Genomic DNA, 68,787 nt, shown 5'->3' with positions numbered 1-68,787 from the left:
AATTTCTTCAATGTGTTACTTTAGTCTGACAAAAACTGCCCAACCAAATTGATATTGTTTTTATGCTGCCAGGCTAATAGCAATGCAATGAGGAATTAACATAAAGGAAGTTGTGTTTGGAACAAACTGAAACAAAAGTCTATGCAGGAATTTGCTTCCTTACCAACAAAATCTTGGAATCATTCCAAGTCTGTTCCTGATGGAGGCTGACAGATCTATCAAATCAAAACGATAAAATTGAATTGTGCAAACTAAAAATAACAAGAGTCATACGGATCAGCAGGTGTTTTTTAGCATAAGAACAGACAAACTCGTGTGTCGAAAGCCAAGGAACACCTTAATTAGCTCCAACTACCTCTTTATTTTCTCTTACAAATTGATGGGGCACAAATATAAGTGAGAATCAAAATGAGCCTGAAAGATTTGTCACATGGAAGATACTTTATTGCTCAAATTCAGATCTCAGTTTATATGAAACTTATTCAAGGCAGAAATTTCATCATATGAACACTAATTATAAACAACAGTTGGTCTGCCTGCAACTCAAAATGCCCAACTAAATTTTGACTATATGTTACACATGTCATACAGTGCACTATGATTCATTCTTTATCATAGAAACTATTCCATAAGTATCTCAACTATCTGCTGGCAGAAGTACCAACATCTTAGCTGATACTTGATCAAAATTAACACACCAAGGTCATACTAAATCTTCTATAGCATCAATTAACTGTTAAATCAAAACAATAGGAAGTTAATCGGTACTAAACAAACAAAATATAGAATCAGGAGCAGAAAAAGAAGCATAGAAATAAAATGTTGAATCAGAAGCACAAAAGAAACATGGAAATTACAAATATGAAAGTCTGGCTGGAGATCATTGCCACCACAATATATAAGGGAAATATTTAGTTAATGTGCAGTTTGGTGCTGCTACATATTAGTTGGGAAACTTGATTAAACTGAATGCATGGACAAATATAATGGCAACAATTTGCATCAAGCATGCATACTAATTCACTTCTGCTGAATGCAACATAACAGAGTTATTTTTGCATCTAATTAGAATTTTCTATGTGCACAAAACAGATATACTCCTATTTAATGTTTGGGAAAGAAACCAGCATTTGTTTCTATTATCTTTTTATGACTATAATCATGAATACCATGTAGTCCAAAATATTTTATACGTTACACAGTAAAACAAATCATGATCCCAGAAGTCATTTCTGTGAGAACAAAACGATTCTAAAGAAAGAATAATTGGACAGAATGTAGAAATAGCATGGTCCACTTTACAGTAAAAGGCAACTCTGGTCCAGACGTGCATCAATACCAATAACAAGACATCCATACACATAGAAATAATAAATGAAGATTACAACGGAGAAATTGCTTCCAGATGTATGCATATAATGCTTTTACCAACTGCGCCATAGTCAGGAGCAATCAAAGCCTCTTTTACCTCCTGCTCGTTTGCTTCCTCTGGTTCTCTCTAGAAGAACAGTTCAGCCTGCAAAAGAGAAATAAGAAGCACGATTACATGGTGAAAGAAATATCTTATTCCTAGAAGTCAAACATTAGCAGGAGACAGAGATTGAAATAGTTGGATAGATTGAAATATCTTATTCCAGACTTTACTAACTCAGCATCCTAAACTGTATTCATCTGAGGTATTTCATCAACTAAATGGATGGAACATGGTTTCTCATAATATGTACCAACCATATTTTTTTACTTGGGAATACCCAACTATGAAAACCTGGATCCACCACTGCAGGAGAGCAAACTGCAACTCCAGCTAAAAACTTTTGCTATCATTCATGCCATCCCAAGTAGTGGAAAAATAAAAATAAAATCCCCCAATCATCTCATCAGAAAAGGTACTTATGAACCTATGCAAAGATATATCAGCGCTCATCTGAATGCGAATGCAACTTCTAACCCAGACACTCACTGCATAGTAAACTTTTCACAAGAACCATAGCTTTACATCAACCATCATACTAAGAGATCCTTATTGTTTGAACCAACAGATATAGATTTTGCAATGGTAAAAGCTCTTTTAGATTTCTAAATATTTCAGTGTTGTCCGACAACTTCTAGTCAAGTTCCCATGCGCACAACCATCATTTAATTTGGATATAAAGAAATCTCCATGATGCTACCAGTTTTAGACAAAGATGCAAGCATTATATCTAAGAGTATTGCTAGGCCCAATGGATGTGAGATTAATAATGGTCGCGTGAAAAAACAACAAGTCCTAGATTACTTAACACATCTACTAATCTCTTAAATCAGAGTAACATGCAGCCATGAAAATTGATATGAAGTATACATGGTGAATCATGCATTCTGTATTAAACTCAGATTATACATTTTAAGATTGTAAGATTTCTCCAAATGGTTGTTGTCCTTAAAAGACAGGTAACAACTTGAATATAAGTTTATAATAAGTGAGATTAAGAAAGCTAAATATCTGCATCAATTCAAATAGAATCTGAGTGAATAAACTTGAAAACATGCATTTGTTTGAAGCTTACAAGATTAAAATCTGAAAACTGGGAGGATTAGGATTTTATAACCTGCTCACGGGAGAGCCACGGACAGTTGATAGCTAGCCAGTCAAGAAGTGCATCTCTACTGCCAGTCAAGAAGTGCATATTCATAGCCAGTGGTTCGTGCCATCTACTGATGGGAACAATCAAGCAAGAAGAAAACACATCAGTCATCAAGGTAGGAAACTCAAGTGCTTGTTGCGAGCCTGTGATTGACATACCCATGTTGCCGTCGAGGTCACCGGATCCACCTGGGCTGTGCATGGAAGGTAAACAAGCTCGATTTGGCATCGCACATCCACCATGGCCATCACGGGCGGCCGATGCATCACGCCAAGACCAAGCAGCAGGCGGCTCGAACCTAAACCCTAGGTCGTTGTCCGTGGTGGCGCCACACAGGGGCCAGCACCCTGCGTGTGATTCCGCTCGGCGTTGAGGATGGTGCACATGGCCATCCAAACGCATGTTGCGCCACCTCCGAGGATCCATCCTCTTCTCCTCCTTGAGGCAGCGCGGCGGCTTGAGCAATGGCCCCGGCCTCCGAGGGGCGGCGCCTCGACTCGGGAGACAGCCGTGAGCGGGCCGAGTGATGGCCTTGCAGGATGAACCGAGGGAGCGCTCGGCGGGTGGAGCTCCGAGAGCCGGCGAGGGCGAGAAGCGGCGGCCGTGCGAGCGGGGAGGGGGGTGCGGGGGGCGAGCGACGCAATTTTTCTCTGTTTTTTTATCAGGGGTTGGGGGCGGATAAGGGGGAGTGTTGGTATAGTCGGGCTATATGGCCCGCGGCCCATGGCTTGGCCCACGGCATGATTTTTTGGCCCGGTCCAGGCACGACGGCCGGCATGCCCGTGCCGGCCCGATCTACACCACAAGCCAAGCCTGGGCTGCTGCCTCAGCCCGCATGCTAGCCCAACAAGACCTGGCCCATTTGCCCTGTTGGGATTATGTGGGTGGCCCAGCCTGTTAAGGCCCGCTTGGCCCACGTATAAAAACCCCCACCCCCAAACCCTACTTCCTCATTCCTGTCCTCCATCCCGCTACCACCTCCCCAGCCGGCACCCCCACGGCGCCCACGCCCTCCGCCTCCTCCTCTCGCGGCCCTCCACCGCCTCCCCGGCCGCTTCCTCCGTGCTCCACCGCCACCTCCCCGACCGCCTCCCCCACGCCCCTCCGCCGCCTCCTCCCGCACCCCTTCGCCGCCCATCCCGGGCGCCGCGAGCGGTGGTGTGAAGATGCCGTGCCCGCGAGCCGGCACGAGCACGGTGAGGCCGTTAAGGCCTGCCAGGCCAGTGTGCCATCACGGCCCGCCTAAGGAGGCCATGGGCCATGCCTGGGCCCCTCCTTCGGCACGTGGGCTGGCATGGCCCGGCACGATTAATGTGCAGGCCTAAACGTGTCGGGCCTAATTGTGACCGTACCAGGCCAGATCGGGCCGCCCGTTTGGCCATCTATAAGTGTTGGACAGGAAGCAGTGGAGGGTGCAAAGAAATTGGAGGGTGCAAAGTGGCTAGCGGTGGGATGAAAAGGCTCGCGTCACGGAGGGTGGACTGAAAGCGTGGTACTACGACGTTTTGTGGCCTTTTTACTTTTTTTTAGCTGTAGAGATATATACGAATACAATAACGAAGCCGTGTATCAACGGAGCTCAGTCCACAATATCTGAACATAAAAGACTTCCCTGATATATGCCAACATCAACAATGCCTTTTACGGTGGACAGATCAGTGAATGTGCTTGTTCTTGGATCATATGCTCTAAGTGCTCCTTTCCTGTTAGCCCAGAGGAGTATCTTGTTGCCATCTAAGATCCCTAGCGGAGAAACTAGTCCATCCGGGTGACGTATAGGCAGACATCACAGGGAGTATCGTTTGGTCCATTGGCCCTTCTCTAAGGGTGTGTTTGGTTGATCCAGCTATGACTTTTTAAAAAGCTGTTGTGAGTTGTGGGCTGTGAAAAAACTAATGTGAGTTGTGGAGAAGTTGAAAGCCGTTTGGTTGGAAAATTGTCACTTTTGAAGAAACTGCTATTAGTGGGCCCCACATGCCATCAATGTCCCACATGTCAATCTCCCGTACATCTTCCTCATCATCTTCCTCGGGCCAACGGAGGAGAGCCGCAGGCGGCTGGCTGGCTGCCGGTGGGCAGAGCTTGTGCGCGCTCGCGAGGCCCGGCGACGGAGCTCGCGCGCGCCCAATGTTGTCAGCCTCCCCTCCCCTCCTCCTGCTCCTCGGCCCCATCCTCTTGCTCACCCTGCGTGCATCCGCAGGCGCTGCTGCAGGGGTCAGGGTGAACGGCGGGGACCAGCTCGACGAGGATAGCGCGCTGCAGAGTGCCATCGACTCGGTGTGCGGCCTTTGTGCCAAGAGAAGAGGAGGGGCATAGACAGGAGGGGGGCCGCCGCGGGAGAGGTGGAGCACCGGCTGGAATAGCCTGTTGGGCTGGGGAGGTGGAGCGGCGCCGGGTGGGGGAGCGCCGGCGGGTGTGAGGGAGACAGGGCAGTCGGAAGAGAAAAAAAGAAGCGAACCGATACAACATAACCGGTGGCAGTGTGTAAATTTCACGAAAACATCAATCCACAGTCGGCCAAAGCCACTCCTTCCCTGCTATGAAAAATAAATTACCTAAAAGCAGCTTTCTTAAAAGTACTTGGGAGGAAGCTGATGCCTTTGGTTGGCTTTCAACTTTTTTTAAAGCCACAAAACTTGAAAGCTGAACAAAAGGACCCTAAGTCCACCAAGAACCAAAGATCCATAGAGCAATCATCACACTGGTAACCTCTAGTATAGTAACAGATTTTGACCAAGCTGTCATTCAAATTGGATAAATGGAAGGATATCCGATCGTCGTCTTTGGCAGTGATGAGGTGACCACCGAGCGGCCCTTGGAGCGGCCCATGGCTCCACTCCTCCGTGGCAAGGTCGACGTCCACCGAGAACCAGAGATCCATGGATCACTCTCTGTAATGGAGTCCTCGGCCGCTGTAGCGGCAGATGGTCACCAAGCATCCCTTTAACTTGGCCAAAATGAGGCATACTCTGGTTTCTTCATCGGTGACATGGAGGAGGCCCTTGGGCGGCCCCCATAGCGTACCAGACCTCCACTCCTCCGTGGCCAGGTCCAAGGAGACTATGTCACCCCACTCGACATTGGCAGGGTCGTATACCTCCAACAAGCAGTAGGCGACTCCATTGACGACTACTCCATGCAAGGATGTCGCCGCAATGGTGATCGAAGGGCGTGCCCTTACCCTCCACCTTCCATCACCGACTATCATAAGGCCCTCCACAGCGTGTTGCCAGAGTGATGCCAAAAGAGGAGAGAAGATTTGGGCATCACTCCTACCACTGCAGTAGGTGATGCTAATTTTCAGTGATGCCGAGAAAATGGAGAGCAGAGAATCTACTTGCGCAGGTGCCAACTCATTAAAGAAATATTATTCTACAGTACAAGCAGGTGACAGTTCAACAACGGTTACTCCTCTACCCTGTGCAACATTCATTTTACCGTTGCTTCCCCTAGGCCAATAGGCTATATATACAAGTGCCATTCAATGCACACAAGCAAACAAATTTCTACTTCTCCATCATTCAAAAACTTTCTTCTCCCTTTGTAGACATGGACAGCACCACCTCTTCATCTTTCACAATCATGTTGAATTCTGCGATCACAATGCAAGTTCCAATCCACAAAATCATATTAGTCAACAGCATCATTTCCCATCACCCCAATACCCCATGAACTATCCACCTCCACAATTTCCTCCTACTTTCCACCCTCAGTACCAACACATTTTCAACCCTTTTTTATCACAATCAAGCTACCCAAATTTTCCATCCACATTAGGCAGCTATTAGGGTAGTTCTTACTAGGGTAATATGGGGCAAATCCCACATAGCAGTGGTGAAGCATCTCCAGCTGGATCAATGGCCTTCTTTCAAGGTAGTCGAGGCGGCAATTCACGAGGTGATGAGAGCAGCCCAATCGGTTTAGCTTCTCCAGTGTCCCAAGAGTATCAACTACCTGCAGATCCTATTGAGATAGAAGATTGGAGTGACAAGAGTGAGAGCAGCCCTGAAGAAAGCCATAAGAAAGAAGGGCGCGTGTATTGGGGAAAGGAGGAAAACCTTCAGTTTGCAAGTGCTTGGCTGGAGTGTTCCAATGATCCAGTCCTTTCAGTTGACAAAAGAGGAGATAGGTACTAGAAGGATGTTGAAGACGAGTACAACTTGCACACACCCAACAAAGAAGAACAACCAATTAGTTGAAAAACCATTGGAACAAGACCATCCCTTTTATTACCAAGTTCAATGGATGTTATGACAAGGCAAAAAGAGAGCATGGTAGTGGTGAATCTGATGAACAAGTCATGGAAAGAACTCGTGAAGCATACAAAAAGTTGTCAAGAAAAAAGGTCCCCTTTGCACTTGAGTACTGGTGGAGAGCAGTAAAGGATCAACCCAAGTGGAGCAAAGCTTACCCAATTGAAGAAATGGTGAATAAGAGAAGTAGGTTGGATTCATCAGGAGCTTATACTTCTTCAAATCAAGAAAGTGAAGATGCAGATCCTGCTGCGAGGCGTCGACCACAAGAGCAAAATGTAGCCAAAGCTCAGCTGAAAGGCAAAGGCAAATCAGTGTATCCAAAAGACAGCATTTTAAATGAGAATGTGCAGCATTTCAATGAACTCCAATTGAGAAAGGCAATTGCTGCTGAGAAAATGGCTGAAGCTACACTTGTTAATGTTGAAGCTAAAAAAACCAAAGCTGAAGCTGACAACAAGATGGCAGAAGCTGAGAAGGAGAGGGCAAGGCTACAGAAAGTGAAACCACAATAATTGAGTGCATGAATACCTTCTATAGATGTTTGATTGAGTGTTTTGGTCCAACATACCTAAGAAAGCCAACTAGAGAAGACATCCAAAGGTTACTTCATATAGGCTCAGCTTGTGGTTTTCCAAGCATGTTGGGAAGTGTGGATTGCATTGGCAATGGAAAAATTGTCTGGCGGCATGGAAGGGGCAATATAAACGTGGAGATCAGCCTGGACCCACTGTCATGTTGGAAGTTGTTGCTTCACATGACCTTTGGATATGGCATGCATTTTTTGGTGTTGATGGGTCAAACAATGACATCAATATCCTTAATAGATCCCCTTTGTTCACTGAGGTAGTACAAGGAAGAGCTCCAGAGGTTCAATTTACATTCAATGGCAATTAGTACAACATGGGATACTACCTGGCATATGGTATTTATCCAGAATGGGCAACATTTGTGAAAACAATCCATTTGCCTCAATGTGACAACGACAAGTTGTTTTCAGAATGCCAAGAGGGAGCAAGAAAAGATGTAGAACGTGCATTTGGTGTTTTGCAAGCTCGCTTTGCCATTCTACGAAGCCCGGCACGTATGTGGCAAGTTGAATCACTTATTGAGATCATGTATGCATGTATTATATTACACAACATGATTGTGGAGGATGAAAGGGATACTTTCAGAGTTTGCTACGATGATGACTATGAGTATGAATATGATGCGGGTAACTCCACACCATTATTAAATTATAGACATGGGCCAATTCATGGGTTTTCCGTGGCGCTAGAAATAGAAGAAGATATCCAGGATAGAGATATGCATCGTCGTCTTAAAGCAGACTTGGTTGAGCATATATTTTAGCGCTGTGGAGGGCGTCAAACCTAGACTAATTTAGTTTTCTTTCAAATGTTTGTACTGCTATGTATGCATTCTATAATTGTCAGTCTGTAGCATTTAATCTGTATCAAGTTTAGTTTGTTTTTCTGATCTAATATCAAGCAAGTCATTATCTGTTATGTCAAGACTCAAAAGTTTTATTCTTTCAGTAATTTTTTGTTTACTTTACATTAAGCTTTGCTTCATCCATCTACGTATTAATTCTCCTATCTCTAGACATCCAAACAGTCTGTACAGCAAGGAAGAACTTTATTACATGTGATATTGCCTAGCAAATCGATTGGACCTATAGGACACCGTCCGTGGGCATCGTAGCTCCGGCTGCCGTTTGCCTCATCTCGCGGCGACACCATCCGGAGCCACCATCTCCTGATGCAGCCATCCTGGCAAAGCTCACCCGTAGCCATGTCCCCAAGGTGCCGCACCGCCGTTCTCCTTGTGGGCGCCTGCTCCAACGCTTCCTCCTCCCGTTGCCATTGGATCTGACGAGTAGAATCGCTGGCCAAGCAATTTTTGGGAGGGGGAAGATCGATTTGCCTCGGGAGACAGAGATGGAGATGGGGATTTGAGTTGGGGGAGCTCAGGAAGAAACATAGAAGGGAGGACGCGGAGGGGATTTCAGGGTCACCAGACTTCTCCTCGCGCGAAGGAAACTGATGGTTGGGAAGGAGAGTGTTTTTTATTCCGTGTGGGTAGATAGCGTCGGTGCTGTTTTTTCCGCACGCTGCACCATGCTGCTAATCTTACCCTCAATATTTTTTTTAAGAAAAAAGAGAGAGAAAATGAACTCCAACAATACACCTAAACCTTCCCCAATTTTTTTACGACGCTAAAAAACAGCCTGCCACCGCGTATATTTTAGCGTTGGCGTTCCTCCCCCAATCCTGATTCCCGCACGCCCGCGCGTCCCTTCCGATGGGCCCAATACGATGACGTGGCCTGTGTTTGAAATATTGGGGGCTATTTATTAGCGATCTGATGTGGACTGATATGTTTTTGGGGGAAATTTTTTTTGAAAAAACCTCAATACATAGTTTTAGGGAAGAATTTTTTAGGATACTCTTGGAGTTGCTTTTACTTATTTTTCCTTCGTGGGTCCTGACTTTTTTTGTCATCACTAGCACGCTGTGGCCGGCCTAACTTCGCAAGTTTGCCCTTGCCAGGGCTCATTGTAACGGAGAATGCGAAGCACCTTGTACTCACCGGCGGAAGGGACCTGCCCGAGTAGAGACTGGGATATGATCGGGCTCTCATGCTCGGCGGCGGCTATGTTGGCGGGCAAGACGATGAAGGCACCAGTACTTGGGTTGAGCACACAGCCTTTCTCAGTGGTCCGGATCAGCCTGCAGTGTAGGCTGGGCTTGGCGCTCACGTTGCGGCCATAGTCCCATGCTTGCCCTGTGATGCGTATCCGCTTAACGACGTTGCCGGACAGGTCCACGAACTGAACCTCACGGCGGGCGTGCCCACGGAGGCCGGCGACCTCGCGAAGGCCGACGACGAGAGGGTGGCGCGAAAGGTGAGCCCTGGCGAAGGTGGGATCCGAGGTGAGCGACCGACACGACCGCGGCAGACGAGGCGGAGGCGGCAGAGCACGTTGGCCGGGAGGCGGAGCAGGACCTCGTACAGGATGTCCACGGGAAGCAACCCTTAGTCGGCGACGGCTATTGGTGCATGGAGCTCGCGGCGGCGCTTGGCTGTCCGTACGAGAGCAGACTCCATCGCCGATACATAGATGCAGGGGGAATCCGGCTCAAAAGCTAGTTTTGACCTTTTCGTAAAAAAGAAGAAATCTAAATTTGACGGTGTTTCTGACGCCACAAATAATGAAAGATGGTGAGGAATAGGCGGGCATGATCACCGATCTCATACTCTATCTCGACCACGCATGTAACCAACCTCCACAAAAAACAGATCGAGATCGAGCAACCACCGGCCCGCACCCTGCGCCAGCCAGTTACGTAGCTATCCATCCCCTATCGGGCCAATGGCGTCGGCGCTCGTTAGGAACAAGCGAGCCAGGCCGCTCACTGCGGCTGCTCCTCCCGCCGTCGCCAACGACGGCGTGCTGCCATCGGAGCTGCTGCACGACGTCCCGCTCCGCCTCCCGGCCGACGCTCTCTGCCGCCTCCGCCTCGTCTGCCGATCATGGCGGTCTCTCACCTCCGAGCCGCACTTCGCCGAGGCCCACGCGGCCCGCCACCCCCGTCCGCTCGATCGCCGGCGTCCACTTCTCCAGCGGTGAGATCCGCTTCATGGACCTCTCCGGCGATGTGGTCAAGCGGATGCGTGTCGGGGAGGACTGCAGCTGCTTGCATCTGAGCTCGCAGCTTGACACCGTCTGCATCTCGGTATCTACTGCAGGGAAAGAATCCTTGCCACGCGTGCTCAACACGGCCACCGGCGCCGGCACCGTCTGCCCGGCGACATCCCCGTCGGCCATAACAGTGTGGATCGTGTGGGAGCGTGCATGTTTATCCTTGGCCATGTTCCCTCTACCGGAGAATTAAAGGTGCTCCGTATCCACCTACGCGTAGGCCTACGCGACAACTGTGCCTTCCAAGTCTCCCTGAACCTGACATGCGATATATACCATGACACTCGGCAACAATGGCAATGGCGGGAGGTGGAGGGTGAAGCCACAACCTCTGTTCAATGTCTGGTCAGTGAACGGGGACGATGCAGTCGTTAATGGAATCGCCTACTTCTTAATAGGTAGAGATAAGGATTTCATTGGGTACTCTACCTATATACATCATTACCTGGTAGCATAGCCTCATTCGACTTGGCGGCAGAAGAATGGCGGTCAGCAATGATCCAGGGGCCGCTAAGCATCCAACTTCATCATAGTACCTACAGGGACAATATTCGGTTAGCCGCGTTGGATGGTTGCTTGGTCAGTCTTTTACAGAAGCCAAGATTGCTCCATGAATCTCCGGTTCCTTGAGGATGTGGACAGCTGCATTTGGACCAAACGATACTCCATACGGTGTACATCTCATTTGGAGAAGGTTCATTTCAGCTCTTCATATCCAGTGATGGTTTTAGACGACGAGAGGGTTGTCGTCGTGCGGGATGAATCATCCTTAAAGGCGTAGGATACAGGAACAGGAACATGGGAGCATCCACTGGTAGAAGCTGACCTTTTATCCCTGTTGGTAGGGAGCAAATCTTCCGAAAAATCATGTAGGATAAAGCAATCGAGACAAAAGGGGGGCCTTTAGTCCCGGGTCACTCAACCGGGACTAAAAAAACCCCCTATCCCGGTTGGTAGAACCGGGACTAAAAAATTTTGCACAAAAAAATATTAGAAGATCTGAGGAGCAAAATGAAAGAAAAATAAGGAAAAAGATAGAAAGAAAAGAAAAAGGAATAAAAAATAATAAGAAGAAAAGAATAGATCCTCAGTTCTTTGAGCCTCGTTAAAGTTCCCAGTGCTCTTAATATTAAAAATTGATTCATACTCAATTTTCCAACCATATGCAATCCGATAATGAGGACTTCATTTGTGCCTCGGAATCATTCATTTACCACTTGCACGTCCACTTATCTAAATGTGTGTGTTTCATCCCTCTCCCTCTTCAACATTTATTTTCCATGGTCTTTTTGTGGCCGAACCACCCAAATTAACCTGGCTAAAGTGTTCTCAATTTCGCCTCCCATGCGACCTAACACCTTAACCAAGTCAATCTGGTAGTCTGTCGGGTTATACCCGATAAACCACTTGTCTCGGATCGAAACGAAAAGTATCTCACCCGAAGGCGAGTTCAAAGATTACAACATTCCAGTAGTTTAGAACATAGGTCCCACTTTGTTTATTACATCACAGTAGTTCAAAAGTGCATAAAGTAAAGTAGTTCAAAAGTGCCAAAAGTAAAATGTTTCAGAGTTTAAGCAGCGGAAAAAGGAGGGCAACTAAACGTCGAAGCAGAAACATCATGGCGAAGCCAACTATGACAACAGTTACCACGGTCCTCGCCAACCGAGGATGGGTCCCACTCGACTGTTCAACCCGGAGGGAGCTGGGTCGGCCAAGTCACACTTTCAGCAAAAGCACTAACATCCAAGTTACCTGAAAGTAAAGCCACAAGCAAGGCTAAGTATACTAATACTCAACAAGACTTACCCGTCAGGTGGCAACTACTCCACTGACTTCTACACATGCAAGGCCTTTTGGCGGAGAGGTTTGTTTTTGCCAAAAGTATCTAAGTAGATCCTTACTTTCAAGTTTTAGCAGCAGGTTCTAGTAGATAATTTATTCTAGGTAAGCAACCTGTTCTAAGCAAGCAAGTTGAGCAATCATTTCATTCCAAGCATCATCATCATTAAATAATCATTGTTCCACTTGTTACTCAGTGCGGAATAGTGATCAAGTAGTCACAAACTATGAGAGGCAGACGATTCGAATCGAGTTTCTTAACCTTGCAAGGTGAATCTAATCACACGACATTGTGTACCACGATGGGTCCACATATGTCAGCCGTCCCCATCAATTCCCAGGCACGTGGCTAGGGCCCACTTCCATTGGATACGAGGCCCCACAGTCCCAGAACGTCATTGTACCGTGACTGCACTTGTACCCACATGATGCATCAGGGGAACTCCATTCTAGAGAGAGCGGGGAGTATGCCCACATCCCAGTTCAATCAGGTACTAGGCTTCCCTATCCCATACTAGATATGAGATTAGTACTTTCAAACACTTGACCACGAACGCCAACACATTTCAGCCTTAGCATTTTCATCACTAGACAGACGGGACAAAACCACCAAGTCGGAACCAAACCCGGTCCCGTCCGTCATCCTTATGGTTATAGCATGAGAAAGCAATCAACTCTTGTAGACTCGCGAGTGACAGGAAATCACTCGACTTTTATCGAGTCCTATTTAGCATTGCAGCCTTGCAGCTACTCGGTCTACTATACTAGTGTTCAACCAAAGGTACCTAAGATCATGCAACTAGGTTTTCAATCAATTCCTATGAACGTAAATGCACAAGCATAGGTATAAGAGACATTGCATGAATTTAGAAAATACTGGGTTATGCTCCGGGGCTTGCCTTCCTGTTCTAAGTTAGTGGGGAGCTCGTTGGATGCTTCGCTGATCTCCTGCTCAGCCTCGACGTGATGTAGCTCGGCAGGTACTTCCTCGACAGCAAGCGTCAACTCGTAGGTTCCGTCTGCGAGGTTCGTTTCTACACGAGATGCAAATACAGTAGTTCAAGTTTCCATGCTTTCACATGCAGTATGCAAAACATGAATTATTGCTAAAGTGTAAATTGCATTTCAACCACATTCACCTAAACAAGGTTCTAAACTTTCATTATCTTCATGAAGTAAGGTGTGTTGTGACATAAAACACGGGGTTGACTTTTATGGTGATTGTGTACACATATAAGATTTTACAACTTAGACTTCATAAAAGAAAGGTGGGGATCACTCTATGGTTGCTCAAGATTCATTTGGAAAGTTATCCTGTTTTTGAATATATTTTTTTACCTCTTCCAAAATTACTATTTTACCCTTACCATTACCTAATGGTTTTTATTCATTTCCTATTTGGGTTTAACTTCCATAAATGTTTCTAGTAGCTTCTGATAAGAAATGGTTCTGAAAATTTAATAGAGGCTTCCTAATCACATCAGTGAGATACTGTAAAATCTTGGGATGCATTGGACTTCTGCAAAATTAATTAAAATTAAAACAGTACCCTGTGGTAGATTATAGGGATCTATTTTTACTCAAATTCCAGCAGCAATTTGGCTCTGATATTTTTACACGAGGTTACACTAGTGTGACAGAGGCTTCTGTGATTTTTCCAAGATTTATGGTGAAGGACATCTATTATCCATATTTTTCCTTCATTTAAACTTGTACAAAAAGCTAAGCATGTTTCATCAAGTTTCACTTAGTGATCCTTATTTTTCCTAGTGAGTATTTTGCATGCATGATGTAACAAAAGTGGTTTCACATTTTTCTCTACCATATTTTACTTATTATGCAAAAAGTAAGATTTCACCCTAGGTTTCATGGTTAAAACTAAAATAGTGTGTAAAACATCTAAACCAGGGTCACAACTATTTTATTCAGCACAAGCTCAGTGTGACAAAGCTAACAAAGGTGAATTTGTCATTTTACCATTTTTAGGCGATTTATGGTGCCTTTATTGGCCTAAACGCTAAATAAAATCTAGAGAAATATTGGTAACGTGGCCAACATCAATTTTCTGTAAAACTACACATCTCAAGGATTCTAACAAACTTGGTTTTGTATTTTTATCAATTTTCTACATTTACTTATGCCTTCTCAAGGTTTTAGCCAAAATAAATCATTTAAATCGGGAAAAGGTTAAACATTTTTGCATTCCAATCCCTGGATGTTTAAAACCATCACGAATCAGTCCTACATTTTAGTGGTAAGGTCCCTAGAAAGAACTTAAACATCGCAATGTGGTCCTAGGGATGGCCGGTGGCTCTCCGGCGAAATCGCTAGCAAGCGGCGGCACCAGAGGGGAAAAGGGCGACATAGGGAGACTCAGGAGCTCACCGCGATCCAACGCGCTGTGGAACTCGGGGGCGGAGGAGGTCTGGCAGTGGTTGACGGCGTTGGGGAAGAAGTGGCCGGGGCGGAGACGCTGTGCCGGCGAGCTCACCGGTGGGATAAGCTCGAAGGCGGCTCGGGCTCCGTCAGTGGGATGTGGGTGGCGCTAGGAAGTGCTTAGGGGGTGGCGGTGAGGTGCAGGAGGGGGCTCTCCACGGCGAGGTCGCGGCGGAGCTCGGGCGGATGGAGGCGGCGGTGTGGAGTGGCTCCGGTGGGGCGTTAAGTGCTTATATAGGCCTAAGGGTGTGAGGCTCTGGGCGAGGCGATAAGGCTGGGCGGTGAGTGGGGGAGGAGAGCAGGGCAGAGCGCCACTGGCAGGCAGAGGGTGATGCTGGTGATTGGCGGCGACGCTGCAGGCGCGCGTGGGCGGCCTCCCGGCCATTGGCCATGCCCGATAGCAAAGCTCAGGGATTCTTCTTGTCACGCGCACACACTAGCCAGCGGAGGGGCTCGCATGGTCTTGTCCAAGGCGGCAGTTGGCTGGGCGGGGAGCGTCGGCAAGCGGGCGCGACGTGGCGACGAGGGCAGCAAGGGGTGGCGCGGTTACTGGAGAGGGAAGATGTGATGCCAGGCGATAAGATTTTGCTGGCGAGCATTGGCCATCTTGGGGCTCTATGCTGTCAAGTCAACGGCGGTGATAGGGCAGCGGTGTTCGTGAACGCCGAGGGCGCACGTGTCATGGCGCGACACGCGCTGCTGGTGACCGCACATCGGGGCTAAGTATGGAACGCGTTGGCGTGTGATGCAGCTAGGTTTGGACGAGTTTTTCTCAAATTTTTCAAATGGAAATTGGAAATACATCAAACTAAAAGTTGTAGTCCTAGGTTCACACTTCAACTTATAGAAAGACCTTAGGTTCAACACTCTTTTAAATTTGAAGTTATGTTAGGCCAAACTTCTCAGAAACACACGTTTTAAGGACTTAGCATATTAACCAGTTTGTATGGATTTAGCCAAATTTTAAATTGAATTTACTCCAAATTTTCAAACTAAAGTTGGACAACTCCAAATGTAAAAGTTGTCGTCCATGCTTCAAACTGCAACTCTTAGGAAGGGTCGATAAAATAAGGTCAAAAGGCTGTATTCCAGGACAGATTTTAGATTTGAGTTTGAATTTGAATTGAACTTGGGCTCGATTTTTGAAAGGGTTCTATTTCAAACTATCAAAAGTGCAAATAATAAAAGTTATTTGTTTTGAAAAGTTTTACTACTCTTATATTGGTAAAAATTAAAATTGTTATATAAAATTTTAAATTTATGAATTGCCTCCAAATTAAGCTTTTAAAGGGCATTTTGATTCATTTAAGTGCTAGATTAACTTCTAAACACTCTACTTAAGCTTTGACAAGATTAATTTAAACTAGGGTTGTTATACTTTTTGACAAGTCTCAGTAATCCCAATAGATCTCTCTTAGTTTCATAATATTTTAGATATAAAGTTTTGTTAGGATTGTTTCTACCTGCCAAGCTCCACGTAAGCCTTCCACTTTCATATATGAGTAGAATATATGAGTAGAATAGGTTGAAAATATTCTAGTATAGGCTTGAGTGACTTGATGAGATGAGTGTTTCTATGAGTTGTTGCAAGAGAATCTTACTTGTGTTAGATTTGCATCTTTTTGAAAAACTCTTCACGATGAAACAAGGTAAAGATCTGAAGTTCACTTATGTTCAAGAGCATTGTATTGATTTTATTATGGCATGTTTTTTATTGCTAGTCTATCTTCCATGATGAAAATTAGCCAGTCACAACTTGAACTTTAATGCTTAATACTTGAGACAGCAATGTGTCTTGTTATGTATAACTGAGTGCAGGGACGACATCGAAAGGCAGTGTCTCGAGGACGAGCAAGGTTTAAGCATAGGGGTTGTTGACTTTCGTTATTGACACACTTTTAGTGCCATTTAAGTGGTGTTTTCATACATATTCTTATACTAACCTGCTACTTGGTACCTAAAATAACCCCATTTTCGCATATGCATTGTATTTTGGAGGACATTTAGTTTTTGCAGGATATTGGAGTATATTGGAGTATAATTGGACAAGTCCCTGGACGAGCAACAACCCAGAGAAAGACGAAGGCCAACGGGCCCAGAAAAAGGCCTTGGCCGACCAGCTTATAGAAGCCCAGGCCGATCGGCCTAGGGTCCTCAGGGCCCCGATCATGCTCATCTTCGGCAAGGACTCCTCAAAGAATACTTTAGGATCAAAGATGGAAGCAAGCAGAACTTTGGAAAGATATCAAGATCCACCCTTATCCCGAGGCTATCGACGTGCAATTTCCCGCATGGAAGTAAAAATAAGTTTACATATCATCAAAAAAAGACTTGGCGACGAAGGAGAACGCGAGAGGCCACAAGGAAGAGCCAGGGCGATTGGCTTGGACCCCAGGCCGATAGGTCTGAGGCTTTCCTTGCTCCTCTCGCCTTCCAATTTTTACCACGCGCTTCCCGAACTATAAGTACCCTAAAAATTCACTGAGCCCCGGCATCCATCCGTGAGAACTCGACGAAACGAAGGACATCCATCAGAGGAAGCTGAGGGATGCTGCAAGTCTTCGAAGTTGTCTAGGAGATGGCTTAGGCCGACCCTAGCTACCATGGCCTCCCTGTGTGGTTGTGTCATGGTGGAGTTCAGGAGATAGTTATGATCATCAATGGTATGTACTCGGTGGTGATGATCTAAATACATCTATTATATAAGCAATGTTCTTCATCCGATCTATTAGCGACTCGTTGTCTCCTTTTATACTTTCTTCTTATCATGAATATGTTTGTTCCTTAGTCTAATTCGAGGTTAGACTTCATAGCATGCTTTATGTAATCATGGTGATTAGATCTAGTATGTTGACCCGTCTTGATATTTAGACATGTTCACTTGTGTCTGTGCCCTTAAACTGTCTGCGCTGATAGAGGATTTTGACAAGATTTAGCTTGTGTAAGGTGGGGGTTTTCGGCAGGTTGACCGGAGGTAGTAGTTTAAAGATTGTTTTGGATGAGATGCATGTTGTGCTTGCTCGTTAGGTAGAACTACAACTAGGTATCTGTAGATGTGATCTACATGTTCTCGTGATTTACCTTTACACCAAGGTTACCTTCTTCCTATGCAATCTATGATTCATGTTAGAATTAGATCCGTTACATTAGATGGAAAAATCCTAATTAGTTCGCTGCCGATACATGGATTGATAAACTTTGGATGGAATACTCTAAGGAAAAAACTACGATGATCCATATATTTGCGGTTCACAAACTGACGTGCTAACCGCCATCAACGACCAACAAAAGAGAAACTCAAGAAAACATAGCAATGCCACGTATAGATGTGAAAGTTTGCGAACGAGAAAGCGATGAAGCCAAATCTGGCTACGTTTTACTATCATTACATTTTTACCCTACGTATCGTCGTGCCTTAACGGTAGCATTGATTTATTCCTTATACGAAGTGAAATTTCCATACTAAACATGTAATCGTGACAAACAGGTGGCGGCTTCACGGCTTCTGCCTCTCCCGGACAGGTGAGGTGGCGAGGGACAGCGTCCACGTCACGCAGCCCACGTCGGTGCTCAAGACAAAAGTGACACACGCATCGGTCCACGTGTACCCCCACAGCCCTTCCCTGGATCCAGTCCACCCGCCACACCGCTCCTCCCACCCACACCCCAGACTCCCCAGCAGCCCAACCGCACGTCTGTGCTCCATAGACCGCGCCCACGCAGCGACACCCCGCGCCCCAACTCACGCCGTCCCCGCGAATCAAATCGAAATCCCCCCACTAATCCCATTCCTAAAACACGCCCCGATCATCAGCTAGCTAATAATCATCGACGCCTCAAAAGCCTGGATGGCTATCTCCTGCAGTAATCACAATTCCTTCCATAGCAAAGCTGCCGTTTGGCAGCACCTCATTAATAATCAATCGCCCGTTTCCGCCATTGATTTAGCAGTAGGAGGCCGCCCCGCTCCCTCCTCGTTCTCCCTCCCCTCATGCTCCTCCCCGCCCGCCCTCGCCGCGCGCCGTAGCAGCCCGACCCGACGCGAGCGGCGGTCGTGGGGGGTTAGGTTTTTTTTTTTTCTCGCGGCGATGCGGAGGGCGGCGTGGGTCGGTGGCGGGTCCATCACCTTCCGCCGCCGCGTGATGGAGGGGCTGGCAGCGGTGCTGCTCCTGTACGCGCTCGTCGTGCTCGCCCTCGAGTCCCCGCTCGTGTCCGCCCCGCTCCCGGGCGGCGCCGCCGCCGTCGCGCGGAAGCTCCACCTCTCCGCCGCGGGCGCCGTGGCGCGCTCCGCCCCCGCGCGCCCCGCCAAGGAGCCCCGCCCCGCGGTCGTTGTCGCCGGCCCGTCGGCGCGCGCGCGGGGACGGGACCGGGATCGGGACCGGCTCTCCCGCTTCGCCACCGGGCTCGACCTCCGCCTACTCGACACCGCCCGCTCCGGCCCGCTCCGCGGCCAGATAGCCGACGCCGTCGCGGCTGGCGCCCGCGTGTTCGCCGAGCTCGAGGGCCTCGACGGCGCCAACGCCACCACCCTCGCGACGCCCTCCGGCGGCGGGGGCGAAGGAGGGGGAGAGCCGCCCCCCGCCAGGTGCCCGCAGTCGATCACGCTCTCCGCGGAGGAGCTCCGGGCGCGGGGCCGCGTGGTGGAGCTCCCCTGCGGGCTCGCGCTGGGGTCCCACGTCACGGTGGCCGCGACGCCCCGGGCGCCGCACGAGGAGCGGGACCCCGCGATCGCGGTGATCAGGGACGGGGAGGCGCCGGCCATCGTGTCGCAGTTCATGGTGGAGCTGCAAGGGCTCAGGGCCGTCGACGGCGAGGACCCGCCCCGCGTGCTCCACTTCAACCCGCGCCTCCGCGGGGACTGGAGCGGCAGGCCGGTGATCGAGCAGAACACGTGCTACCGCATGAACTGGGGCACCGCGCACCGCTGCGAGGGATGGAGGTCGCGCCCCGATGAGGAGACTGGTTGGGGACCCCTGTCAGTTCATCGTTTTCGATTATTTGACCTCAGGTGGATCCCGTTGTTCAGTCATGCTGAATGAATGAGTTGTTGATGACGTGATGTGCAGTGGATGGGCTGGTGAAGTGTGAGAAGTGGATTCGGGACGACGACGAGCACTCTATAAAATCAAAGACAGCATGGTGGCTGAATCGGCTGATCGGGCAGAAGAAGGAGGTCAATCTCGACTGGCCATTTCCTTTTGTGGAGGGCCAGTTATTTGTTCTGACTCTCAGCGCTGGGTTGGAGGGTTACCATGTGAGCGTCGACGGGCGACATGTGACTTCGTTTCCTTACCGCACTGTAAGTGCATATGTTCCTTCCCTTCATGTAGTCTGCAGCAAAATATCATGGCAAAGGCTAGTCGTTTGATGTGCACTCTGTATTGCCATAGCTCAAAGAATTAGGGCCCGGGGTAGTTGAGATTTTGGGTGCTTGGCCTGCCTGTGCAATTAATATATGTTTCTTGTGGCCCTTGCAGGGGTTTGTGCTTGAGGATGCCACAGGTTTGTTCCTGAATGGGGACCTCGATGTGCATTCAGTGGTTGCAGGGTCTTTGCCCACTACACACCCAAGCTTTGCACCACAGAACTATCTGGAGTTTTCTACTGTTTGGCAGGCCCTTCCTCTGCCTGATGAGCCAGTTGAGATTTTCATTGGCATCCTGTCATCTGCCAATCATTTTGCTGAGCGGATGGGCGTGAGGAAGACATGGATGTCTGCTGTCCGCAAGTCACCAAACATGGTGGCTCGGTTTTTCGTTGCATTGGTAAACCCTGTAACGTGAACCTGAAAAGCTTATCTTGCATCATTTGTTTTCTGCACTTGCACTGAAGGACTTTCTTAACTCCAGCATGGCAGAAAGGAAGTGAACGTGGAGTTGAAAAAGGAGGCAGATTTTTTTGGGGACATTGTTTTTGTGCCGTTTCTGGACAACTATGATCTTGTTGTTATGAAGACTCTTGCAATATGCGAGTATGGGGTATGGCATTGAGTTTCGTTTTTAAACTAAATCTTCTTTGGAGTACTATATAGCTGTTTTCTTGGCATTTTCTGACATTAGTGAACTTGGTTGTTCAGGTGAATGTTGTCTCTGCTAAATATGTAATGAAGTGCGATGATGATACTTTTGTGAGAGTTGATTCAGTAATCACTGAAATAAAGAAGGTACCAAGTGGCAGAAGTCTCTACATGGGGAGCATTAATATCCAACACAGGCCATTACGCCATGGGAAATGGGCCGTGACTTATGAGGTAAGGCTTATGTATATTTTGTTGGACAGTAATTAGATTGCATTCTTCATGAACCACCTGATCATTTCTTATATAGCTTGAAGCAAAATATATATTACTTTGTTGCCTTCTTGATTCCATATAAGTGTACTCGGTCATCTGTACAATGCTAATGTGTTTAACTGGGATAAATACTGGTTAAACCTATGTTCGTATAGGATATAGCTGATGTTGAATGCTTTTTCTTCAATTGAGGTTTGTGTGTTGTAACATGTTTCTCTGGAAGTTGAAGATCTTGCATCATTCCTTTGTTTGTTGATTGTCCAATTCTGCTAAATTCTATTCTGTTTAGAAGACATTTAACTTGGTTCGCATTATATGAATTGGAGTTTTATTTTCTCTCTGCTGTCTCTCAGTGTCCTGTTATCTTCAGAGATCTGCAAACTGAAATCATAGTATGTCCTTGTCGAGACAGGGACATTGGGTGACTAAAATGCAATCCATTCACTTTGGAATTACCATATTAGTCCTTTTATTTATTCGTATATTAAGCCATTTATCTACCCAAACCGAAACAAAGAATCACTTGTTGCATGTCTGCACCTGATGGCAGCCCCCTTGAAGGCATCAATTATAGAAGGTTTGACATAGTTCTTTGCTGATTGTTGGTAAGCATTGTTAGCTATCTAAGCAGCATGATTGCATTTTTATGGTCAGTCACTCCTACTTATGTCTTCATATTGTAGACTTTCTTGGTCTTAAATGTCAGCATTCAGTAATATGTTTACAGAAGGTGGGAATTTGTATCTTAGCAAAGCATGATTTATTAGCTTACTGTGAGTGGAAGCTTTAATGTTAGTTTACACTTGACACTCTTTTTTGACTCTACTAATTTGATATTTAGTCTGCACATTGTTAATGTTGCTTCCCACTTCACAGGAGTGGCCAGAAGAGGTGTATCCAGCATATGCAAATGGCCCTGGGTATATTTTATCATCCGATATTGCAGATTTTATCATGTCAGAATTCACAAAGCAAGGATTGACGGTACAGTTTATAATTCCCTGTTGTAAAAAATAAACCCTCTTCCCTTCATTCAATCATTATAATAAAAATGCTCCTCTCCTCCGTGGCATTGTATTTGTTTACAGTTTTCCAAAATACCATTTGAATATTGGACACTTGTCAAAATACCATTTAGACTCTTAGAGTAAGAATATCTCCAAAATACCAGTTTTTGCAGTAGATTAGGCAACATATATCAATCATAAGGAACAAAGAAGCAATGGAGTATTTTTTTATTGGTTCAAACTTTATGTGTCCGTATCTGTTGAGCAATAGGCTAATATATGAACCCTTTTTTGTGCTCTTATTTGAGCGCTGACAAAATATCTCTTGGTATAAATTCTCCAATGACATTTTAGAATAAAGAAGAAATATATCTAATTTACTATTTCTCTCTGTGCAGCTATTTAAAATGGAAGATGTGAGCATGGGTTTGTGGGTTGAGCAGTTCAACAGGACAAGACCTGTTGAATACATTCACAGTTCCAAATTTTGTCCATATGGATGCACTGATGACTACTATACTGCACATTACCAATCACCAAGGCTGATGTTATGCATGTGGCAAAAGTTATTGGAAGGAAGACCAGGATGTTGCAATGTGAGATAACTGTTATGACATAGTTCCAGAAAAAGATAACAATAATGAAACGAGTAGCATCTGACCCTCATCCATAGCGGTCTCATCATGTAATCAACAGAAGTAGAAGGTTAAACTAATGTTCTTTGTCACCTGCGATTAATTCATACATCTTGATGGTAATTTATCCTCCTAGAGTCTGCAATGCTCAAAAGCTGACCCTACTTAGTTACAATAGTGGATTAGGAAGCCTACTAGTAATCCTGTACTCTTTCGCCCCCAACCATATAGGTAGAAGTTTGCATGTTCTCTAGAGATTCCCAACCAAGGACGTCATTTGTAAATATGAAGAGTTGAAAGAGTTCAGTTAAGTTGTTTCTTTTTGGCAGTAGGGATTTAAGACCTGAGAGTAGTTGCAGCTAAACTTATCAGGTAATAGAGCAATCCTTAATATTTCAGCCAATTTTTAACGCAGCTTTTTTCCCAATTATGACTTTATTTTATTAGTGTATTTATTTCTTAACGCTGTTTTCTTAAGAAGCATATTTAACATATGCATTTGATGCCGAGTATCTTAACCTTTTGAAAACAACACATTTGGACTGCTATGTCTCACTCAATGGATCCCAAGTACAAGCATCACACATGTGCAAACCAAGCCACCAGGGCAGCATTATTTTTTTTTATTTGGAACCTAGTACTCGAGCCGTGCTCCTTTTGAATTTTTATATATCTTATGATGAGATCAACACGAAACTTTTATTTTGCTTGGTGGAGCATGTCATAGAAGTATAGAACTTACGAGCACCAGTAAACAAATAAATAATGTGCAGGAGTTACTATTTTAACAAATTTAAACCTCAGTTTCTGAATCTGAAAACAATGACAAACAACACACTTGGATTCACCTGTAAACAAAACATGGTTTGCATTACCATGAGGGAAAGCAATGTAGAAGAAATAGAGAACTGAGGGTAAGAGTTCTTTTTTCTAATCGCTCAGCATGCCATTTTGATGAGCCTGGTCAAGTAGTTGTCTGTCAATCTACAAGTTGCTAATTTTGAGTATGGTTGGCTGTATTCGCAGATGTTGTATAATGAGCCATCATAGTGATTTGGGCCAATTTTGTAATTTTGTCATGAAACTCATCATGTAACTGTGAAATGCCTTTTTTTGCCTTTTGCGAAATAACTTGGTCATGACTTATGAGTTGAATTTGTCAGTGTTTTTTTTTGTACCTGACCTTGTTTTCTGCTGCCTTCAAGTTTATGTTGGAATAGGAATACAGTAAGCTTATGTTTTGCAGAGTTGCTCATCCAGAAGCTAAATCCTACATGGCACAGCGCAGCAGGAACCTTTTACTCGACCAAATTATGAGGTGCTAGCACCAATATTCGTGATTGATAAATTTCCTTGGAACTGTCTTTATTTACTGTCATATCTTTGTCAAATGAAAATTTATGCACAAAGATTGCATTTATACTGTTATTCTGCTTTCTGTCTTTCCCATTGTTCGCAAGAATAAATATCCAATTGTTGCTCTTTCAATTTTGATGAACTTGCTTTCTAAGGAATACATGCAAAAAAAGATGTGTGAAGTGCAGACCTTGTGTAGCTGTACACTTGAACATGCGAGGACAGGGGACTGTATTTCTGCAAGTGCTCTCCAGTCTAAAAGGAGGGAGGGGCCATATCTAGGAAAGACTGAAACAGGGGATTTCTTCAAGGGAACGGCCGAACCGAAGAAGTGAACTGGCACGGCCAAAGCTGGCTTCTGCTTTTGTGTGAGAATATAATCATGGGTTAGCTGGCAAACATGGGGTCACATCTTTTCATGATCTGATTGCTGCTTTAGTTTTTTTTTTGGAATGGAGCTGCTTTAGTTGCCTATGCCGCTATGCGCCACCGTACGTGGCACTGGCATGGAGAAAGGAGAAGTGGTATATTCTGCTTCTGTGCCTTTTGAGCTGTTGTTTCCATGGTTCTGTGCTGAGTCGTTGTGGTCTGCTCATTTGTCATCAGCGCTGTGTAGATTATTGGTTGGTTGGGTTATAGATGCACATTTGGCTGCCTGTGCGGGTTCAGATCAAATTCTGTTTATTGCCAGTAGTTCCTTTTTTTAATAAGGCCTCTTTGGTGAATCGTTCAATGTGAGATGAGAATGATGTGGAATTGCTCAATGTTGATGGATTCAACCTCAGCATGTGCTCAGTAGAAAATCATATTGTGGGGTGAGCATTTGAATGGGGTGTTTTATCCGCCACTTGGCTGATTAATGGGTCTAACAGATGTACCCAAGCAATCTGAAGGAATGTCAGATGAACACAACTCTTTTTTAAAAAAAATCTCACGTTAAATCTAACAAAAATGAAGGACCCATTAGACTTGGACCATAACCATTAAAGACCGGTAACAGAGCTTCTGCTGCAAATCTTTTGAAGCCGAATCTAGGATACACGAAAACGTCGTATGCAAAAAAATCTCATGTTAAATTTGACAAACTTAGGAATCAGAAGCTAACTATGTTCCTATGCAGTACATAAGCGTCATTATAACTCACATGGCAACAACACGACATTTAACGCTACAAACAATATTGCATTTGACACCATTTATCATAGCTTTAAAAAAATTCCAAAGGCACAACTATAGATACATTGAGGGTGTGTTTGCCTGAACCATATAGTTCCTATTCTAGACTAAAAAATAGATGCTCTTTTAACCTACCAACTCTAATTATAACACGAAAGCTAGGAGCCAAAATCCCTTCCAAATGAGACCAAATTTTCACCCGTGCCCCTTCACATAAGCGATTACGCAATTAGCGCTGGCGCTTGCGGTTTCATCGTGATGTTTGGAGCTATATCAGCTAACTAAATAAAAACTAGTACTTAGTTTCGTTTCGATCGAACAAAAACAACTAACTACGCCCGTCAGTTAGCCTGCAAGTAGCCAGCAGGTTGGCGAGTTAACCTCCAACGTATCCCCCAATTTGGCAATTTCGAAATGGCAGCCAGCCACCAACTGGCAATTCCGTCCCGTCCCGTTCTGTACTGTACGCGGCCGCCGCCAAGTTCCAACCACCAGCTCAGCGCCGCGCTCCACTGGCCGATGGACGCGATGCGACGCCCGGCGCGGCGTCAAGCGTACAAAACTACCCCCGGATACGGTACGCGTCCAGCTCCCCATCCCCCGTCCTCGTTTCCTTCCGTTTCCCCCTTCCCCTCCTCTTCACCCCCCCTCTCCCCCTTCTCGTCGCGTACAGCTGGACGCCTCCTCCCCTTGCTGTTGGCTGTTGCTTGCTTCCACCGCCCGCCCGCCCGCCCGCCTCCGACCCCCACATCCTCCTCGGCAACGGAGCGCTCGGAGATCCCCGGCGAGCGCGGCGGGCGAGCATGGCGGCGGCGCCGTCGAGGTCCCGGGGCGACTACGACCACCTAATCAAGCTCCTGCTCATCGGCGACAGCGGTGCGTCCCCCCGAGCAAATCGCTCCTCCCCCTCCCCCTCCCACCCGATTCGATTCTCCGCTAGTGGTGGGGCTGGGCGTAGCCCGCTCGCACGCTCGCTTGATTAGCTCGATTCAGTAACTAGATGTGTGTGTAAGCTGCTGCTCGTACTTAGTTACCGATCCCTCTTTGTCGGCTGGTGTACGGAGCGGGCGGCGCGGAGTGCGGGGAGCTTGGTGATGCCGAGCCTAGGGTTGAGGGGACAGGGTTTTGCTTGTACTACCTTGGGTTGCTTGCGGGGCGCCAGATTGGATGTGTACTGCCCATGCTTTGCCGGAGCTTCGCGAGCGATGAGCGGCGATTAATGCCTTTTAATGATGCGGATTCCGCTAAGTTTGCTCGCTGCACGGTTGCTAGGCTTGTCGCGAGCGGTCGGGTGGGGAGCCATGCTACTCACTGATAGGCCTTTATGGATCAGAGCCGAGTTTGTACTCTCGCGGCTTTTGTTCGTTCCCCTTTTCCTTGGCTTTGAGGAGGCGAAGCGGATTGGTTTTGTGAGGAGATACCGAAACGGGTGCTTTTGTTGTATGCGTTTCTGTTGTTGTCATGCACGGTTATTTTAGCCATTCGTTGCGCCTCAGTTGAAATTGTTGTTTGCTGAGGAGTTCCATGGATGCAGCCAGTCCTATGGTAAACTGTTAAGTTTTAGGCTGGAGATTCAGATATCATAAAAGTGGTGAGGGGTGAAAAATTGCTTAAGTGTCGTGGGGATTCCATAATTAGGCTCTACTGCATTTACAGTCCATTGTGTTATGGTAGGGTGAATTTTTCGGTAAGGTTGTGAGGTATTGTTTGTCTGAATTGTTGGGTGTTACTGCTGTTGTCTGTAGAGGACTTGCTGCTTTGTTGTGCCCAAAGGTCATTACTCATTGGCTAGGTCCTCCATTCCTACTTGTACCAGTTCAGTCAGTGTTAATGTTTAGGTGGTGGAAGTGTCATAATGCATTTGTGGCGAGTGAAAGTTTTGTCTAAATCTAACTTCTTTAATAGTGTTGTATTATGTGATCTCTCTCCTTGACTGATACTGTTTGGTCAATTTGTGTGTTGCAACAACTTTCTCTCGGTTTAATGTGAGTCCCTTTATTTCCAGGAGTTGGGAAGAGTTGCTTGCTCCTTCGGTTCTCTGATGACACATTTACAACAAGTTTTATCACCACCATTGGGTATGGACACAGGCAACATTCCTCCCTTTTAGGCATTCACTTGTGGAAGTTAATATTCTAAACTTGATCTTTTCCTTCTGTTAAGCATTGATTTCAAGGTTAGGACAGTTGAGCTTGATGGAAAGCGTGTAAAATTACAAATCTGGGATACTGCAGGTCAAGAACGCTTCCGAACAATTACCACTGGTAACTATTTTCCCCTTTTACTATGATGATTATGTGGGCTATATGTGAAAGATGAAGTAAATGTCTCATAACTTCTAAATAAACACCTTATTTAGAACTCTAGTTTATGGTTGTTAAAGAACTCTTCTTTTTGAGTAGATGCATCACAATTTACAAGCTATAGTTTGTTGACAAGCTGGTGTGGGCTCATATGCCATTGGTGAACAAGACCAATGTACATGTGCATGCCACAACTGCTGAGATATATATATATATATATATATAGCTAGAATTTCAGCAGCACCGCATACTATGAAAATTTTCCTTTTATAATAGGAAGGCTCAATCCAGACCAAGACTTGAGCACTTAGAAAATAGTAGATTTATTTGTGTCCTGAAAACATAGTATGGTTACAGAAAAACTATGCAGTAGCCAAGCTAGGATGGCTGGCCCGTGGCTTATTAGTGGATCTTGTGTAATATTACTGGAACCCGAAAGTGCCAAAGCCCACCTTGACCATGAAGCCTATACAAACAACTGCCTAATGCCAAAGTTCAGGAAGTGCATACCACTACCGTTAGTCCACTACCAGGCCTGATCTTGATGGCTTTCACACGAAGAGTTATAAAACTAGAAAAGTTTTATGCTGGTCATATGTAAATATTTCAATAGAAAAGCTAGGATGGCTTGCACATGCAGTAAAACTTGTCATAGAAAAGTTTTACTGCCAAATGTTTCATGATAGTAAGACAACATGTTGTTGCTTGTTGGGCACTGGATCATATGTATTTGTCAAAGCTGAATATTATAGTAAGATGTTTCATGTATTGTTGATTTGTTGTTGGTGGTGGTAGTATTGTAGCTCCCCAAATGTTTAGGTAGAGATTCATTTTGTTGATTTTAAACAAGATTTCTGATCCTTTAATTTCTTTTTCTCCCCCATTTTGCAGCTTACTATAGAGGAGCTATGGGCATTCTGCTTGTGTATGATGTGACAGACGAATCGTCCTTCAATAGTATGCAACATGCATGTGCAATCCCATTTGTTGACAGAAGAAAATGTCTGTTGCTTTATTAATTTTCTTTTCTTAATTAACTTGTAGACATTAGAAATTGGATTCGCAACATAGAGCAGCATGCATCGGACAACGTCAACAAGATCTTGGTGGGCAACAAGGTTGATATGGATGCAAAACGGGTAAATGTTTCAGTAAATTACCTACTGTTAGAAACGTGTGACTGGCTTTCTTCTCAATGCCCTTATGTAATGTTCCTTGTTAACAGGTAGTGTCCACAGCTCAAGGTCAGAAGCTAGCAGATGAATATGGTATCAAATTCTTTGAGACGGTAAGTTTTTTTTTAACTATAAGCTGAGTAATATAACTCCCACGTCACAGCCGCTTCTTCATTGTTAATGTATCAGGTTTCCAAGATGATAAACTTTACGTATTTAATTCAATTGTATGTTTATACGCAGAGTGCAAAAACAAATCAAAATGTGGAGCAGGTCTTCCTTACCATCGCAAGGGACATAAAGCAGCGGTTGACTGAGACCGTTGCTGCTGCATCTGAGGTAGCTATTCACCCGTGCATATATTCTCCCCATTTTGATCAATTGTCATACAGATCAGTCGCATCTAACCTTCACCGAACTATGCAGCCCCCAACTATTCAGATCAGTAGGCCAGATCCCGACCAGCCCAACCCTGCCTCGCGGTGGTCATCCTGCTGTAACACCTGATCGACGCGGCGGCGAAACCGCACAGCGCCTCAACGTGTGACAGCTAGGTTACTACTGCCCCTGCCTGCGTGTGCTTACTCCGGTGCCAAGCCAAGATGTAAATTTCGCTCGGTTGATATCTAGTGCCAAAGACTACCGATACTCTGACCACTATGGGTGTTTCGATTCTTCAGCGAGGTGTTCGGGTGTGTTCCCGCTTTAATTTATCGCCTTTGTTATAGCCCAGTGGCTCCATGCTAATGTATGCTTGGGAACTCTTGTAATTGTAGCGCAGCCAGACCGATCTGCCGGAGCAAACGTCTCGGCAGATAAGCTTGTGGTGGATTTGCTCCTGTGTCGTGTAAAAACAAAACCTTGGAGGGACAGCAGTATCTGATTTGTATGGAATCGTTCGTGATTGTACATTAGTGGATTAATATTATCCGGTTGTTGCTCCCATGTGCCATCGTGCATCATATCACCCTGGACATCAGAGTTCAAGTAGATAATGATGTGCTATACAGAAAATAGCTGAAAATGCGAGATACGGAGTAAGTTGTGTTAGAAAATAACATGACTAAACCTAATAGCCTGATAACATGAACACCCAAGAAGAATTCAATTAGTTAGAACTTAATTATACTTGCATGTGAAATCAGTAAATCCCCTTAAGGGCGCTGACAACCATGTGTCTGCTTAAGGATGGTGTAGGGGAACACCGTCACGAGCGGACGGTGGCAGACGGAGGCCTTCAAGTGCGTGACCGTGCAGATAGCATTAGGAATGCAATTTTTCCTTAATCACGTTTGGCCTCAAGGACCTTTTTTAGAGCAAGTATATTGGTATCGTCTAATAGACGGTCTCATGCATTGACACGTAATCTTGAGACGATTTAACAGGCAACCTGTACAATGGGTTGTCCTATAAGTTATCTGGTAGTGGTATATAATTCCTTAATTTGTGCATAAGAAAAATAAAATATTATGAGTTGCATGGCAACAATAACTCGTACAATGATTGTTAAGTTGTCTCGTAGTCCTACAATTTAGCTCATGAGGTAGTTGTTTCGCGAAGCAACGACCTCTTTCTCTCTCCTCGCTCTCTCTCCTTCACATCATCAAAAATCTTATGTGGCACTGCATGAGACGACCTATGAGACCGCTGACATGTAGCAATGTACTTGCCCTTATAGCACTAGTCGTACCTGGGACCTGGCATTAGTTAGGTTGTTGCCTTTGACCAGACAACAGGGTGATAGTTATCCTCCTCAGGAGTAGATCCTTTAACTAAGCCACGTTCAATTCCAACAAGTTGCACCTACTGGTGGGGCCTTTGTTTCGGCTGCAGAAGAAAACCCGAAGAAGTTGTTTTATTGGCATGGCATGTACGATCTGCCGTTTCGTCCAACGTTTCTCGGAGAGACCATCAAAGAATATAGTTTGCAGCAGATTCTTGCGCCGGAAATGTCTCCTTTTTGTCCTGAAAAGAGGTGACCGGCTGAGTACTGGCTACCGTATACGTCTGTACCAATTTTTTTTTCCTAGTAGTTATTAGAGAACCATCATTGCACCTGATGAACAAATTGACACGAGACGACGTTAGTTTTGTTCGTATCAGGGCATCACACGGATAGCAGACAGCTCCAGCCTCCCCTCTGGCAACGTTGCGTTGCATTGCACCCCTACGAAAAGCTGACGACGGTTTGCGAGAGGAATGAGGAAGAATGATGACGCCATGGCGAGCACAGATCACGCCCAGCCACCAGCCAAAAGGCGGACGGAATAACAAGGGGGATTACATTACATCAGCTTGATTAAAAGCTACTACCCTTTGCTCGCACGCCCGCGTTCCACCCGAAAAAGGGACGCGTGGCGTTCAGCCGCGGCTCTGGCCTTTTTTCGAAAAAGACCTCCATCTTTCTAGGAATCTCAACTAAGCCCAGATCGTGCAGCAACCGCGTTCGGATTATTTTCACGTAGGACCTCGTACAAAAATTTATTTCGACGCGAAGAAGAGAAAATTCGATAGTGCTGTCATTTTTACTAGAAACTCCCGCGAGGCATTTTTCGGAAAGCCCCACTCTCAATCTCCTCTCCTCCCCGGACCCGCCGCCCCCTCTCTCCCTCTCTCCTCGACTCCTCCCCACCACCGCCCTCTCTCTCCCTGCTCTCTGCCGCCGCCTTCCCTCCCCCTCTCCCTCTTCGCCTGCCTCCGCCGCCCCTCCCTGCTCTCCGCCGCCGCCCCACCCGCTCCCGCGGGATCCAGATCCGACGCGGGGGCGTGGCACGGAGTGGGAGCCGGCGCTCGAGTGCGTCGTGGGCCTCCTCCGCGGCGACGTCGACGCCGCGGGCCCCTCGCCGCCCTCCCCGGTATCCAGGCTATTTTGCCGCGGTGCTCTCCTGTGTCTCGCTCGGTGGCAGCGGCGGGGACGCGCTCAAGCTCGCTGTGCTGCGCGTGCTCGTCGCGTTCGCGCGGTGCTCGGCCGTCTCCGTCAGCGGGGAGTGCCTGGGCCAGGTGGTCAAGGCGTGCAACAAAGGGGAGCGGCGGCGCGCGGCGAGGCCACCCGCGGCCACGACCGGGAGCGGCGGCGCGGGCCGAGCACCTCCACCTGCGCAGGAGGCACGACGGCAAGCGGCGCTGGCCGGGCGGCGGTAGCGCGGCTTGGCGAGTGAAGGCGGCGGCGCGCGGCGCGGCCTCGTGTGGCAAACGAGCCACCTCGCCGCCCTCACGTACCCGTCGCAGTGGGCGCGATGGGAGGCAGGCAGGTCGGAAGAGGCGGAGGAGATGGGCGGCGCCGACGCCACCCGCTGACACACACCAGCCCTCCCCGCGAACTAGGCGCAGGTAACCCCTCTCCTCGCCACGGCCCCGGCTGTGCCTGATCCGATTCCGATCAGGTGGTGGTGCCAGCTCGATTCGGCTCGTCCGTTGCTGTCCGATCAGGTGATGGAGCTCCTGTACGTACTTTGATATGTTTGGCTGAAGAATTTCTGTACAGCGCCATATATCTGTATCAGCAACGCCTAAATCGAGGTCATTTTCTTTCAGGTCCTCTATTACCTTGATGAAAAAAACCAGGTGGGGTTTGGAGATCTCTGATCTTAAGAAGCAACTCGAGGGGCGGGCGGGCAGGCCAGTGGGGTACGACTCCTGAGAAGAAGGCAAGTATAGTGCATGTTCTCATTATGCAATTTCAAATGCTATACTGTGTCTGGGTATAGAACTATAGATATGAAATGGAAAAATGTAAACAGTTAAGCTTCTTGTGTCATTAACCTACAATTTGCGCTTTGATGACTTTAGCCTGAACTTGCTTCTTAGTCTTTGAACTGGCAGGCTGCATGTATGGGAAGAGAGCAGAAGCCTCTGAAGATCTGCTCTTTAGGCCTCGCTGGATATGAAAAGTAAACATTCTTGAACTCAATGTCCCCTTGAATGTTGTCCAGCTTCCTACATGTTGTGTTGTCTGCATCAATCTCTGGCTCCTTGTTGATTATTCCGAACATATTATATGCTGCAGTCTGCCCACCCACAAATGCTTAAATGCTTGGTGATGCCTGGTAAATAGCTCTGGTGATTGCAGTAGCAAAGTGAAGGCTTTCTGAACTTTCTGATTATAAAGGTTGAAATTTATTTGGACTTGATAGGAAATCATGTCAGTATATGAGATGAAGTTTTCACAATAGAAAAGTTCACATAATTCAATTGGAATGAACCATTTATGAGATGTCAGTGTATGAATTTGCAAATGTGTTGTGCTCCCTCTATGATTGGTATGTGTTGTGCTGCTGAATTATAATAACTGGTGCATCGGGACATTTAATTAACAAACTGTATTAATTGAAAATCCTGATGCATTTTGGGAGTGTGCTTTATTTATCTTTCTGCAGGTTGATCTGTTTGCTGCGGCGGCGGGGCTTGACGAGGAGGCCGAGAAGGCAACTCTGCTTCTCCGGAGGCAGAGGGTGACACGGAGGAGCTGGCCAAGGAGCTTAGCGCCGGCCAGCCTGGGCTGGAGAGCAAGATGGTGGCCATCAGGTACTTCTTGAGGGCCCCAATCTGGTTCTTGACGAAACCATTTCTACCAACTCGCAACGTGAATTTGCTTCGAATGGGTAGGTTTTGTCAAGCGTAATCTGCACATTTGTGGTGTTCTGTCGCAGCCCAAGGAAGCTGGTGAGCTTGCTGCAGAATCTACAGACATGGACATGCCCTGCAAGGCACAGCAGGTCAAGCTTTTCTGCACCGTTTCTATAGAATGTGAGGGTGATGAGGATGAGACTGAATCTAAAAGAAGGTTAATGTTGTACACCACTTAACACAGACTGCATGCAGTTATATTGACCTCACTGATTCTGTTTTTCAGGAAGCTGGATGATTTAGTAACTTCTACTATTATTACTGTTGTTGCCACCAGTACCATTGACATGGGAGCTGCAGCCTCGAGAGCTTTTCGGGAGCCTAGGGTGGTTGTTCAGACCACAAGTGAGGTTGACATCCTTAACGATGGGTATCGGTGGCGCAAGTATGGTCAGAAGGTCGTTAAAGGCAATCCAAATCCAAGGTCACACTTTCACTACCATTTCTTACTGTATGCGGTATCCTCCATCCCCTGAAATTAGTAAACATCATTTCATTTCATTTGTCTGCAGGAGTTACTACAAATGTACACACCCTGGCTGTTCAGTCCGCAAGCATGATCTGAAGTCAGTCATCACAACTTATGAGGAAAAGCACAACCATGAAGTTCCGGCAGCCAGAATACACTCACCACCTTTGTTCACTTGACAAATTCTTTTGCAGTGACTGAACTGCTACATATAGACTTTTCCATCAATATAAACAATGTTGCAATCAGTACTCAGTAGGGTAAAGACTTAGACTGAATGCACAGGGCAGTTCTGAGTGGGGTTGACTGTTCAGCTGTCCTGTTAGTATCAACTTTTTCATCCATATTAACAATGTTTCAGTCAGTAGGGTAAAGAGTTAGAATGAATGTGCAAGGCAGTTCTGACTGAGGTTAACTGCTAACACCTACATTTCATTAAGACATGGGTAATGGTCTATTTCTTTACTGGTTTACAGGATGCCTCATACTGCAGATAATGGTCATTTGGTATGCTTAACTTGCTGAGTGTAGTTATGCAAAGCTTGCATTTTTCGTTGATTATATTTGCATGGGAATATATTTCAATTGTAAGTTGCATTTCTCTTATGTGACAACAGTAATCTCATTTATGCTTAACATATTATTTTTTTTGTTGTAGGTTCACGGGTGATGGAGGAAGCGATGTATAACTGATTCGGAAGAAGGAAGGCTATAGTGCATACTTTTTCTTACTATTTGCAATATTAGAAAGTTATGTGCAGAATTAGAATAATTTTCAATTCTTGGTGTAATGAACTTTATCTGTTACGTAAAGGCCTTGGAATGATATTTTTTAAAATGTATGTTTTTTCTGGACAACTACATGAACATGATTGCCATTTTATCACACGCCATGAAAATTCATGTTCATAAGGGCATGTTTGGCTCCAAGGTGTTACCCGTCGCATCGGATATTTGATACTAATTAGGAGTATTAAATATAGATTAATTACAAAACTAATTGTACAAATGGAGTGTAATTCGCGAGACGAATTTATTAAGCTTAATTAGTTCATGATTTGATAATGTGGTGCTACAGTGACCATTTGCTAATGATGAATTAATTAGGTTTAATAGATTCATCTCACGAATTAGCGTAGGGTTCTGCAATTAGTTTTATAATTGGCTCATATTTAGTTCTCATAATTAGTATCCAAACATCCGATGTGACACTATCAAGGTTTAGCACCTCGTATCCAAACACCCCCTTATGATGCCTTATAATTCTGATGGAGCGCGCATGCATCACCGTTTGAGATGGATGGAACAAGTGATTATTTCTCTTCGTACCGTTTGAGGTGGATGGAACAAGTGATTGTTTCTCTTCTGTTTTGTATTTGATCGTTGATTGGATAGGGCGCGCATCGCGCCGAATGTTCTAGTTAGTTACATTACAGGCGCCCATGATCTGGCGCTCGACAGCCTTCCAAGTGGCGCCAGCCGAGAAGATTAAGAACAGCATACACACAGCAGGGGGCGTACCTTCCGTTCCGATTCGGTACGTCCGTCCAGGTCCACGCCAACACAAAAATCAAGTTGTATAATGATCTGCTCCCTCCGTCCCAGGAACGAAAGGAGTAGTTTATATAGTTTATTAATCAGATAATCTTCCGCTGGCTACGGCCGCACAATTTGCAATCAAATCTAATCATGGTCGCCCGTGATTTGTTAATATTCTCCGAGATGCCACTATCCTAACCGCCGATGATGATGCCGGCCGGTGTGTGTTTGGGCGAAGCAAATGTGCTGGTGATGATGCAGGCGCGACCGATGCCACCCTGGGCGATTGCGGCGCGGCGGCTAAACAAATGTGTCTGGGTTGGCCGATGCCAAGCTGCCCCCTGGCGTGTTTTTTCATGCGCGCGCACACCGGTGCCGGCCAGGGTTATGCTGAACTGAAAGATGTTTTTTCTTTTCCTTTTACTACTACTGGACGGATCTGGCGATCGTTGGATACGACTGAAGCCGCGTCTTGTTCCGACGTGCCCACCCCCCCCCCCCCCCCCCCCCCGGTCGCTGCCGCGTGTCAACAGTGTGTTAGAGGGCTTCGCGTCGCGACGCCCGGATTTTTCTTTTTTCCAGCCGCCATGTTTAACTTTTCCTTCCTACTACGGCTGCCATTCGATCTCGCTTGCTAGGGTGAAACAAATCCAAAAGAAGAACCCCATCGGACACACACGTAAAGTTGGACTAGTTACCGTCAAATCTGGCCATTTCGGTTTAGCCTTCAACTCTCTTCCACGCGCACGAGGCACACGACGTTTGTCTCCACCGTCGACGAGACCCCCCCGAGTTCAGAGGTCTCCGTTGAAGAGGGGGAGAAAAAAAGGAAAATGCGCGGCGCGCACGGTTCGCAGCCGGCGGGATCGGCGTCGGCCACGGCGGCACGGGATTCGCGCGCCGCCCCCTCGAAGTTCCGGGCCGTTGGCCGAGGGACAGAGGACACACGCCATGTGCGCCCGCGCCGGCGCCGGGCCCTCCCTCCCCTGCCTGGCGTAGGGGTCCCCACCCGGTGGGGCCAGAGGCCAGACGGACGTGTCCTCCATGCAGCCGGGCGGCCGGGGCCACCTGAGGTCTCCGTCGCGTCCACGCGCGCGCACGCGCCGTTCACACCGCCGGCACGCCAGCCACGTCCCGCCTGGCGCGGTGGTGCCTCGCCTGTCCGGCTCGAGTACTCGACTCGCTCGCGCAGTGGCCGGGGGGGCTTCGGTTGGGTTGCGTTGGGTTCCCACACTCCTCCTCCAGCCCTCCGCGTTCGTGCTGGCCTGCAACGGCAAACGGGGCCGGCCGCCCGTACGGAACGGCGACCCGACCCGGCCGCCGCGCGCCGGATCGCGGCCTCCTCCCGAAACACCAAACAGCCGCGGGAACCAACCGTTGCTGTGCGACCTGTGGTCGTTGACTCGCCTCCTCAAGTTTGCCTTGTCTTCATTTATCAAAAAAAAAAAGGTTTGCCTTGTCTAAGTTTTCAAAAAAAAAAAGTTTGCCTTGTCCTGCTCCAATCTGCACTTGAACAGGCTGCTGGAGTAGTACTACAAAAGCTCGCCAGCTTAAAAAAAAACACTGTACGGGACATTTCAAAGTCCGTTTGCTTAGAATTTTAGGTAGCGTTTAGTTTTGGGACAATGTAGATTGGGTTGGAGCTGACCCATCTCATGTTTGGATAAGTGGGTTGGAGCCAACCCAGTCTTTTGTTTGGATGAGGAGGTTAAGAGGGTTGGAATGGATGTCCTTTTATCACGTTAATTGTGAGCCCCACCTGTCAGCCTCTTCTTTTTTTCTTCTCCCTTCCATCTTCTTCCTCCTCTCCTCCCCGCAAGCAATCCTCCTCCACGGCTCCTCCCCGGCCGGTCCTCGGCCGCCAGCGCCCCCCCACCGCCCTGCTCCCTGCGCCGCTGGCCCCCACCTGCGCGCGGCCCTGCCTCCCTAGCTCCCCGCCACGACGGTAGCCCTGCTCCCCGCGCGCCGGCGGCCCTCCCTCCCTAGCTCCCCACCACGTTGGGCTGGCGGAGGCGACGTCAGGCGAGTGAGAGACGTCAGGCGAGTGAGAGAAATGGACAGACGACGCCGTCCAACTAGGTTAGGATGATCCCTTCGTTTTGGGAGGACCGGATGAACCCGGATATTGGGGGTATATTCCCCATCTAGGACGAACCCAACCCACCTCTTCTCCAACGTCGAACCCATCCCAACCCATTTCGACCCCAAAACCAAACACATGCTTAGTAATTCCTTTTGCAAATATTATGGACCAGTCCCATATATAACTTTAGTGATTCCTTTTCGAATATTATTGACCAGTCCCATATATAAATTACAAGGTTTTATTTCCTTCCCTCAATTTGGTCATGGAGAACACTTTCCCGTACAAGATCATAATGAATCATTACCTCTAAATCTTGTTTTATATCTACCCTTTTTTCTTCAATGCTTACATTAGGAAGTTGCCGTATGTTACATTTCATGCAAGCTAGCACAGTAAATGTTGACAATTGGCATATAATTAAGGGTGAGAATAGGGACCAACAGCCAGCGTATAGCATCAAATTAGTTCTAACATGATTCAACTATAAAATCTCTTTAACATCTATGGTCGTAATCATAGTTGGTGCATTTAGATTCTCTATCTTCTACTATCTTCGTTACTAACTAAAAAAAACTTCCGTTCCCGGCTAAAACCACCGAGATTTTAACGACTTTCCAAAACCGTTACATATTTCCATCTCCTTCACTTAAAAAAAAATCCATCTCCTACCCGCTGTTCGCTGTTCCGCCCTCCCCACCAGGCCATCTACCTCCCCACGCCGCCGCGGCGACACCCTCTGCGTTCCCCGCAACGGTCAGAGTCCTGAGAGCTCACCGCGCCCGCCCCCCCCCCCCCCCCCCCCCCCCCCCCCCCCCCCCCCGGCCCTCAGCTAGTATTAGTACGACCACCCATCCCCGTGACCCGTCCGTCCCCCCGCAAACGGCTACTTCCTCCCTCCCTCCCCTCCCACCGCCTTCTAGAACCCTCCGCCGCGTCCACGATGCCGCCGGCGCCGGCTCCGCGGAAGAAGCGCCTGGTCCGCGCGGGCCTCCTCGCCGCCGCTGCCGGCTACTTCGCCTTCGTCCTCCTCTTCGAGCTCCCCCTCCTGCCCTTCTACTCCTCCTCCTCCTCGCCGTCCTCCTCGCTACCCATCCCGCACCCGCGCCGCCGTGAGCTGGAGGCCGCCGCGGCCTTCGCGTCCCCCTTCTCCCCCGCCCGCCCCGCCAAGCCGGCGTTCCCCGCCGCGGCACCGTCCCCGGCCACGAGCCGCGCCCACCACCTCCCGATCTTCTCCTCCCTCCTCCTCCTCCCGCGGCCCAACGCCACGGCCACCCCCTTCGACGCCACCGCCGCCGACGCCTTCGCCGCCGCCCGGCCGCACCTCGCGCACCTCCAGGCCCCGGCCCCCGCCGCCTCCGCCTCCTCCACGCCCTCCTCCGCATCGCCGCCGGCGGCTCCCACCTGCCCGGCCTCCGTCTCCGTGCACCGGGAGCAGCTCCCCCACGACGGCGTCCGCGTGGTGGAGCTCCCCTGCGGCCTCGCGGTGGGCTCCCACGTCACCGTCGTCGCCCGCCCCCGGCCCGCCCGGCCCGAGTACGACCCCAAGATCGCCGAGCGCAAGGACGGGGAGGCCGCCGTCATGGTGTCCCAGTTCATGGTCGAGCTCGTCGGCACCAAGGCTGTCGATGGGGAGGCGCCGCCGAGGATCCTCCACTTCAACCCCAGGATCCGCGGGGACTACAGCCGGAGGCCCGTCATCGAGATGAACAGCTGCTACCGGATGCAGTGGGGCCAGTCGCAGCGCTGCGAAGGATTCGCCTCCCGCCCCGCCGAGGACACCGGTGAGTTGTCCCCAACCTCAACCTCTACCCATCAACCTCCAGATTTGTCGGGTTAATTTTTGATTCGATGTTTTGGTTAGTTTAATTCTTCGATCTAATCGTCCAATGCTCTGGCTTGCATGTTGGTTTAATTTAGAATCTGAATGAATTACAAAGATGGAGGTCGGTACGAGTATGAATGGTTGGTTTGTTAGTTGCGGAAATTGAAGAGTGTCAACTTCAGGGGTCTTAATTTGCGTGGAATAGCGTAGCTTCTGGAATGGGGAACGGGGAGTACAAAGTTTGCGCCGGAAATTTCTAGAAAGAGTTAGAACTCCTTTTCCAGTTTTTGGAGAATGCGATGCAAGGGACCTCTGATGGTGATGTGTCCTATTTTTCAAATCAGTGGGATCTTAGAAAGTACACATTGACCTGAAACCGCGTTTTAGAGCTGTTGAATTTTGACTTGGCAACTGATACGTGGGAGCCTGAACTTCGTTCTCTCTTCCCTGCAAATAAGCTCTTGTGTTACATGTGCTATGTTCTCATATTGTAGAGATAATGTGCCCATTACTCCAAGTTTCCTATTAGTTCCAACTAGTTTAAGGTACGGGATGATTCATTGCTGTTAAAGCAAGCTTCTGATCAACTGATATGAACTGTGGTTGAATGAGTCAGTGTAGTTAGCAAAGTAACCACAGCAATGACCAAAATTTGGTGTTCTGAGTACCTGAGAGAGCATTAACTTGACAAGTAGTCAGCAGTTTAGTCCTTGTGATTTACCCAAAAACGCTTCAACTTGAATCTGAAGTTAAACCGGGATTTCTTTTACTTCAAGAAGCAGCCCATAACTTTGCTTTGCAACTTTGGCATATGATGATTCATGTTCTATGTCACTTTTGTGTCTCAGTTGATGGGCAACTCAAGTGTGAGAAATGGATTCGCGACGACGACAACAAGTCGGAGGAGTCAAAGATGAAGTGGTGGGTGAAACGTTTGATTGGCAGGCCAAAGGATGTCCACATCAGTTGGCCATACCCATTCGCAGAAGGCAAGCTATTTGTTATGACTCTAACAGCTGGTTTGGAAGGTTACCATGTCAATGTTGATGGGCGGCATGTTGCTTCATTTCCATACCGCACCGTAAGTTACCTTTAAAGCCTCGTAAAATTTGATTAGTAGTCCTGAGGTATGCATTGCTAAGTGTTGCCGGCTTATTTTCTCTACAGGGTTACTCCCTTGAGGATGCAACTGCATTGTCCCTAAATGGAGACATTGATATTGAGTCAATTTTTGCTAGTTCTCTACCCAATTCGCACCCTAGTTTCGCACCGGAGAGATACCTTGAGATGTCTGAGCAGTGGAGGGCCCCACCACTGCCAACTGAACCTGTTGAGCTCTTCATTGGCATTCTTTCAGCAGCCAGCCATTTTGCTGAGCGTATGGCTGTAAGGAAGTCATGGATGATGTATACAAGGAAATCATCCAATGTTGTAGCTCGGTTCTTTGTGGCTCTGGTAACTCCTACCTCCTTGACTCATTCTTTTACTATTCATTTGCATGCTTGCAAGCTCTGACCGAATTAAGAAAATTCACAGAATGGAAAAAAGGAGGTCAATGCAGAGCTGAAGAAGGAGGCGGAGTTCTTCCGTGACATTGTTATAGTGCCTTTCGTTGATAGCTATGACCTTGTTGTTTTGAAGACTGTTGCGATTGCTGAGTATGGGGTAAGTGATTTCAACTTGTCTGGGAATTACATGTTTACATGCTAGCTGCTCTGCCATATTCCTTCACAGGTCAATATCGTTGATATTTATACTGAGTTAATGTTCTTTGTTGATGCAGGTGCGTGTCGTCCCTGCAAAGTATGTCATGAAATGTGATGACGATACATTCGTCAGAATCGATTCAGTTCTGGATCAAGTGAAGAAAGCTCGAAGTGATAGAAGTGTGTATGTAGGTAGTATCAACTACTTCCATCGACCATTGAGGTCTGGCAAGTGGGCCGTTACTTACGAGGTAAATTGTTGTTTCCTCTCTATTTGTGGAACCAGAAATAAACAAAAGAAAACTTGTAGTTGATGTCTGGTTGCCAGCAAAAGAAAACTTGTACTCGTATAAGTAGCTTTAGGCAAGTAAAAAAAAGTTTGCATATATTTTTTTCTTGCAAACAATGAGTAGACTTGCAAGTTATGTGCAGATTATCAGAAGCTGCCGGTATTTCACAAGCTGTTTACAGCTGTAGCTGTACTGTCCTTAGTTGTCACCTCTTTCTCTATGCCAATTTTAATTTCAGAAGTAGACAACAGCTCTTCTTGACATTCTAGATACTGGAAGATTGCTGTCCTTGACAATCTAGATACTAAAAGATGGTGACATTATCCCTGAGATTTTTTCCTTTTTATATGCAGGAATGGCCGGAAGAAGTATATCCGAATTATGCTAATGGACCTGGCTACGTGATTTCATCAGATATTGCACGATACATTGTATCTGAATTTGACAATCAGACGCTTCGGGTAAAAATATCTTCCTTGCAGTTGATTGGCATGCACTCTCCATCCAAACAAGCAAAATAACTGAATGCTTGTATCCATTTTTGGTGTGCAGCTGTTCAAGATGGAGGATGTGAGCATGGGCATGTGGGTGGAGAAGTTCAACAACACGCGGCGGCCGGTGGAGATCAGGCACGACGTCCGGTTCTACCAGTCAGGCTGCTACAACGGCTACTTCACGGCGCACTACCAGTCCCCGCAGCACATGATCTGCCTGTGGAGGAAGCTGCAGTCCGGGAGCGCCCAGTGCTGCAACGTGAGATGACAATGACGAAAAACCCGTGGCTAATTCTAGAACTGGTTTGGTTTTTGGGCAAAAGAGAGACGATCAGCTTCGTAAGCACAGCTCGCTTATGCAACAACTGAAGATCATTGGAGGCGTTGAGGATGATGAGTTGAGTTCGATCGTTCGGAGGGGTTGCTCTTATGGGATCGTGATACGGTGATTCGTTCATTCTTTTGGTCGGTGGCCCGTTTCAGCCGCTGATTCTGACACCCTGTTTTTGGGGATTCTTTTATACCTGTTGATATCCGTAGCTGTGTCAAACTTTTTTTGACCTAGAAATTTTGACTTGGGCGGAATTGGGTTGGTATACCAGCAGTGTTCGTGTACAGGACTTTCTGAGTTCTTAATTTATCTTATATACGGAGTTCTTAACTGGAGGCACTCGAAAATAATCTGTTGTACTGTAATCGAAAAATCTCAGTCGACCGCATGTACTAGTGTTGCAGCTCGTCCGTAAACTAGTTGAGATGACATTAAAAAGTAGGAACTTAAGCAAGAACTACCACAATTTTGAAGCATTTTCCACCATTTGCTAATATAATTAATGTACTTTGATCGAATCAAACTAGAGTGCAAATATTAGGGGTGGGCATTTGGAAAATTTGGATCGGGTAATTCGGGTATTTGTAAATTTGGGTTTTGAAAATAGCTACCCAAATTTCACCCAAAATATAGAATACCCGAATTTTCAAGTACCCGAAAAAATCGGGTTCGGGTTTTCCAGAATTACCCAATAAATTGCATACGTTTGTTCCTCAACTGCCACAATGCCATGGTCACAACTATGGGATGAAACAAAAATGCATTTCAACATCACATACCAATTACACATCAAACAACAGCAAATCGACGAATCAAACTAATAAATTTCTCTACATTTACAATCTACTAGTACATAATCCAATGGCGTTTAGTATAGTTAAGGTAAATCGGGAATTCGGGTACCGGAGTTGAATACCCGAATTTTCCTGAACTAAATTCGAGTTTCTCAACTTCGTACCTGAAATAGTGATCGGGAATATCAGGTTCGGGTATTTCAGGATCGGGTTCGGGTAATTTAGGTTCGGGTTTCGGGAAATTATGCCCACCCCTAGCAAATATGATGATCGGCAGAGGCCAACAGTTGATGAATCCAAATATGATGGAAGATCAGAATCCAAATTGAACCGGCCAATATTTGAACGTGCTTATAAGAACAAGGACATATTACATTACATCAGATCTAAACAACAACAAACTCAAGGATGCAACGGAGGTAGGGTTCTGATCACATGCTATTACAAGTGTTGCACTGCATCTTTCCGCAGAAAAAAAAAGTGTTGCACTGCATCCGAGTTGCATCAGGCCTGTACAACCACATATACAGCACAAGTAGACATGGAGAACAAAGACATACCAAAGCAAAAGTTCCTCAACTTTCCTCGCTGTAGCCACTAGCGACATACAGATCCCCCTAGTATATTATCATAAATTGGCTAAGCGTCCTAATCAAGGAAACCAACTTCATAATCACCTGTATATAAAATGAAACTATTGCAGCAGATTGGTCTCGTATTTTGGAAGAGGTAGGTACAAGGTTAGACGGTTTGGAGCAGTGCCTGTGCAATGATATCCCACGTAGCATTTTAACAGCAATTGAAGAAGGCAGCTTTGGATTTGATAGCATAATAACTAGATCTCTACCACAGCACCTCATAACTGAGAACTGGCACCATCAGGTAAGTCAACAGGCTTCCTGTGTACAAACCAATTTCATAACAAGGTCTGATCTCAGCCACATCTGTGCAAGTGCAGGTCTTTGGGTCGTAAATCCTCAACAATCCCATTTCTTCACCAGGGGTGGGTATGATTGTATGAACACCATCTGTAGGGGGCTTTCTTTCGTCTCCACCGAGCATTGCTGCTGCCATCGAGGTTGAAGACCTCACACAGCTGTTCATGGTGTTGGGGGAAGTATCCGCGGAGCACACGGAGCACCTTGTACTCTCCCGTCGAGGCGACCTTCCCGACCGCAACCAATTGACAGTAATCGGAGATATCCGGAACCTGCGGTGAATGGTCTTCTGCAAATCCTTGAGGCAAGGGCAGACACAGCTCCAGTGGCGGGGTTGAACAACAGCCAGCTCATGCTCATTGTCCCTAGCAGAACGCCCACGACGCCGACGACATCGAGATTGCAGTCATCACCCAGTCCTTACTTGCTGCCCAGAAGCTCCCTGATTTGACAACCCGCTTAATCACTCGGCCGGAGAGGTCCATGATGTCGAGGAGGTGGTCGGGGGGCGAACGATCGGTGTGGTGGGTGGCGGCGACGATGAGCGGCTCGGGGTGGCGGGCCGTGTGGGCGGCAACGAAGTGCGGATCGGAGAGGAGGGAGCGCCACGGCCGGCAGACGGCGCGGAGGCGGCAGAGGTCCTTGGCCGGGACCCGCAGCAGGACCTCGTACAGCGCGTCGAGGGGCAAGGGCCGGACGCTGGCCCTGGAGCGCGGGTTCGGCGGCGGCGCCATCGGCGAGGGCAGGGAGCGGCGGATCTGCAAGCGAAGGTTTACGGTTTACGGAGGGCGTCGCAAGCATATCGAGTAACCCTGAGCATTAAAGCGATTAGTATAATTGATCAAATGATTAAAAAGATATCATCTTGTAGTCGTTTGTAATCCATCGTCGTATATGGCATGTTAGAACAAAAGCCAAGAAAACGTGTCAAAACATTGCCCTGGGCATATCGGCAGGCGTCACGAGTTCACTGCAGCCTTTCCAGTAGTGGCCACGTCTTGAAAAATGAAGCAAGCATGCGTCAAGTAGGGGTGCGCCACCGATGGTCATGGGCGACACTGTGTAGTCACAGGTAGCACTAATGCGCTTACGAGTGGAATTGTGGCATCACGGGTACGCAGGGTCGTGTTACCGGTAAGTCAGGGTCACGGGTGCACAGGAGCGCGCCCCCCGGCTATAAATAGGCCATCATCCCAGAGGATGAGCAGCACGGCAAACCAACGAGTGCATCCATGTAGTTGTAGTCAATCTGGTCAGTGACCTGTAGTGAAAGAAGGTCTAGAGTAGTCATCCAGGGATGAAGCAGCGATGCAGTTGTAGACTTCAATTCTTCTAGTTGTGGGTCCGACCACTAGATGGTCGTGATATGTGTAGGAAGTCCATGGTGCTAGAAGAATGCTTGCGAGTGGCTGAGGTCTTGTTTAGTTGGCCTTTTTTCTAACTTTAACACTATCCAAAAAGAAGATTCCCCATCATATTAAACTTGTGGTACATGCATGGAGTACTAAATGTAGATGAAATAAAAAACTAATTGCACAGTTTCGTTGTACTTTGCGAGACTAATCTTTTGAGCCTAATTAGTCAATGTTTGGATAATAATTCACAAATACAAACAAAATGCTACGGTTGCGCATTTATGGCAAAATGCACACTTTGCCACTCCTAATTTGGAAACTAAACAAGGCCTGAGGTCCCAATGAGCGTCTGCAGGCTGGCATCCACGCAGTAGGCGCAGACGGAACTGTACAGCTTATGGTCGTTGCTCAGGCTGAGGGAAACCAGAATGCTGTGTCCCCTACCGGCTATGGCAGGGACTGTTTCAGGAGAGACCCTGATGCTAGAAGAAAGCTTGCGAGATGCACTAGCACCGAGTTTTGCAAGCTCTTCAGCGTAGTGGTTTGCTCTTGTATCGGGTCAACAGTGTAGCATTAGCCAACATCTTTGTACCTTATAAGCGGTCATTGTAGGCCGCCTTCCGATTGTAAAGGAAAAAAATATTTCCATCAATCTTGCTACGTTTATTGCCAGCACCCAGCTCCCGAGCGTGGCAGCGTGAGGGATTGGTAGAACGCTGAGGTGCACCGACCCGTTGAGAGGCACCCAGCCCCGAGCGTGGCAGTGTGAGGGACTAGCGGAGCCCTGAGGCGCGCTGACCTGTTGAGAGGTGCCCAGCCCCCGAGCGTGGCAGCGTGAGGGACTGGCGGATCCCTGAGGTGCGCCGACCTATTGAGAGGCACTCGACCCCCGAGCGTGGCAGCATGAGGGACTGGCGGGACCCTGAGGTGCGCTGACCTGTTGAGAGGTGCCCAGCCCCCACGCCGACCTGTTGAGAGGTGCCTAGCCCCCGAGCGTGGCAACGTGAGGGACTGGCGGAGCCCTAAGGCGTCCCGACCTGTTGAGAGGTGCCCAGCCCCCAAGCGTGGCAGCGTGAGGGACTGGTGGAGCCCTTAGCCGCACCGACCTGTTGAGAGGTGCTCAACCCCCGAGCGTGGCAGCGTGAGGGACTGGTTGAGCCCTGAGGCACGCCAACCTATTGAGAGGCACCTAGCTCTTGAGCGTGGCAGCGTGAGGGACTGGCGAGCCCTGAGGCATGCCATTAATTTCGGACGGAAATCCCACGGAGTCCGTTCCACGAGGGCGTGGGGCGAAACGACCGGGCCACGGATTCCATCGATAAGGTTAGCCGCTGTTTCCTTCAAAAAGCTCGAGGGGCATGGTTTCATTTTCATTCCCTTGCCTTCGTCTTCCTTATACTTGCACTGCCACTACCGTCGCTGGAAGAACTCACAGCGCGCGTAGGTGCTTTGCTGCCCATCCTTGCAGTGGCATCCTCATGCCGCCGTGCATCCCCCATCACGCCGCCGTACCACCATATGCGCAACAAAACCCTAGCCACCATTAGATGCAAGTCCCAAGGTCTTGACGCGGAGGAGTGGTCGGAGGTGAACATCCTGAATCCGGCCTCAGTGTGAGCGGGATCCGTGGTGATGAAGGAGAGGATCCAAGCCCTCGTCGACCGCGGGCTGCTAGGCCCCAAGATCGAGTTGGAGTGGAAGGCATGCGCGGGGCAGCCATTGCCGAGTGAGGACATCACAGAGACTATCATCTTCGCATCCTTCTTTGAGCGGGGATTTGGAATCCCAATTGGCGATTTCTTCCGAGGGTTGCTGCACCACTGCAAGATCGAACTGGTACACCTCAACTCTAACTCAATCATTGACATTGTAGTGTTCATCCATCTGTGTGAAGCCTATTTGGGCATCCCCCCTACTTCAACTTGTGGCGGTACTTGTATCAACTCAAGCCGCTAGGGAAGAAAGGTGAGGTCAAAGTGGTCGGGGTGTGGCTTTTCTTTGAGGCTCAGTCGAGTGGTTGAGTGCTTTGATCTCAAGCTAAAGGAGTCTAACAAGGGATGGCACACCTAGTGGTTCATGGTGGTGAACCAGAAGCTAGGGTTGTCGGTGCACACCGGATACATGCCGGTCAAGCGCTCAAAGTGGTCAAACGAGCCGACTCTGAGGAGATGGAGCACAACTCAAGGACATTGCCGACCTGAAGCCCAGGATTATAGCCTACCAAGAGGCCCACCTACCAAAGGCGGTGGTCAAATGGGCCAAGGCTGGTTCAACCGACCCACTAGTTTGACCGAACCGCCTTAGGTGGCAGGCACGCCAAGTTTTGGTGCCAAGGATCTCCCGCGTGAATCAAAGGTGATCACGGGTGATTCGTGCCAAATCTCCCCCGGGAACCGCCTCTACACCCCTGTATAAGGAGGTTTAGACCCCCTCATTAAACACACACCAACACAAGAGCCTCTCTCCCTCTCCCTCACTTGCATTCCAGTAGTGTTAGGCTAGTAGTGGAGCTTAGGCTAGAGCTTTCACGCTAGTAGCGCAAGCACTATTCTTCGGGTCGGTTGGCGACCAACCTTCGACCTTCGGTATGGTCTTGTACTATACTCGTCATTATCATATTCATATAGAGTTTACTATCTCTACGGTATGTTATACCGTATTATGTGCTTTATATAGTTATATGCATATGCTTAGTCTGGATTTACCATATTGTATCAGTCGAATGTGCCTTCGGGCTTGCTCTAGTTCTACGCCTATGGATCATCATGGTTCGGGTCCTGGAGGGGCTAGAGTAGTGATCACGATTGTGGGTGTGGTGCTTAGGCATCATACGATCCATCAAACATGATTGTGCCCTATGGTCTGAGGGGTAGGTATGCAGGTGGTGACAGTCCTGTACATCTCTTGTATTCCCCCACGTTTGGGTATGGTGTAGGAGTTCTGAAAGATATCTTCCTTTAGCAGACCAGAGGCGGGTATTCTCCCCGGTGCAGTATGATAAGTTTAGTGCTAATCATCTGTTGTATAATCCTTGCTAGTATGAATAGATACTAAGGACGACTCTAGAATGCATGCTCCTACTAACCTTAAGTTTATTCTTTTATTCTTTATTCTTTATTTGAGAGAATAGCCTGTGTGTGTGTCATATTACCCTAACCATGATTATTATGGCTTACCCCTATATGACTTTTGTTCTATTACTTAAGCATATTGTCCTGAGTATGTACACCGATAATCTCTTTTACCATGCTATCCTTTGGGAAAAAATAAATAAATGATACCCTGGAATACTTCTGGGTGAAATGCTACAACTGTATATCCATGCACTTGCGGATACAATCGTAAACGTTAAGTTATACCCAAATAAAGGTATTTATGGCATCGTTGCTGGGGATCACAACCTAGTTGTGACGCTAAGAAATGCCAACAGACACATGGCATGCCATATGGTGCCAGTACTGGATGTATGATTGTGCGCTAAGAGGGAATATTCCTAGACATTTGCCTAAGTGTGGGTGAGTTGGACCGACGAGGATGATGGGTTCTTTGAGGGGGGGTGTATGAGACATTCGGTCCAAATTTGGATGGCCTAGTAGTGGCCCATGAGCATAGGTGCGCATATTTAGTACCGTAAAACATGATGAGCAATGGTGGAGCCAACTTATGAGTCTTTATTGTCCAGGCATAGCACCTTTGGGTTGACCCTTTTACACGAAGCAAGGATGAAAGTCTAAGTAGGGTGATATGTGTATGTGGGCTCACCACTTGAAAGGTCTGAGCAGTATGGCTTTGGAGGACGGGGTGTTATAATTTTGGCCCTTGTTTCTCAGCTCAAAATCGGCCAAAAACCACAGTCAAGTCTCTGAAAATTCAGTTAAAATTATGCTTTTCCCAAACTTTGAGCCTTAGGCCCTGTTTGGCATGGCTCCAACTCCGGGTGGAGCTGCTCCACTCCAGAACTCTACATGGAGCCAGCTCCGCTCCAAAATTTCAGAACAAAAATGGGGTGTTTGGCTAGATGGGTGCTCTCAGCTCCAAAAAAGATCGATTTCAGTGTGGATTGCCATTGTTGCCCCCCAATTAAGGCTCCACTTGTCATCCTCTCTATCCCATCTTCTTCTTCCCCTTTTTCCACTACATTGTGCCGCACACGGGAGACCCTCCATGAGCGGCGGGGTGGACGGCGGGCTGGGTAGCGAGGTGGGCGGCGGCGGGCGGCGGGGTGGGCGGCGACGAGCGGCGGGGCTGGGCGGCGGGCGGCGGGGTGGGCGGCGACGGGCGGCGAGGCTAGGCAGCAGGCGGCGGGGTGGGCGGCGACGGGGGCGGCGACAGGCGGCGGGGCAGCTTGGGCGGCGACGGGCACGGCGACGAGCGATGACGGGCGGCGGGCGACGACGGGCGTCGCCGAGCGGCGGGGCCGGCCGGCCACGGGGACGGCGATGGGCGGGGCTCTGGCGGCAAGTGGGGCTCGGGAGAATAAAATGAAACGTTTTTTTGTGTAACCAGTGGCATTGGTGGGTAATTACCCACCAACTCCATGAGGAGGTTCAAAAGAGAGGTTTCTGGAGCAGCAAAAGAGGTGCTCCAAAACTCCACCTCCATTTGCACTACAGCTCCATGGAGTTGCAACTCCACGAAGTTTTGGAGTTAGGATGTTTGGCTGAATTTTTTGATGGAGTTGCTGGAGTTTTGGCGTGGAGCCGTGCCAAACAGGGCCTTAATATCTTTCAACCATCTAGTTTTGGACCAGCCACCCTTACTGAATGTTGTAGAGGGAGATCAGCAGTCTACAAGTTTTATATAGGTTTTATGTATGGGTTATGCACGTATTTGGGGAGTTTTTATAGATTCGATCGTGATGTCCATCCCGACCACCAACAAGACCTCATCAACACGTGGCACTCATCTTCTACTGGCAAGCCTCGGGGTTGCCATGACCATACCACACACCTAGGCCTAGCCCTCAACCACACACACTTATCACCTCTCCTTTCTCATCAAGATGATCCGTCCATCCCTTCTCCCTCTCTTTATTTTCCTTTCTTCTTCTTCTAGAAAGAGCACAAACTGAGCCGAGCAGTCACCATCCATAAGCCAAATCCCCCACATTCATTCCCTCCACCAAATCCAAATCGACTGCACCCCAAGATGTTAAACCTTATCATTTAAACCATCAACCCCTCGTTGGCGCCGACCATCGTCTATATCATCGGGGATTGAAGTTTTCCTGACCGCCATTGCTGCCAACCGTCAAGCTCAACCTCGCTAGTGATCTCCACTCTCCAGCCATCTTCTTCGCCGGCAAACCCCTCAAACTAAATCCTAGTGAGACCCTAGTGCCCGCGCCCTTGCTCCCTCATCTCAGCCGCCACTGTAACCACCAGTATGGCGCACCGTCGATTCGCCTGCGCTGATGCTCGCCGCTGCAAGGTCCGGCTAGCATCCGGTCATGACACGTGTGGATTTGCATGCACCTGCTTGTCCTGGTTCTAGTGGTGCATGTCCCCTCACCATATTCGTCACCACCGGTGTTGTCGGTGTTTTGTACCCATCAACCTATCAAGGGATATCCTGAGGTAGTAGATTGATTGATGAAGGATCATCGGACCTGAAACTTGACATCATTAGCTTTGAAGACAAGCATCGGACTTCTATGATTAGTTTCGGAACATGAAGCCTTCATACTTCGAAACTGGGGGGTCTGTGTTGACACCGAATCATCGGACTTCTATAATTAGTTTCGGAACATGAAGCCTTCATACTCCGAAACTATGGGGCCTGTGTTGATACCAAATTTTAATCGAATCCCTTAATACGGAATATGAGGTCATCGGTGTCATATGCGACTAGTCTCTGCATGCGTATATATATTGGAAGGTCCTAATCAATATGTGAGTTGATCAAGGAAATATCTGGCACATACATGCAAGTTGGCTAAAAAAAGCAAGGCATATTAGAGGCTCACGTGTGGAAGAAAGAAGGAGCAAGGACCTGATAGCAGTACAAAAAAAAGGAAGCTTAATTAATTAGGACTTTACGTAAGGAAAGTTAGAGTCCGTGTATCTTAATATTTCTTTTTGTTTAGATATTTCGTATCAGATAGTTTTGATACGGTTCCTTCTAGAAGTTTGTATCTTAATATTTCTTTTTGTTTAGATATTTCGTATCAGATAGTTTTGATACGGTTCCTTCTAGAAGTTGTTAGTTCAGAGTATAAATATGTACCTCCGGTCATTGTAAAATCATCACACGATTTTGAATTTCCAAATCACATTGACACAAACAAAGTTATATATGACTCATATGGCCTATTTTGAATCCAAGTGTGTAAATGTCTCCAAAATACATAAAACGCACTCCTGAATAAACTTACACAGAAACGGAACTAAACACATTGCATGTACCGAAGGATCTTGAACCCCTATTTGTACCCATCATTTAAAATTTAGATTCAAATAGTTAGTTAAATGCCATAACAAATTTTGCTACTCTATAGAGATGCACGAGTAGGAGAATCCATACTAATTGTTCAGTAACATGAGTCCAGAATTTCCAAATCACATTGACACAAACAAAGTTATATATGACTCATAATTCAAAGTCATGGCCTATTTTGAATCGAAGTGTGTAAATATCTCCAAAATACATAAAACGCACTCCTAAATAAAATTACACAGAAACAGAACTGAACACATTGCATGTACCGAAGGCTCTTGAACCCCTATTTGTACCCATCATTTAAAATTTAGATTCAAATAGTTAGTTAAATGCCATAACAACTTTTGCTACTCTATAGAGATGCACGAGGAGCAGAATCCATACTAATTGTTCTATTTAATTGGTATAAATAGATCTGCTACGCAAATCTTGATAAATTTACAGTATGGTAGTCCAATGATGAAAACTATTATGTGAAGTTTATAGCACTAGAATGCTGGTAGAAAATCAGTTATGAATTATTTCTCCATATGTGCAGTTTTGCAATGTTAGATTTATGATAAATTCTTTGATGGTCTAATCATGCTGAAACTTTTACTGTAATATGTTTATAGGTTGAGTCAGCTATATGATGATAGAACAATTATTCTAGTACTGAACTAGTTTAATTGATTAACAATACTTGCTGTTGAAATTAGGAGCTGGCAAATTATTTTCGTGCTCCTTATCAGTAGCTTGATCATCCATTAAAATGTTGCTAACAGAATCTTGATGGTTATATTTATGTTTCCTTATGTAGATATTTGTATATTTTCCTACTCAGTAAATGACTTCTCAATGTTATATGAGAAAGTGGTGTTGAAAGATAAATAGAGCCATCTTGTTGCATGAATGAGTTCCTGCAAATTAAACTTGTTATAGGATTGAGTTGCTACTAATTGAGTTGCTATCATCATCACTCTCTCATACATATGCATTGTCACGTAGCGACTCTCAAAGGCCTGATTGACGGGTGTGTGTACCACGGGTAACCCCACAAAAGCAACTCTCAAAGGCCCCTGACGCGCCGAGCGGCCCAGCAGCATACAACATGCGAGAACGTCCCGCTCCCCGACCTCAGGGTTTTTTGTTTTATTGTCACACTAAAGAAAAAGGCATGCAAGTACCAGTTCATTCAGTATGCCTGGACTCACATGATACTGATATTATTTGTGTAGTCATCTATCACCTATCACCATGGCAAACATATTCGATGGAATATTTTGGTAAGTTTCTATCTTACAACATGTTCCGATGCTTCTATCCGATAACATAATATCAATACCAATGCACTGTTTGAACAGTGTTGATATGCCTCCAAGGAGAAGTCTACAACTAGACTACAATGAGGCCAGGAGTTCCACCTAGGCGTGCCCATGGAATTTGCCTATGGGTTATTGGTTGAGAATTTTGTGTCTTAAATGGTAGGATAGGAGCATGGACGTGCATAGTTTAGTAGTTTTTGATATATGTCCTCCATGGTGAGGAGGTGAATCCGAAGCTGATAGTGCATCATTTTTGTGAGCTGTAGCTACTGTGAGTTGAAACAGATTCTTTTAGTTCTGCTGATTCAACTGATGCAGCTATGCCTCAAATTGCCACTAAGAGCATAATGTGTATGTTGAATCGTATATACTAATTAAGTGACTTAGTATTGTACTGTCATTTTGAAATTTCCAGAGCAAAGAACTGCATATTTTTGTTGTTTCATGAAAGTATGTTGAGTAATTTTTTTCGGGATGGGATAGGAGAAGCAAATAATTGCTGTTTGTTTTATACTAATACTGCAAAAGAAATGGATATTTTTCAATCAATTCTCACGAAAACATTGTTGCCCTTTGCCCGTCGCAACGCACGTACCTAGTAACCAACAAAATTTTATCTTCGCAGCACATACCGAACCAGATCTATCCTATAACACCAAAGGTCTTAGCGAGACTTGACTTTTCTTGCTCAACTCATTCGTAAATCTGGCTCTGGTTCATACTTCTGTGCCGTGCTCATACACCTTCAAGGCATAATCCTTGCCTGCAGCTGCAGAACTCCCTAATCCTTCCACGGATTGCTCTCGGTCCTCACTTCAGAGGGTTCAACCACCTCTGTCACTGTACCTTCAGAAGAATCAACCTCAACGCTGGCTTCGCTAGCGGTAGTTTCAGCGTTCTCCGTATCCGACCTTCCCCATCTCCCACCAAGGGCCATGGTCATCATCTCGTGGATCTTGCCTCCCAACTCCGCTGGGCTTTCAGGCTGGATAACAGAAGGCAACATCACGTCACAGTCATATTTATCATCCTAGCCATGGGTCATCAACAAGTACATAGGTTTGTTGCACTTACAGTATACCCGCTGGATATCAGGGCAGCCTCATATAACAACTCAACAGCCCTCCTGGCTTCAGTACTTTCAGGCTCGTTTTTGCAAGCAGCCTGTGACAGTTTGTGATTTACATGAGTAGAAGGAGCATGCTACACAAATGAATTTTACACATTGAGGTATAGAGTATCACAAAAGAACAAACTAAGTAGTAAAATTTTAACAGAGAGGAGTGAAGAACAAGGCATAATTCTTGTTGGGTTTCAACACTAACCTACCCCAACTTGCTTGGACCCCAACTTACTTGGGACTGAAAGGCTATGTTGTTGTTGTTGTAGAAGAGTGAAGGAAAATCTTACGCTCAGATCCTTGATGATAGGATGGTCAGGATTGATTTCAAAAATTCGTCTACCTCGCATGAACTCCAAGCTTGACGTGTCACCAAGTGTCTGTGCTTTCATGAGCCTATCGGATTTAAGAATCGCATGTTAGGAAAACAAGTTTTAGGGTAACATTCAGGTTGTATGGGATCTCAATTCTCAACCAATAAATTACCTTTCCATGTTGGCTGACCAACCAAATTTGCCAGATACCAGAACACATGGAGAAGAGCCGAGTCGCTTTGAGATCTGGACCTTAGTAACTTTATCACCAAGCTGCTGCTTTATCCAGTCGCATAGAAGAGTATACTCCTGCTTGCTTTCCTTCTCCTTGTCCTCATCATCATCACCTGTACCAGCCATGTATCAGTCTGACCATTGCCAAATCCAAAGAGTTCATATCGATTCATATAGCAACTAAATTTTTACTTACCCAATTCCAAGTCCTCTTTGCTAATATCGACAAATTTCTTCTCTTTGTATGTCTGTAAATTCTGAATGGCAACCTCATCGATCGGCTCAATGAGGTAAAGAACCTACAAAAAGAAAGAAGATCACTATGACCAAACTGTAGCACAAGAGGAAAAAGATTATCTGTTAAATAACGAAGTTGTCCTCATACCTCAATATCTTTCTGAACCAGCTTTTCCAAGAAAGGAGCAGTCTTTGCACTCTGAAGACTATCCGTAGCAATATAATAGATTGCCTTCTGGGTTTCAGGCATGTTTTCTACATACTAGTCGAGACTCATCAAATCTGTCTCGTTTTTGGAAGAGTAGAACCGTAGCAATGGTGCAAGACGCTTGTGATTTCCTGTGTCCTCAATGCAACCAAGCTTCATGAACTTGCCAAAGCTCTCCCAGAATTTTTTGTAGTCCTGCAGCATGAGTGACAGCAAGCTATAACATGAATTCAATAATTTAACAGCTGCGGATGCAAAAAAAAAAGGTTCACTCTTTACTCATACCTCTTTGTCATCCTTCTCGGCGATCTCTTCAATCATGTCAAATGTCTTCCTAACGAGTCTCTTACGCATAATTCTGACCTGAAACATAGGGACAGTAACCATTAAATTTGAACATCAACATACCCTGCATATGCTATGTTAATCAAATACATTATATGAGAGATTTTTCCAGAACTTACAATTCTACTTTCTTGAAGGATCTCACGAGAAACATTCAGAGGGAAATCATTTGAGTCGACTACACCCTTCACAAAGCTTAAGTACCTGGGAAACTGTAGAGAATGATACATTCAGTAACTCGTTCATGCCAGCTGTAAGTTGTCTAACATGATGGACAGCTATAATTATACAAAAAGGAAACATACCAGCTCGCCATCAAAGTCGTCTGATATGAATACTCTTTTGACATACAATCGGATGTTTTTAATTGGTCTTTGGATTCATTATCTCCTCATTACTAAGGGGTGCCATTCCTGGGACATACAGGACACTTCGAAATTCCACCTCGCCCTGTTTAATACACAGATAATGTTAACATGCTTAATGCGCATAAACAGATGAAAAGGTAAAGTTTGAAACAGCCCACACCTCTTGATCGTGCCGGGTTCCGGATGCTTTTATAGTGGGGCCAGTCTGTCGAGGTCGAGGGAAACGGGCCATAGCCAATCTCTGGAGGAAATCAAATGACGGGCCTGATCAGGCAGGCCTAACAAAAATGCAGCAGGCCTATGATGGGCTTTATCGGGTAGGCTTTCGAGGCAGCCTGCGGAGAAGGTGTTTTGGACTGCTTATAACCCAATGTTTTTATGGACCGTCGGGCCCGTGTTCGTTCCTTCGGATGGCAGAACCCAGAAGACCATAATCCAAACAAGTACTCCTCAACCCTAGCCAGCGCCTCTTGCCGTACACGCCGCCACAAGCCTAATCAGTACACGCTGCCGCCACAAGTCCCGCCCATTAGCCTCTTGCCGTGGCCTTTCCTTTCGCCGGCCGGATCTCGCCTCCACCGTGCCCTCTCACCTTCTTCCCTGCCGCCCCGGATCGCTTGCCCCCACGCCGGCCTATCACTATATCGGGGCTTGGTGAACCCAAATCCTATTCTCGGGCCTATTCGCTTTAGCTTATAAGCCGGCTGAAAAGCTGAAACGGCTGATTTGTTGTGAGAGAAATACACTGTTTGGTGGCTGATAAGCTGGGTGAATAAGCTGAAGCGAACAGGCCCGATAACTCCGCCGAAGAAGACTACCAACTGTCCTCGTACATCGATCCAGCAATTTTACAAGGCAAGCAGATTACAAGGTGAGAAATTCGTTTTACTTGGGTGTCATACACGCAGAAAATTAATCATCGTTTTGATTTATTACCAGGATATTGACCAAAATTTCCCTCCCTAATTGAGGGAGGAGAAATAATTATACAGGCTCGGCAATCGAATCAAGGCTCGGCAATCGAATAAGATGACCCGCCGGTTCGTTAATCTGATTGTTGGTAGTTTTACCGGCCATCACCCTGCTTCTACTCTGCACCGCATCAACCCCTGGAGGTGCTTCTACCCAACAACACAAGAGGCATTGGCAGCAGCAGAAGATACTGCTGCTGCAAATAACAGGCCAATCATGGAGGACGCTCGGCTGCCTCCCGCAGCCATATCCTTCTATAAATCCTATGAGCCGTACGGGGGCATCCACTTCGCATCCTTAGGCAGCAGCAGCAACGACATCATATCCACGGATCAAGATGGTAACACTTTGCTATATGCCGCCGCCGCCCGCGCCATCCGGGTTATGCCCATGCCGCATGAGCCCAAGTATGCACCCGTTTCCATCACCGTCGGCGACGGCCTCTACTTCCTCAACAGGAACCCTCTGCAAGACCATCCCTTCGAGGCCCTAGTCCACCACCCTCGAGATCAGCAATACATTTCCACCGACTACACCGACGAGAAGTGGTACTGGCGCCCTCTTCCACCACCTCCTTATACCCTTGATAGAAACGAATGCGGGAAGGTGGAGGTCGACGAGGAACACCGCAGGCTCTGTTATGAGAGAAACGGGAAGGGCCCCTATGTCATCGGCGCTTACACGGTGGTCGGTGATCAGATTTGGATATCTACTGAGGGTGGTGGCACCTTCTCTTTTGACACAACAAGCGGCCTATGGAGCAAGGCCGGCAACTGGGCGCTGCCGTTTTATGGCCACGTTGAGTACGTCCCGGAGCACGCGCTCTGGTTCGGCTTCACGTCTGAGTGCAGGCAGTTGGCTGCCTGTGACCTTGGCGCAGCGATGCCGACGAGGCCACCGGTGGTGCACACAGTGTGGGACGAGCTCACGCCACCACTGCCTCCGCGGTGGGTCCCGATCATGGCGTTCCTTCTGCCTCTCGGCGGGGGCAAGCTTTGCGTCGCCCGGCTGTTCGACCTGGCAGAGGAAGGCTGGTGCCGGGAGAAGAGCAACCGTCACGTGGATGTAGACAGCTTCGTGGTATTTACAGGCGTCGAGATTGGGCGCGGCAGCAAAGGGGCGCTCAGCATGATAAGGCACAAGTCCAGGCGTTACAGCCTCGGCCGCGGGATGGCCGAACTGCTGTGAACGATGATCCTGATTTCCTGATCGACCCACATTTCTTGGTATTGTAGGCGATAATAATCCCCTGGTGTCTTACTGTATGGTTATACTAATCAATTTTGCAGGCAGAATTGATCGGTATCCATGTTTAATTATCATTTGTGTGATTTCTTGTGTTCACCTGTTTGATTTCTTGTGTTCACCTATCTGATTTCTTGTCTACTGCAATCCTAGATGCCCGTTTGCCCAAACATAACGCAACGATAAAAGTAAGTGTTGGAGATTTTCTGCAAAAGCTCCACTGAATTTCTTGCCGTCGTGAGTGCAGCAGTTGCAATCTGAAAGAGAATTCTCCTGTGATTATGCGCTATGAATTATGATCAAACTATTGCGAAAAAAATGCGCATCTGAGAGCGGGATCAGGAGGGTTTCGTTCGTGGTCATGTTCAGCACGAGCAGTAGCTGTGGCTGGCTGCTGAAACCTGAAAGTTCAGAGCTTTGGATGGATGGATAGATCATAGTCGAACCATGTCGATCGGTGTAGGAAGCGCAGGGCTTCAGCTGCCGCGTCGGCCAGCCCATCTCTCTCTCACTTTGCGGAGACCCGATTCACCACTTGAATCGGATGGATAAAAAAGAGAACACTTATGGAGTTATGATAGAGATCAGTCGGCTGTGGGACACGAACTCAAGCGTCATTAGTTAAGTAAATAATCCCATGTGGATTGTAAAGCATGCCACAATAGATGGTTAGCTGAGCATGATATTATAGTTTGCAATCACCTAAAGAGAATGAGATCGTATTTAGCAAGGAATTATTTGAAATGAGAAACTATTAATGTTTAAATGGTCGGTCCAACTGGAATGAAGAATATGGTGAGAACCCGTCAAAACTGAACATCAAAACTCTAACCCAAAATCAACGGTCAGAAAGAGCACAAGTGAAAAAAGAAAGGGAAATTACGCAAAATGACATATGTCTGATCCTACTGAAGTTATGAACAATAGGTCTGAGCAGTTGTTGCATGTCCTTTGAACAAGGCTCAGGTTGCAGAATTGTAGCAGAAAGCTTGAACAAGGCTCATATTGCACAGCAGCAGAATGAAGCTATAGACGAACACTTCTCCACTTCATGAAGAGCGAAATGCCGGGCCAGAGTTTTGTAGGCAAGTAACGAATCCCTAGTCTCCCGGTTCTGGTGTCAAGACTGTAGTCTGCACATTATTACCAGTTGATAATCAGTAAAAGTTAAATGGGTACCATTCTTAGGACTTGGGGACAAAACATTGAATATAAAGGATAAACTAATTAATCAATACCACTGAAACTAAGCAACAGTTCCCACCTAGCAACACTTCCTATAGTTGCAAACTACTTCGGTTATACAATGCTCTGATACACATTGCACAGATATGTACATCGACTTTATTTCCCAAGACTATATATAAACTCTAACTTTTAGCCTTGCCGAACAGTGTGCAATTAATGGAAAGAAGCACAGTTAGGACAAATAGAGGGTCACTCAGCTATAAAACTAAGGAGCAAATCAACCATGTAGAATTTGATCACACATATTCACATAAAAAGAAACTTGATCAGGGGGAGAGACATTCCCCTGACACTGCTCTTAAGGTGGGGAATGCTGGATTGGTGGTGGGGTTAGGTAGATCTTTACCTCTTGGGTCTCCTTTAACTCTTTTTCTTTGTTTTCCTTGGTGCCATCATCATCTTGTCCACTTCCTCTGGCTTAACCAGCAGCCTCAGTTCTCTCCTTAGGCAAAAGCCTGGTTTTGGGCAGCAAGACCCTCCAGGTAAACAGAAGTATGTTTCAGTTTCAATGCCGGTGAGGACCTTCTGCTCCCACAGCTTCCAGTACAAGGTTGACATCACTCTCGAAAACTTGCACTGCACCAATAGCCTGACATCATCTTTGGTGTATCTCATAGTTCCCTGGTAAGCAAGTGAATGCGAATGCACATTTCTAAGGTAAGTGAGCAAATCCCATGGATTTTTAGTGTCAAAACGACTGCATGACTACTTGTGCTTAAACCACTCTTGTAACAACTCATTCCTCTTCAATATGTTATCCCAGAAAGCGGCCGAAGGGCACAGCGCCTTCACCACCACCTTAGCCTTGCGATCGGGTAGGATATCCATCACATAATCATAGACATCCAAGAATGCTTGTGAAAGAGTATGTAAGAGCAACAATGATGGATGAGCAAGCGTAATGTACCCATGGGGAGTCCTTGTCTTCCTCAGCAGTTTGAGCAAATCTCTAAACCCCAATGGAATATACAAGCTGGAGGCTGACACCATACTCCACGCTCCCCATCGGCTGATGCGTCATGCTCGGCATCAACAACGCGCCGATCATCCTGCTCGCGTTCGTATCGCCGCGGCCGCGGCGCGCCTGGCCTACTTCAAGCAGCCAGCATATAAGGATGGTGGGACACGGTTATAAGACTCACATGTTTATTCAGATAAAAAGAGTATATTCGGCGGCTGTATCGAGTTCATCGGCCGATTGAAGAGAAGCATCAGCGGATTGGTTAAAAAAATATACAGTAGCCGATTGTAGAGAAAGGCATCGACCGATTAGCGTCAGCCTGTTGGAATTAAAAGAAAAAAACAGAGAGAGGCATCAGCCGATTAGCGTCGGCCAGTTGGAAATAAAAAAAAGAAGGGAGCAGCCAGCCGATGGAAGTTCCGGCCGATTCGCAAATGAATAAATGAAAGAAGAAAAAAAAAGAAGGAAGAGCAGCCGAAGGGCACCTCAGCCGACATGCAGGAAATAGATAAAAGTAGACGAGGAAGAGCGGCCGATGTCGGTGATCTCCTAATTGGTTCAAAAAAAAAATCGGCTGCTGGTTCAAGCAAAATGGTATCAACGGCTTGGTTCAAAATAATATCGGCCAACTATATATATATCGGCCTCCGAGCCAATGGCCAATAAAAAAAATAGTATAAGCCGATTGACTGCTTGACAAATAAAGAAAATTGCATCGGCCGATTGGTTCAAGAAAAATAGTATCGCCTGCTTATAGAATTTATCGGATATTAATTTCGAAGCATGAAATATTCATACTTCGAAACTGGGGGGCCTGTGTTGACAACAAAAGCTTGCTGGTTACTGCACCAAATTTTGGTGTCAACAGACTAATCTGTTGTTTCTACTGCCGGCAAAGCCGGTGGTGTTCTTTATATTTCAAGAGGAGTCGACATGGCTTTAGATATTGCAATCAGACGTCATTAGCCCTGAAGACAAGCATCGGACTTCTACGATTAGTTTTGGAACATGAAGCCTTCATACTCTGAAACTGGGGGGCCTGTGTTGACACCGAATCATCGGATTTCTATAATTAGTTTCGGAACATGAAGTACTCCGAAACTGGGGGGCCTGTGTTCATACCAGATTTTAATCGAATCCCTTAATACGGAATATGAGGTTATCGGTGTCATATGCGACTAGTCTCTGCATGCGTATATATATTGGAAGGTCCTAATCAATATGTGAGTTGATCAAGGAAAAATCTAGCACATACATGCAAGTTGGCTGAAACAAGCAAGCCATATTAGAGGCCCACGTGTGGAAGAAAGAATGAGCAAGGACCTGATAGCAGTACGAAAAAGGAAGCTTAATTAATTAGGACTTTATGTAAGGAAAGTTAGAGTCCGTGTATCTTAATATTTCTTTTTGTTTAGATATTTCGTATCAGATAGTTTTGATACGGTTCCTTCTAGAAGTTGTTAGTTCAGAGTATAAATATGTACCTCTGATCATTGTGAAATCATAACACAATTTTGAATTTCCAAATCACATTGACACAAACAAAGTTATATGTGACTCATAATTCAAAGTCATGGCCTATTTTGAATCGAAGTGTGTAAATATCTCCAAAATACATAAAACGCACTCCCTGAATAAACTTACACAGAAACGGAACTGAACACATTGCATGTGCCGAAGGCTCTTGAACCCCTATTTGTACCCATCATTTAAAATTTAAATTCAAACAGTTAGTTAAATGCCACAACAACTTTTGCTACTCTATAGAGATGCACGAGGAGGAGAATCCATACTAATTGTTCAATAACGTTAGTCCAGAATTTCCTCAGCAGTTTGAGCGAATCTCTGAACCCCAAATGGAATATCAACAGAATTACCACTGGTGTGCCTGATAATTGACTCAAATATAGCTGCGCAATTGAAGTAGGCATTTGACATAACGCGCTTGCTAGATTTCTGCAGAATAGCTCCCTCCGCAATAACAAATTGGCCATACTTATCAACCATAAGCTGAGCTAGAGTTAGATGGAGAAATGAATAACCATGCTTGTTCATCTTCTCGATAAGCAGGATTAGCGAAGCAAAGATACCCTTGCCCCCCACCTTAGTCCTACTCAGTTAGGACTGAATACTCCTCGTCCAATTTATCACCAACAAGTTTCACCTTCTCAATTGGCATATGATTTGAAAAATACTCAAAAGGTATCCATTTTCATCATTTACATCATCAAACATGCCGTGGGCATATGTTCTGCAGAAGATAGAACATTGCCAATTAGCGTTCATGCATGGCATTTAGCGCTAGACTAAAATTTCATTGTGTAGACTGGAATTAGTATTTGTCTTTCCTAGAATACAATAAACAAACATGCTCGTTACCGGAAACCTTAAATTTGTCGAGTGTTTTTTTCCAAGTATTTTTTTTCAAACACTCGGCAAACAATCTCTTTGCCGAGTGCCGATCTAAAAACACTCGACAAAGTGGAGTTTTCCTAGTATTTTTTTTCACCCGGAAAACCCTTTTTTTTACTTATGCACACTCCACCCGGCCAAATGCACGTGGCCTAACCCCCCACCCACCCATGCACCCCTCCCCCCTCCCGGCCCCTCCCCTCCTCAGCTCCCTCTCGCGCCCTCTCCCCTCCTCACACGAGACGCCGCCCCCTACCCTCCTCAGCGGCTCGGCGGCCAGATCCGGCCAGAGCTCGGCGGCCTCCTCCTCCCTCCTCCCTCCCCTCCTTCTCCCACCGTGCCTCCCTCTCCCCACCGGCGGGCAAGATCCGGTGGCCGGGCGAGGTCCCTCCCCCTTGCTCTCCCCACCGGCGGGCGAGATCCGGCGGCCGGGCGAGGCGCATCGAGGGAGGGGGCTCCGGCAGCGGCGGCTCAAGGGGAGGGTGCTCTAGCAGCGGCCAGATCCATGCTCGGCGGCATGTGCTCGAGGAGGGGGCTCGGCGGTGGCCAGATCCGCAGCTCGGCGGCGGCGGGTCGAGGGGAGGAGCCTCTGCGGTGGCGGGCATGTGCATGGTGGTGGCGGCATGTAGGTGGCGGTGGCAGCGTGGTGGCGGTGTCGGCATGTAGGTGGCTGAGAGTTTTTCTAGCTTTACTTGTTTCCCTTAGTGGTTGCACTACACTTATAGCTCCAAATACGCACACTTAACACAAGCAGCAACTGTTTCTGACAAATCCTTCCAGAATTTCCAAATCACATTGACACAAACAAAATTATATATGACTCATAATTCAAAGTCATGGCCTATTTTGAATCGAAGTGTGTAAATGTCTCCAAAATACATAAAATGCACTCCTGAATAAACTTACACAGAAACGGAACTGAACACATTGCATGTACCAAAGGCTCTTGAACCCCTATTTGTACCCATCATTTAAAATTTAAATTCAAACAGTTAGTTAAATGCCATAACAACTTTTGCTACTCTATAGAGATGCACGAGGAGGAGAATCCATACTAATTGTTCAATAACGTGAGCCTACTAATTTGAAATGGCAATTAAGTAGCACTCACATGTTGGATTCAGACCCTGAGGTGGTGTTTGTTTCCTCACTGAGAGCTGCATCAACAGCCATGGGACTGGGCCTTGAAGACGAGGACGATGTGTTGTGTCATCGTGCGGAAGAAGAGATCCCCAAGGCGCGACCAAGAGCAGTCGAAGAGGAGGGCGTAGTGGCCGAGAAGCCGCAGGGGCAACCAATCGAAGCTGCTGTGGAAGAGGAGCACGAGATGTTGGACGCCGCTGGGAAGCGCAGGGAGCCAAACCGAGTCGCCGAAGGAGAGGGTGTAGTCGACGTTGCGGAGCTGACGAAACCAGAATTTCCAAATCACATTGACACAAACAAAGTTATATATGACTCATAATTCAAAGTCATGGCCTATTTTGAATCGAAGTGTGTAAATGTCTCCAAAATATATAAAACGCACTCCTGAATAAACTTACGCAGAAACGGAACTGAACACATTGCATGTGCCGAAGGCTCTTGAACCTCTATTTGTACCCATCATTTAAAATTTAAATTCAAACAGTTAGTTAAATGCCATAACAACTTTTGCTACTCTATAGAGATGCACGAGGAGGAGAATCCATACTAATTGTTCAATAACGTGAGTTCAGAATTTCCAAATCACATTGACACAAACAAAGTTATATATGACTCATAATTCAAACTCATGGCCTATTTTGAATCGAAGTGTGTAAATGTCTCCAAAATACATAAAACGCACTCTTGAATAAACTTACACAAAAACGGAAGTGAACACATTGCATGTACCTGTTGATACCAGATTTTAATCGAATCCTTTAATACGGAATATGAGGTCATCAGTGTCATATGCGACTAGTCTTTGCATGCGTATATATATTGGAAGGTCCTAATCAATATGTAAGTTGATCAAGGAAAAATCTGGCACATACATGCAAGTTGGCTCAAACAAGCAAGGCATATTAGAGGCTCACGTGTGGAAGAAAGAAGGAGCAAGGATCTGATAGCAGTACGAAAAAGGAAGCTTAATTAATTAGGACTTTACGTAAGGAAAGTTAGAGTTCGTGTATCTTAATATTTCTTTTTGTTTAGATATTTCATATCAGGTAGTTTTGATATGATTCCTTCTAGAAGTTGTTAGTTCAGAGTATAAATATGTACCTCCGATCATTGTAAAATCATCACACGATCAATAATACAACATATTTACCTTTACCTTTCGACTTTACGCCATTGCCCTAGGAGTAGGAGTAATGTAGCTTCTCGACGAGTTCCTTCTAGCAAGCTGGGCTGCATCGACCTCGATCTCCGGCGAGCTGCAAGTTCCGTCACTAGGTGTTCTAGGCTTTAACCACCAGGCACATCGCTGTGGTTTCGTCTAGTTTCATCTACCAGTTATCGAGTATCTTGGATCTTTGACTTTCGATGCATCGCTTCTGTCTCGATCTACGGTATTCACCAGTTATCCTGCATTGATTAAGCTTGCATCGGCTGGTATTTATCTGTTCTATCGTCTTGTCGTTTACGACATATTAATTGTTATTAATTCTGTCGGAATAGACGAGAGATCTGTTTTTAATAGGCTGTTGCATCTTGATCTTGGCCATCCTTCGAGTATTGTTGGGTGTAAGTTCCGTTATGATTGGATTCATTGGCTAGTAGGGTTCAGATTAATGTCCTGCTAAATATTTCTAGACTACAATTACCGGGCACATCATTGTGGTTTCACGTAGAAATATTAGCGGTGACATTAGTTTAGATCTCATCGGCTTGTGGCTCTAGTTATGGTGGGGCAACAACTCAACAGCATCCTATTTTCTATCGGCCGTCTGGCTGATGGTTATTGTAAATTATATTAAATCGGCTGGATGGCCGATGAATCACTCACATTCACCAAGGTACTGGAATCGATTTCACAACTAATATATTTGTCATAATTTATTTTGTTGCACCATTATTGTTACTTTGCCAGGATTATATCAGCTTGATCGGCCGGTTGCCTCGGACTTCACAACGACTATCATCTCCTTATCAGTTGAATGGTCAAACTGACTGGCACGCCTGCACACACCACGCGCGCCGATTTGGATTCTGCACGGGAGTTAAGCAGACCTCCCGGGTCTTCATGTGCTGATGCAGGGTCCACCACTGTCAGGATTTTGCGTCAATACATTTTGGCACGCCTGGTGGGACTAATCAAACTATAATATTGATGTTGGAAGCCGATAAGATATGTCTATCGACTACATGCTATTCAGGTAGATTTAGTGCCAAGCTAATTATGAAGGCGTAATGATGGGAAAGAAAATTCATTGCAAGCAAACGTATTCGTTTCAGATTACAAGGGACTAACAACTATTAAAATATTCAGGATGCTTGCATGCAAAATACGTGGCCGGCTTTACAAATTGCAATCAGACGTCATTACCTCTAAAGACAAGCATCGGACTTCTACGATTAGTTTTGGAACATGAAGCCTTCATACTCTGAAACTGGGGGGCCTGTGTTGACACCGAATCATCGGATTTCTATAATTAGTTTCGGAACATGAAGTACTCCGAAACTGGGGGGCCTGTGTTCATACCAGATTTTAATCGAATCCCTTAATACGGAATATGAGGTCATCGGTGTCATATGCGACTAGTCTCTGCATGCGTATATATATTGGAAGGTCCTAATCAATATGTGAGTTGATCAAGGAAAAATCTGGCACATACATGCAAGTTGGCTGAAACAAGCAAGCCATATTAGAGGCCCACGTGTGGAAGAAAGAATGAGCAAGGACCTGATAGCAGTACGAAAAAGGAAGCTTAATTAATTAGGACTTTACGTAAGGAAAGTTAGAGTCCGTGTATCTTAATATTTCTTTTTGTTTAGATATTTCGTATCAGATAGTTTTGATACGGTTCCTTCTAGAAGTTGTTAGTTCAGAGTATAAATATGTACCTCTGGTCATTGTAAAATCATAACACAATTTTGAATTTCCAAATCACATTGACACAAACAAAGTTATATGTGACTCATAATTCAAAGTCATGGCCTATTTTGAATCGAAGTGTGTAAATATCTCCAAAATACATAAAACGCACTCCTGAATAAACTTACACAGAAACGGAATTGAACACATTGCATGTGCCGAAGGCTCTTGAACCCCTATTTGTACCCATCATTTAAAATTTAAATTCAAACAGTTAGTTAAATGCCACAACAACTTTTGCTACTCTATAGAGATGCACGAGGAGGAGAATCCATACTAATTGTTCAATAACGTTAGTCCAGAATTTCCTCAGCAGTTTGAGCGAATCTCTGAACCCCAAATGGAATATCAACAGAATTACCACTGGTGTGCCTGATAATTGACTCAAATATAGCTGCGCAATTGAAGTAGGCATTTGACATAACGCGCTTGCTAGATTTCTGCAGAATAGCTCCCTCCGCAATAACAAATTGGCCATACTTATCAACCATAAGCTGAGCTAGAGTTAGATGGAGAAATGAATAACCATGCTTGTTCATCTTCTCGATAAGCAGGATTAGCGAAGCAAAGATACCCTTGCCCCCCACCTTAGTCCTACTCAGTTAGGACTGAATACTCCTCGTCCAATTTATCACCAACAAGTTTCACCTTCTCAATTGGCATATGATTTGAAAAATACTCAAAAGGTATCCATTTTCATCATTTACATCATCAAACATGCTGTGGGCATATGTTCTGCAGAAGATAGAACATTGCCAATTAGCGTTCATGCATGGCATTTAGCGCTAGACTAAAATTTCATTGTGTAGACTGGAATTAGTATTTGTCTTTCCTAGAATACAATAAACAAACATGCTCGTTACCGGAAACCTTAAATTTGTCGAGTGTTTTTTTCCGAGTATTTTTTTTCAAACACTTTGCCGAGTGCCGAGTGCCGATCTAAAAACACTCGGCAAAGTGGAGTATTCCTAGTATTTTTTTTCACCCGGCAAACCCTTTTTTTACTTATGCACACTCCACCCGGCCAAACGCACGTGGCCCAACCCCCCACCCACCCATGCACCCCTCCCCCTCCCGGCCCCTCCCCTCCTCAGCTCCCTCTCGCGCCCTCTCCCCTCCTCACGCGAGACGCCGCCCCCTACCCTCCTCAGCAGCTCGGCGGCCAGATCCGGCCGGAGCTCGGCGGCCTCCTTCTCCCTCCTCCCTCCCCTCCTTCTCCCACCGTGCCTCCCTCTCCCCACCGGCGGGCGAGATCCGGCGGCTGGGCGAGGTCCCTCCCCCTCCCTCTCCCCACCGGCGGGCGAGATCCTGCGGCCAGGCCAGGCGCCTCGAGGGAGGGGGCACCGGCGGCGGCGGCGGCTCAAGGGGAGGGTGCTCCAGCAGTGGCCAGATCCGCGCTCGGCGGCATGTGCTCGAGGAGGGGGCTCGGCGGTGGCCAGATCCGCAGCTCGGCGGCGGCGGGTCGAGGGGAGGAGCCTCTGCGGTGGCGGGCATGTGCATGGTGGTGGCGGCATGTAGGTGGCGGCGGCAGCGTGGTGGCGGTGCCGGCATGTAGGTGGCTGAGAGTTTTTCTGGCTTTACCTGTTTCCCTTAGTGGCTGCACTACACTTATAGCTCCAAATACGCACACTTAGCACAAGCAGCAACTGTTTCTGACAAATCCTTCCAGAATTTCCAAATCACATTGACACAAACAAAATTATATATGACTCATAATTCAAAGTCATGGCCTATTTTGGATCGAAGTGTGTAAATGTCTCCAAAATATATAAAACGCACTCCTGAATAAACTTACACAGAAACGGAACTGAACACATTGCATGTACCAAAGGCTCTTGAACCCCTATTTGTACCCATCATTTAAAATTTAAATTCAAATAGTTAGTTAAATGCCATAACAATTTTTGCTACTCTATTGAGATGCACGAGGAGGAGAATCCATACTAATTGTTCAATAATGTGAGTCTACTAATTTGAAATGGCAATTAAGTAGCACTCACATGTTGGATTCAGACCCTGAGGTGGTGTTTGTTTCCTCACAGAGAACTGCATCAACAGCCATGGGA

General features: G+C 46.6%; 7 protein-coding genes and 2 long non-coding RNA genes across 18 annotated transcripts in view; 5 read left to right on the top strand and 4 right to left on the bottom strand.

Annotated features, from left to right (window-relative positions):
- The window catches only part of LOC117842266 (uncharacterized), a 4,460-nt gene extending 1,167 nt beyond the window's left edge, over positions 1-3,293 (bottom strand). Inside the window, exons 1-3 of one of the 2 annotated variants that reach the window (XR_011897538.1) lie at positions 2,783-3,293; positions 2,589-2,694; positions 1-1,516 (exon numbers count right to left, since the gene is read on the bottom strand). The exon at positions 1-1,516 is cut by the window's left edge and continues 1,167 nt beyond it. This is a non-coding gene — a long non-coding RNA (uncharacterized lncRNA). The remainder of the gene's footprint in view (positions 1,517-2,588; positions 2,695-2,782) is intronic. The other variant, XR_004637482.2, reaches the window with a different exon arrangement.
- A 15,403-nt stretch (positions 3,294-18,696) lies between these two features.
- Positions 18,697-24,283, top strand: LOC117846169 (hydroxyproline O-galactosyltransferase GALT6). The gene is made up of 7 exons (XM_034727283.2): positions 18,697-19,823; positions 19,928-20,160; positions 20,339-20,626; positions 20,711-20,839; positions 20,938-21,111; positions 22,030-22,137; positions 22,559-24,283. Exons 1-7 carry the CDS (start codon positions 18,710-18,712, stop codon positions 22,763-22,765), a joined length of 2,253 nt encoding a protein of 750 aa, XP_034583174.1. The 5' UTR covers positions 18,697-18,709; the 3' UTR covers positions 22,766-24,283.
- A 1,700-nt stretch (positions 24,284-25,983) lies between these two features.
- Positions 25,984-29,750, top strand: LOC117846171 (ras-related protein RABE1d). Its single transcript, XM_034727285.2, has 8 exons — positions 25,984-26,203; positions 27,333-27,405; positions 27,491-27,591; positions 28,522-28,587; positions 28,675-28,769; positions 28,856-28,918; positions 29,049-29,144; positions 29,232-29,750. The coding sequence occupies exons 1-8, from the start codon at positions 26,131-26,133 to the stop codon at positions 29,310-29,312; spliced, it is 648 nt and encodes a 215-aa protein (XP_034583176.1). The 5' UTR covers positions 25,984-26,130; the 3' UTR covers positions 29,313-29,750.
- Positions 29,751-31,406: 1,656 nt separating this feature from the next.
- Positions 31,407-34,786, top strand: LOC117846172 (probable WRKY transcription factor 34). 9 transcript variants are annotated; one of them, XR_004638241.2, is made up of 7 exons: positions 31,407-32,234; positions 32,340-32,452; positions 32,628-32,695; positions 33,182-33,329; positions 33,411-33,588; positions 33,709-33,855; positions 33,944-34,786. XR_004638241.2 is itself a non-coding variant. In XM_034727286.2 (7 exons), exons 5-7 carry the CDS (start codon positions 33,494-33,496, stop codon positions 34,077-34,079), a joined length of 429 nt encoding a protein of 142 aa, XP_034583177.1. In that variant the 5' UTR covers positions 31,414-32,234; positions 32,340-32,452; positions 32,628-32,695; positions 33,182-33,329; positions 33,455-33,493; the 3' UTR covers positions 34,080-34,786. The 9 variants fall into 9 exon arrangements, 4 of the variants coding, with proteins under 4 accessions (XP_034583177.1, XP_034583178.1, XP_072148161.1 ...); XR_011897537.1 differs by having other exon boundaries at positions 31,408-32,234; positions 33,411-33,551; positions 33,658-33,855; XR_004638240.2 differs by having other exon boundaries at positions 31,409-32,234; positions 33,411-33,520; positions 33,658-33,855.
- Positions 34,787-38,403: 3,617 nt separating this feature from the next.
- On the top strand, positions 38,404-42,498 carry LOC117846170 (hydroxyproline O-galactosyltransferase GALT6). Its single transcript, XM_034727284.2, has 7 exons — positions 38,404-39,306; positions 40,196-40,428; positions 40,515-40,802; positions 40,884-41,012; positions 41,131-41,304; positions 41,697-41,804; positions 41,896-42,498. The coding sequence occupies exons 1-7, from the start codon at positions 38,466-38,468 to the stop codon at positions 42,103-42,105; spliced, it is 1,983 nt and encodes a 660-aa protein (XP_034583175.1). The 5' UTR covers positions 38,404-38,465; the 3' UTR covers positions 42,106-42,498.
- A 783-nt stretch (positions 42,499-43,281) lies between these two features.
- On the bottom strand, positions 43,282-45,270 carry LOC140222036 (uncharacterized). Its single transcript, XM_072292061.1, has one exon. It carries the CDS (start codon positions 44,632-44,634, stop codon positions 44,266-44,268), a length of 369 nt encoding a protein of 122 aa, XP_072148162.1. The 5' UTR covers positions 44,635-45,270; the 3' UTR covers positions 43,282-44,265.
- An 8,508-nt stretch (positions 45,271-53,778) lies between these two features.
- LOC117844016 (heat shock protein 90-5, chloroplastic-like) lies at positions 53,779-54,791 on the bottom strand. Its single transcript, XM_072291773.1, has 4 exons — positions 54,604-54,791; positions 54,408-54,513; positions 54,072-54,161; positions 53,779-53,982 (listed from the first exon to the last, which is right to left on the bottom strand). The coding sequence occupies exons 1-4, from the start codon at positions 54,789-54,791 to the stop codon at positions 53,779-53,781; spliced, it is 588 nt and encodes a 195-aa protein (XP_072147874.1).
- A 68-nt stretch (positions 54,792-54,859) lies between these two features.
- On the bottom strand, positions 54,860-55,607 carry LOC140220111 (uncharacterized). The gene is made up of 3 exons (XR_011897476.1): positions 55,396-55,607; positions 55,051-55,305; positions 54,860-54,964 (listed from the first exon to the last, which is right to left on the bottom strand). It is a non-coding gene; the product is annotated as an uncharacterized lncRNA (long non-coding RNA).
- Positions 55,608-56,086: 479 nt separating this feature from the next.
- On the top strand, positions 56,087-58,136 carry LOC117846203 (uncharacterized). Its single transcript, XM_072291928.1, has one exon. The coding sequence runs from the start codon at positions 56,853-56,855 to the stop codon at positions 57,981-57,983; it is 1,131 nt and encodes a 376-aa protein (XP_072148029.1). The 5' UTR covers positions 56,087-56,852; the 3' UTR covers positions 57,984-58,136.
- The last annotated feature ends 10,651 nt before the right edge of the window (positions 58,137-68,787 follow it).

Source organism: Setaria viridis, chromosome 2, assembly GCF_005286985.2.
Source record: "Setaria viridis chromosome 2, Setaria_viridis_v4.0, whole genome shotgun sequence".
Taxonomy (NCBI): domain Eukaryota; kingdom Viridiplantae; phylum Streptophyta; class Magnoliopsida; order Poales; family Poaceae; genus Setaria; species Setaria viridis.
The sequence above is the reverse complement of the archived record's forward strand: the minus strand, read 5'-3'. Positions and strand labels throughout refer to the sequence as shown.

Excerpts from the sequence above, each read along its gene's own strand:
- LOC117846169 (XM_034727283.2), top strand. The coding sequence starts at position 18,710 with ATGGCTATCTCCTGCAGTAATCACAATTCCTTCCATAGCAAAGCTGCC. Across the intron at positions 20,161-20,338 it reads CTTCGTTTCCTTACCGCACT|GGGTTTGTGCTTGAGGATGC; the intron begins GTAAGTGCATAT and ends TGGCCCTTGCAG. Across the intron at positions 20,627-20,710 it reads CTCGGTTTTTCGTTGCATTG|CATGGCAGAAAGGAAGTGAA; the intron begins GTAAACCCTGTA and ends TCTTAACTCCAG.
- LOC117846171 (XM_034727285.2), top strand. The coding sequence starts at position 26,131 with ATGGCGGCGGCGCCGTCGAGGTCCCGGGGCGACTACGACCACCTAATC. Across the intron at positions 28,919-29,048 it reads GTATCAAATTCTTTGAGACG|AGTGCAAAAACAAATCAAAA; the intron begins GTAAGTTTTTTT and ends GTTTATACGCAG. Across the intron at positions 29,145-29,231 it reads CCGTTGCTGCTGCATCTGAG|CCCCCAACTATTCAGATCAG; the intron begins GTAGCTATTCAC and ends CGAACTATGCAG.
- LOC117846172 (XM_034727286.2), top strand. The coding sequence starts at position 33,494 with ATGGACATGCCCTGCAAGGCACAGCAGGTCAAGCTTTTCTGCACCGTT. Across the intron at positions 33,589-33,657 it reads GAGACTGAATCTAAAAGAAG|GAAGCTGGATGATTTAGTAA; the intron begins GTTAATGTTGTA and ends TCTGTTTTTCAG. Across the intron at positions 33,856-33,943 it reads AAAGGCAATCCAAATCCAAG|GAGTTACTACAAATGTACAC; the intron begins GTCACACTTTCA and ends ATTTGTCTGCAG.
- LOC117846170 (XM_034727284.2), top strand. The coding sequence starts at position 38,466 with ATGCCGCCGGCGCCGGCTCCGCGGAAGAAGCGCCTGGTCCGCGCGGGC. Across the intron at positions 40,429-40,514 it reads CTTCATTTCCATACCGCACC|GGTTACTCCCTTGAGGATGC; the intron begins GTAAGTTACCTT and ends TTTTCTCTACAG. Across the intron at positions 41,305-41,696 it reads AGTGGGCCGTTACTTACGAG|GAATGGCCGGAAGAAGTATA; the intron begins GTAAATTGTTGT and ends TTTTATATGCAG.
- LOC140222036 (XM_072292061.1), bottom strand. The coding sequence starts at position 44,634 with ATGGCGCCGCCGCCGAACCCGCGCTCCAGGGCCAGCGTCCGGCCCTTG.
- LOC117844016 (XM_072291773.1), bottom strand. The coding sequence starts at position 54,791 with ATGGCTGGTACAGGTGATGATGATGAGGACAAGGAGAAGGAAAGCAAG. Across the intron at positions 54,514-54,603 it reads TGGTCAGCCAACATGGAAAG|GCTCATGAAAGCACAGACAC; the intron begins GTAATTTATTGG and ends TAAATCCGATAG. Across the intron at positions 54,162-54,407 it reads CTATCATCAAGGATCTGAGC|GCTGCTTGCAAAAACGAGCC; the intron begins GTAAGATTTTCC and ends AAACTGTCACAG.
- LOC117846203 (XM_072291928.1), top strand. The coding sequence starts at position 56,853 with ATGACCCGCCGGTTCGTTAATCTGATTGTTGGTAGTTTTACCGGCCAT.